The following is a 72,089-nucleotide window of genomic DNA, read 5'->3' on the forward strand; positions in this document are numbered from 1 at the left end:
ATCCCCTCCCCAATAAAAAGTAAGTTTTCACATGTACTTTCTTTAGAATTTAGACTGGAAGCCAAAACAACTGAGAGGGAGACAGAGAGTGAGAGTGAGAGCGCACAGAGGAGGAAATCAAGGCTGTCAATAAGCGCTAAAAATATTTAGTGTGGCAGCTTCTGTATTTTCTTTTTTGTGAAATGCTGATTAATATTCAGTGGTTGGAGGTTAATGCACCATTCATTTTATTCTCTTTACATCCTCTGCACAGCAGTTGCCGTTCCAATTTTGACTCATAATTCTAGCAAGTCTGGTTCCAATCAGGATATTAGTAACTCACTGAATAAGCGATGGGCGGTGTGTGTGTGGGGGGGGGGATGAAAAAAAGAAGAAATAACACAATTGTTAAAACATGCTTTCAATACAATCACAAACACTCAGCCTCCCCAAAAGGAGAACAAATGTTAAAGTTCACCATCAGGAGAGGATGGCTTTCATATGCTTATCTACAAGGTAAAAAGACATTTCATCATTAGGTCAAGGAAACACTGCGAGAAATGGGGCCGTCCAGTTTTGTCTTTCATTATTAATGCTGACACAATGGCAGCAGGAGATGAAGTTTAGGAGAAATGCAGGAAAAGGAGGGTGTTTCTTTCCTTCTTCAAGGCTGCAGATGTTTTTCAGTAGTGCTGCAGGAGTTCCATGGAAATTCAGAACCTTCTTCATGAATGGGCTGCAGAAGAGGACGTTTAAAGAAAAGTTGGTCCTCTGGATCCAGCAACAGAGGGACTTGGCAGCTGCGGTCTTTGCAAACTGACCCCCTCTCTCTGGTTGTTTCACTTTCTTCCCTGATGCAGCCATGTTTTGTACTGTGTTAGCAGACCAAGGTTAAACCACAGAGCCTAGGGCTTGCTGATCAGAAGGTCGGTGGTTCAGATCCCTGCGACGGGGTGAGCTCCCGTTGCTCGGTCCCAGTTCCTGCCAACCTAGCAGTTTGAAAGCACCTCAAAGTGCAAGTAGATAAATAGGTACCGCTACAGCGGGAAGGTAAACGGCGTTTCCGTGTGCTGGCCACATGACCGAGAGATGAGCGCTGCAACCCTAGAGTCGGTTCCTTTACCTTTACCTAGCAGACCAAGGTGGAATGAAATCAATACAGTGGTACCTTGGTTCTCAAACTTACTGGTAATCCATTCCGGAAGTCCATTCCAAAACCAAAGCATTCCAAAACCAAGGCGCGCTTTCCCATAGAAAGTAATACAAAATGGATTAATCCATTCTAGACTTTTAAAAACAACCCCTAAAACAGCAATTTAACATGAATTTAACTATCTAACAAGACTATTGATCCATAAAATGAAAACAATAAATAATGTACTGCAGTCACAAAATCAATCAATCAATCAATCAATCAGTAGCTGAACTGGGTTCCGCACAGTCACAAAAAAGAGCCGCAAAAACAAAAACTCAAAATAAATAGCAAAAACAGGCAGACCTCAGTGTAACACTCAAAATGGAAGTGTGGCACTCAAATCAGAAGCATAACACTCTAAATGGAGCACGTTCGGCTTCCGAAAATAGTCCACAAACCGGAACACTTACTTCCGGGTTTGCAGAGTTTGGATTCCAAGTTGTGTGAGTACCAAGGCTTTTGAGAACCAAGGTACCCCTGTAGGAGTAAGGGATAAGGAAAAGCCATCTTCTTCCCATCCAAAGTTCCCTAGGCCTGACTAACCTAAACCTAATTTTCAATAGCCTAAAATATTCCACGTAAACTCATTCCAAATATCATTATATTTATCCAAAGAAAACTGTCTGTTCATATGTTGCCAATGTTGCCAAGCCATTGATTAAGGGAAAGCACACCTCTGTTCTTCCAGTTCATTAGTACTGTACTGTATCTTGGCCACCATTAGGGCACATAGAATCCATTTTCGCTGCCCTGCTGCCATTTCCCATACAAAGGGTATGTAGTTCAAGAGCATAATCACCCCTGAAAATTTTATGAATTTCCGTAGTGAACTATATACCCTTTGTATGATAATTGTATTTCAGTTCAACAATGATAATTTTACTATTTACACCCCACCCATCTGACTGTGTTGCCCCAGCACTCTGGGCAGCTTCCAACATATAAAAAAAACATAATAAAACATTAAACATCAAGAAAAAAACATTCCTATACAGGATTGCCTTCAGATGGATCGGAGGTCGGATAACTCCATACCCTCCAACATTTCTCTGATGAAATTAGGGACATCCTAATGAAAAGTGGGGCATTCTGGGATCAAAACAGAAACTGGGATGGCTTCTCTAAATCAGAGACATCCTTGGAAAATAGGAACACTTGGAGGATCTGGGCTTGTTTATATATTCCAGCACTTTCTCCTGAGGGTTGCCATATTTCAAAAAGTACAATTCCTGACACCCACAAAGTTCCCCTACCCAGATTGTTGAGCTTTTTTGTTGAAACCTAACCCAGAAATACGGATTTTAAGCTTTTGGATCTGTTTCAGCCACCATACACCTGGGCTTTCCCTGACATTTTCCCAATTCGGCAAAAGTCCCCCTTGACGCCATTTTTACACCCGAAAACCAGGACAAGTCAGGAATTTTCCAGACATACGGCAAGCCTATTTCTCCCAAAAGTTAGTAAGTGTGGAACTCAGTAAAAGCACGTGTTTCAAATGGTTTGTGTTTCTATAACACCAGTGGTCTTCAGAATGATTTAAATATGTGATGATTATGATAATAATAATAATAATAATAATAATAATAATAATAATAATAATAATAATTTATTATTTATACCTTTATACCCCGCCCATCTGGCTGGGTCTCCCCAGCCACTCTGGGCGGTTTCCAACAGAAGAATAAAACACAGTAATCTATTAAACATTAAAAGCCTCCCTGAACAGGGCTGCCTTCAGATGTCTTCTAAAAGTCTGGTAGTTGTTTTCCTTTGTGACATCTGTTGGGAGGGCGTTCCACAGGGTAGGCGCCACCACCGAGAAGGCCCTCTGCCTAGTTCCCTGCAACTTGGCTTCTCGCAACGAGGGAACCGCCAGAAGGCCCTCGGTGCTGGACCTCAGTGTCCGGGCAGAATGATGGAGGTGGAGACGCTCCTTCAGGTATACTAGACCGAGGCCATTTAGGGCTTTAAAGGTCAACACCAACACTTTGAATTGTGCTCGGAAATGTACTGGGAGCTGAGATCTTTCAAGACCGGTGTTATGTGGTCTCGGCCGCCGCTCGCAGTCACCAGTCTAGCTGCCGCATTCTGGATTAGTTGTAGTTTCCGAGTCACCTTCAAAGGTAGCCCCACGTAGAGCGCATTGCAGTAGTCCAAGCGGGAGATAACTAGAGCATGCACCACTCTGGCTAGACAGTCTGCAGGCAGGTAGGGTCTCAGCCTGCGTACCAGATGGAGCTGATAGACAGCTGCCCTGGACACAGAATTGACCTGTGCTTCCATGGACAGCTGTGAGTCCAAAATGACTCCCAGGCTGCGCACCTGGTCTTTCAGGGGCACAGTTACCCCATTCAGAACAAGGGAATCCTCCACACCTGCCCGCCTCCTGTCCCCCACGAACAGTACTTCTGTCTTGTCAGGATTCAATCTCAATCTGTTAGCCACCATTAATGGCCAGGATGTGTCATAATCTGTTAATTGAATAAACTGCATGGTGGACAGAATATATGCCCTACATGTTACTTACATGGTCCCCCCCCCCCCCCCCCCCGGACGAGATAAGCCTTTAAATTCTAGAGAATAGCAAACGAAACGAAAACGAAAGCTATGTCAGTGGAGGAGATTCCATATTTGTGTCTAATCGTTTGCACGGATAGAAACACTTTGTGCCCTACTCACGCAGGTGAGTAAACCTGTTTTCATTCCAGATATGCTTCTCTTGTACAAAAAATTCTTTCTGTGGAACAACTGGGGATTCCAACTTCTCTGAACAGGCTAAACTTCAACAGGCCTGGGCATGAGATGTCTAGCCAAAATGCAAAAATTGACCACAGGGCACAAGTGTGCTGTTTGTAGCCGAGCGTAGAATGCTCCCCGGGTCCTTTCATCACCTTTCCCCTCCGCACGTTTCTCCGAGGATGATTTAAATTGGAGGCAATAGCACGGAGAAAAATCTAATAAAAATGCTATTTAAAATAATTCACAGTATTAAGCGCTTTTGTGCTACCTCCCCACTAGATTGCCATTATTCATTATATCGTTGGTAAGGATTCCTTCTTACCTCCAATAAAAACTCATTTGTAGTAGCAGAGAGGAAAAGCCGCCAGAAATATTTAGCTTCATTTAAGAACTTTAATGGGGGGCTTCAAGTTGCATTTACCAAGCCAGCTACCATAGTCCCAATAATGCACATTGTGCATATAATGTGAATTGTTGTTGAATATATGGGGGAAATCCCCAGACATAGAAACCATGCCCCTGCCTTGTGTTACCTGTGCTCTGAGGGGGTACAGTCCAGAAACAATGCCACCACTAAAATATCATTTTGCCCCTATGGAATGGGTGCCTCATTTTGGTAATTTTCCAGGAGGAAGTGGTGGATCTCAAGCAGAGTGAAGCATTTCCACTGCTTAGAAATGTGTCTGCCCCTTGAAATTAAGAGGAAGAGACGACAACAAATTTAAGGAAGAATGGAAGATGTTTATTGTATATCTACAGAAGCATCGTACACAGGTTAATACATTAGCAGGCTTTTAAAAGTACTTGTAATTTTATTATGAATGGATAATAGGTAATTTAAACGGTTTTTAAATTTAACCATGGACATGTGGTATGTTGACAAATAATTGAACCAAGGAAGGGACTAGAGCAGGCATCCCCAAACTTCGGCCCTCCAGATGTTTTGGACTACAATTCCTATCTTCCCCGACCACTGGTCCTGTTAGCTAGGGATCATGGGAGTTGTAGGCCAAAACATCTGGAGGGCCACAGTTTGGGGATGCCTGGACTAGAGAAAAGTCAATTTATTTTGTTTTGATTTTGTATTGTTGTTGTTGGTGTTGTTGTTGTTTTTATTTCTGTTATTTTTGGAAAATTAATAAAATGTTATAAAAAGAAGAAGTGTGTCTGCCCCTTTGAAGGAGACCGCCTTCAGTATGATGTGCGTTGTGATGCAATGCTACCAGCGGTCATTGCCAAACCTACCCCACCAGTTCTTGGTAAAGGGGCCCCTGACCATTAGGTCCAGTCATGCCCGACTCTGGGGTTGCGGTGCTCATCTCGCATTATTGGCTGAGGGAGCTGGAGTACAACTTCCATGTCATGTGGCCAGCATGACTAAGCCGCTTCTGGCAAACCAGAGCAGCACACGGAAACGCCGTTTACCTTCCCGCTGTTTATCTACTTGCACTTTGAGGTGCTTTCGAACTGCTAGGTTGGCAGGAGCTGGGACTGAGCAACAGGAGCTCACCCTGTAGCAGGGATTCGAACTGCCAACCTTCTGATCGGCAAGCCCTAGGCTCTGTGGTTTAACCCACAGCGCCACCCGTGTCTCTCCACCAGTTCTAGTTGGGCCTTTACACTTGTTTCTTTCCCCCGCCAACCCTTGCCCTCTTTGCACAAAACTGGGCATGGATCACAGAGCATTACAGCACAACATTCCCAAGTGAATATGGACTCTGTTTTGAGAGACAAGTAGCCATGACCCAAATCGGGCAGCAGAATGGAACCATACACTCCCTGCAAATTATTATAATGGCACAACCCACAAGGAAAAGTTTCCTGTGTGCGCCTTGTTAAGATGCATATGAGCATAGAATGTGCGGTCTGTGTTCAGATCAGCACGACTGCAAATCCCATCCATTTCAACGAGGCTTGCAGTCAAAAATCCAAGCAGTTCACACCAGCAGGTTTTAATCACGAGCTCCTTGCCATTTCACTTGACTCATCATCTTGACTTAAAACGTTGGAATTTTCTAAAGCACCAGATGCAGAAATTTGCTCTAACCAATGAACGTTCCAGCTTTATCTTTTGGAGGAGTACAAAAGTCTGAAGTTAAAGCCCTCTCTCTGCATTGGGTGGTAGACAAGTTTTCTAAAGTGTGACTTCAGAGAATCCAAAAAGGCTCAGGAAACAGCAGATATAAGAAACCAGAAGAATGCAGTTGCCTGGAAATTAAGTTCTTCAAATCCCATCACATTTGAGCAACTTTTACAAGGGGGACTTATTTTGTTGCCGCTGCTTTTAATGTCTGGAATTGGCCACTGTAACGCCAGTGCCTTCTTTGCTATTTAAATATACTTACAGTGCTGAGGAGTCGGTCCATCATTCAGCTGAAATAGGAGTTACTTGCGGTGACTATAAATAGCTGCCACTGAGCAGGCTTCAGGACTGTGGATGGAAAACGTTGGGACTCCCTCACTTGTTGCAGCTAATCATCATAACCCATGCCATAAACATGTGGTTGCCCCACACCGTGCCAGACACCCTGTGACATCGGCAGTCGGGGCAGGCACTCCCAGGGTATTGCGCATGCAAATTGAAGCTAACCAAAATTGATCTAACAGGCAGATGGAGCTTTGCAGTCCCAGACTGTACCAGGGCGTGTGCGTGTGTTTGTCACTGCAACAGGAGATCCCTGAAGAGGTTTCAGGAGTCATGCCAAGGAGGGGAAATTATGCCAGCATAATCCGATCTGTAGCCTTGTTGGAAGGATGTGGCTCACGGTCTCTCCCTTGCCAGGCATTTTGAGTGCCAGAGCACTGCTGGTGGAATGAATTTGTCGCTAACACTCCCTTTGGGAAGGCTTGGGATGCAGCCTGACTCCTAAGGGACTCATTCATAAATTATGTTCAGTCTTTAAAGGCTTAGAAAAAACAAACAGACAATGTCCTGCATTCCCCTGATCACACTTTGCTTCATTTTCACCACTATCCAATCTATTCTTTGTGATGGTTTTTGCCTCTCCCTCTTGGTAAGCGCACAAGCTCTACAAATACTCACAAGAAAGTTTGATTGAAATCAGCTGAGGCCTCATTCAGATTTCCACTTGGCGTGCTGCTTCCCCTCCCAGGAAGAGCCACTCTTTAGCACTGACTCAGAGCAAATGTCTATTGGGTTTTCTGCAAATAAACATTTGCTCCAATTTAGTGCTAAGGAGTGAGAAAGTGGAACAAGCTGAAAACACCTTAGACCCGTGCTAGCTAGGCATGGGACACGCAGAAGTGTGGACGAGTCTTCAGTTATTGTTTGATTCTTCTCAACAGTGTATTGTCTATTGCCTCATTCAGTCAAAAGTTTTTATTTTTTTAAAAATTCCCTTCTCTCCATCATATGACACTTCTCTCATCTGCTTTACTGCAGGGAAGATTCGCAGGTAAACCATATGTGGAACGAGTCTGCCCCTGCGGTATGTCGGAGGTAGAAACTGCCCCCCCCCCCACGTTTTATTACGCTGCCGTTCCTACAGTGACATACACCGGGTTTTCATTTCTCCTGTTAGCAAAATTTCTCAAATGAATCCGAATCCCAATGCCTAAAATTCCTTGTAGAAGATAAGGGCCCTGAGATTACGATGAAAGAAGCCAAATTTTGTGCGACTGCCATAAAACTCAGGGAACAGGCGGTGTCACCACAATGATCAAGGCCCCCAATGGCAATTTTAGGCTATATTTTAGCAACCCAGTTTTAATTTACATATTCCATTGGTGGCGCTGCTTTGGAGGCAGCAGCGTGCAATCTGTCTTTCTATTGGATGCTGGGTTGGAGTCTTCAGGGCTTCTGCTGGTGATGTCTAATTTGGGCACCACTTTTTGTGTTTAATCATTGTTTTAGGTGTGAATGGTGTGGGTTTTTGAAAAAAAAAGCCAGATCCCTCCCTGACAGGCAAGGCACGCTTTGCCCTAATTTGATGCAATTCGGTTCAGCGGTTACGGAGGAAGGGTGTCACATCCGCGCATGCAGTGGGGACATTTTTATATACCGTATACAGATGCAAAATAAGCCCAGTATGAAAAAACACACCTGGGTTTAGCTCAGTGTTGGCATTCTCTGTATGGATTTCTCAAGAATGTACCTAGCCAGTTAAACATCAAGGTAAATAGGGAATAACTCTTAAGAAAGTTGGCTTCATATGGCAGTTGATTAAAACAATAGCTTAGCCCCAAGGGTACAGAAACGGTCAATGCAAATATGTGCTATGGCTTGTAAGTGGATGTAAACATCAGTTTTAAAATCATGTATTTAAACAATGAGGCCTGTAGCCCTTAAGATAAACATGAATGCTATGTAAATCTGATTCACAGTTTCTGCTCACAGAGAAAGCATAGGGAGAGAGAGCCTGTTCCTTTTCTTCTTCTTGGACTATTGCTCTTGAGAATAACAACCCAGGCAAAAATCAGGGTAGATGAAAATGATTGGGTTGGGCAATGGGGAATAGATGGGGTCACTCCGGTCCTATCATTAGGTAGAATGAGGCATCTGCCTTATGTGGCAGGTGCTGAAGGGCTTGGGGCGGATAAGTTGTGTGTGTTACATTCTGCTGCATTCAGGTATAGTAGAGTAGCAGGATTCAAATGTCAGTCTCATTGGCTTTTGTTTGAGGAAACGTGGGAGATATGCCATCTTGTCTTTTGCCTCAGGCAGAAAAATGTCTTGAACTAGCCCTGGAGTTGGGCTGGGTACAAAGATCCGTTATGATTCTTTCCAGATTCAGAACGGCCTTGATGTATAGTATGACATTGACTTGTCTGTCTACTCTTCAGGACACTGCAGAGAGCAGGGCTTGGAATGCCTTCCACTTTTGAAGCTCTAGGCCAGGCATCCCCAGACTGCGGCCCTCCAGATGTTTTGGCCTACAACTCTCATGATCCCTAGCTAACAGGACCAGTGGTCAGGGAAGATGGGAATTGTAGTCCAAAACATCTGGAGGGCCGCAGTCTGGGGATGCCTGCTCTAGGCGTTATATAAGTAGACCTCATTGGACTTGAATGACGGACCACTACGATGACCCAAGAAGAAGAAAAGGCTAAGGAGTAAACCATAAACAAATCTGGATTGCTGCATCCACCCTCATCCACATCCTGATAATATCTAGAGATGAAGTGCAGTGGGTTTTTTTTAACATTTGATTTACATGCACATCCCTTTGGCATGTGAACCAAGGCCCATACTTTTATAGGGAAAGTCCTTTCTATTTACTGCTGCAGCAGGGGAAAAATCCCCACCCCAGACTATTTTCTCAGGCTTCCTGGTGACAAACCTGCCCTTGATTATCAGCCCATCATTTAATTCTGACTGCCTTGTTGTTTGCTACTGCTTTTCCTTCTGTGTATGCACACTGCTTGCTGATGTATCTGCACACTGTATTCCTATGCGTAGTGGCACATGATCTCTCCCTTCACCCCCAATGCAGACACATTCCCCAGTCGCTTCCAGGGTTAGCCACCTCTTTGACTATCATGTGGAAATGCTTCAGCAGCCATTCAAACCCTTGGGCTGGAATAATTAGCCTCACATGATCCCTCTGATTTGCAACATGTGGCCGACACCAAAATCCTTACGTTAAACTGCTTGTTAAGTTTCAAATCTTGGTTTGATTTCAATTTTAAGCCTATCGGGCTTTCCTACGGCTTCTCGACCAAGATACCTACCTGCGGAGGGAAGGGGGAGGGAGTCGCTCCCCTCCCCTTCGTCTTCCTTAAAGTCAAACATGTGCTGCTATGTCTCATTTCCATTTGAAAGCAGGAAGAGAGTAGAGATTGGTTTTGAAAGGCAAATCCTCCCACTGCTGATCCTTCTAATTGCGTGGTTTTTAACTGGTGCATGGAGGGAAGCATTGTGGGGTGTTGCCCCCCCCCCCCGCCGCTAAAGATTGTTTGGAAACTATTTTGAGAAAACAAATGCATGCACATTTAAGAAAAAAGTAGACACACAATGCACCTCTAGGCAAACATCTGATTCCAGGTTACAAATTATGTGATGGGTACTCCATAAATTATCCAGCAGTTGTTACAGATGTTTAAAGCTTTCCATGTCAGCCTTGGATTCGACTTCCCCCCTTTTCCTAATTGGGAACAGAAATCCAATTAGACAATAATCCTATCTCCTTTGAAGTCCTCAACCACAGCGTCATACAATATTAAGCTGTGGATGTTGTGTCGTTGATGGAACTGGCTGCCAGGCAGCAGTAAATGACTTGGCTGATACAGGGTAGCAAAGTACAAGTTCATCCCTAGGCAGTGATCTGATGTTCGCAACTACACTTCTCGGGAACCGGAGACGTTTGCCTGTGTGCTCAGACTCACACTGCATTTCAAGCCCAATGTGTTAGCCTGCCCTGTAGCATATGGTTCAGGGGGAAAGGCTTATCTTGTAAAAATAAACACATGCTAATATATAATATCCTATGATATTTGAGTGGAAACATAAAACACACTAGCTATAAAATAAAAACCCGAAGCAAACTTTATATTAAATGAATGAACTGTAATCTGAATTTTTGAATTTACGATTGCCTTTTTTTAAGCGATTAGTGCTATATTGAGTGCCTAAGAAAAAGTAGAAAATGAATGGACTTAGCTGAAATGGTGAAATGGACATGTTTAATCAGAGAAAAGTTACTGCTAACATTTGCTAAAGATTGGAAACCTCTCACAGTCTTTTTGTGTGAAAAAGAAAATGAAATAATGACATTTGGATTTGAGGATTGAAGATAATGATTTATCGAAAATGGCTTTATTAGGTGTTATACTGGAGGGGATAAAGTGAATAATTTTTATATAAAGTGGATAGATAAAGGTAAAGGGGCCCCTGACCATCAGGTCCAGTCGTGTCCGACTCTGGGGTTGCGGCGCTCATCTCTCTCTATAGGCCGAGGGAGCCGGCGTTTGTCCGCAGACAGCTTCCGGGTCAAAGTGGATAGATGAAGAATCAGAAATTCCTTAGTTTTTTAACTTTCTTTCTCTCTCTCTCTCTTAAATGTTTTTCTATTCCCTTTTCTCTATCTTTTCCCCTTCCTTCCTTCCTTCCTTCCTTCCTTCCTTCCTTCCTTCCTTCCTTCCTTCCTTCTTTTTCCCTTTCCCCCCTTTTGATTAATGTTTTAGTTTGGACAAAAAAGAAGAAGATATTTGACAATAATCTTTGAATTGTTTTTGGGAAACCCTATTTAAAAAAATAAATAAAAGATAGTAGAGGAGGCATATTTTTTGCCCAGAGAGCTTGCAATCGACATTTCAGAATCTATACTTATTCTTACTGAAGCATGGGTATATTATTTCTGTGTTCATAGTTCAATTGTCTCTATTTACAGTAATAACTCAGCAGAGTTGTTCCCTTTTCTGCTACCTCTCCATATCAAGTGTTTATGGATTTGGTTATGTCATGCAATATGACATCCAAGTTGGATGTTTTTAGGTCCCCGTAGATGTCATTCTGAGCACTCTCAGGCTCCAATTAATGGGTGCAAAGTTAAGCACTTTAAAGTCCCATTCATTTCAACAGGAAAGATTTAAGCATGTGTTCAGCTTGTCCCATTAAAATCAGCGGGACTCCAGAGTACTTACCTTTGACTGGACTGTGCCCTGAGGAAGTTGCAAAGCACCAACGAAAGTGAAGGGAATGTGTTCTGGAGCTTTTAAACAAATGGAAATGTCAAATTCAGTTATGCATTCAGTTGTACAAATAATCAAATTTTACATGCAAAGACAATATGGCCAATTCATTTCAGCTGTGTGCCATATTTCCTTATTTATTTTAGTCCAAATTGGAAGAAGCCTGGAGGAATTAATTAAGAAATGTCATCATGGTACTTAAAGGATGGTAGCATGGATTGAGGTGGGGGGTGGGGGTGCAGGAGAGAGATGATGCAATTGGTTCTCAAATATCCACCTCTTGCCGTTGCAGATTCTGGCTAAGCCCTGCTCTGGGATTTGCAATAATTTTAGATCTGATCACCAGAGCCTTTTGAATGCCTATTAGACCAGTCATGACAAAGAAACAGTAAGAAATGCCAAAAGTCATAATATTATGATGATCCTTGTGGTTTTAGTTGTTTATCTCCAGCAGTTGCAAATATTTTTGACCTCCACGGCCATGAAACAAAGGCCAGAGAATTTCATGGCATAGATCTTGATGGTTCTGGTTCCAGGAAAGAAAAGATAGTAACAGGTCAGATGGTACCTATTATAGGATGAGGTGCAAGCTTGCAGATTGCACAGAATGCTTCATCAGCCAGTGTTCTGTATAAGAAACAAAGCTGCCACGAGTAATTACTATCTGTCGAATTGAAAAAGGTAATTGTTTTATTGCAACAAAATCCAAGGGGAGGGATCAGACAGCAACCAAAGAACCAAATACTACATCTCAATCCCCTCTTGATTTCCCAGCTGTTCTCGTCATTTTTCAGGAACTAGTTTGTCTGTGTACGTATAGTTTTTAAACAGTATTTCAAGCTGGCCACTTTGGACATCTCCCTGAGTTGTGTTTTTGCCGGGCAAAGCCAAATAGTACACTTTGTAACAGCTTCCTTGCAATAAACAAAATACATTAAAGTCTGATGTTGACCAGGTCTAGCGGCAGTTGTGGCTGGAACACATTCTGACCACTGCTGAATTGGGTTTGTCAGGAAAGCCAAATGCCAAGAACAGCAAGTCAGAAGCTCAGATTATTTGTTCCTCTGTTCCTCCTCATCCAGTTACAAAAGAAAACAGGAAGTTATACCGGATTAGATGGCTGCAGCCGAGCCTCTCAGGGACCTGCTCACTTTTCTTTGTTTTCTTGTCCTGGAGCAGCAACTCTGATGCCATTGAATGATAGGCCAAGGCCACAACTTGCAGTGTGTGAGCTTCCTGTTGTGGGAGAAAAAGTGAAGAAAGTGGCTGGCCGAGAGGAACATCGCCGTCACCCTCCACAAGTTGGAGGGTGACAGGGATGGAGAGGCAGAGTTTAATGTGCTCCTTCCTACATGTGACTGTTTTGCATGCCGTTGTGCCTGAATAGGGCTCCGGCTGTGCAGTTGTCCGGCTCACACAGAGCCATGCGCTTGTGTGGTAGAATTGCTATGGAGACGGCCATGTGCAATGTGTGGTTGCTGAAGGAAACAGATGTGATGTTGGAGGAAGGGCTAAGAGTGCAGACCCGCTTGCTCCTGAATGAATCTATCATGCCTCTACATAGAAGTAAAGTGTACATAGGGTTTATGTGTATCCCATGCTTGCAGACATAAATGTACATACGGAGATGAATGAATCCGTTGGTTTTGGATTCTTTGAGCTTCTTATTTTTCTGATCTTCAGTTGAACTCATTTTTCTTTTTAAAAATCTGCACACTTATCCATATGCATATGTGTGTGTGTGGGGGGGGGGGTTCCCCCAATATATGCAATTTGTGTGCCATTTGAACCCATATATAACTTTCTGCAATCCATCGTCCCTAATATAATTTCGTTTGTGCTCTGTTTTCACTAATACACACGCTTTGAGGTTGGAGAATTGTACCACAAAATTCGGAGAAGTGTGCATTTCAAAGGATACCCGCATTTCAGTGTGCTTCTTGACTTGCTTAGTGGTTTGGGAAGTGTGAATTAGGCAGCCTTTCATGAAATTTGCGAACAGAATCAGTTTCTCCTCCATCTTTCTGGATGTGAAAATTCAGTGCAGGGAAGTGGAGCTGCTGGCATTTTAATCATCTATGTTCAAACACGCTCCAGCATCTGAAAATGTAATGTACCAATTGAGCTAAATGGACCAACAACATAGTCTGCTTCTTAGAGTCCAATTAAATGCCCTTTATTGATAACCATGAAGACGGGGTCGAATTGATCCTAAGCTCCTGGATGAAGTATGATTTTTGCATTGGACTAGAATAGATGGAGGGACCCAGGTGGCACTGTGGTTAAACCACTGAGCCTAGAGCTTGCTGATCAGAAGGTCGGCGGTTCAAATCCCTGTGACGGGGTGAGCTCCTGTTGCTTGGTCCCAGCTCCTGCCAACCTAGCAGTTCGAAAGCACGGCAAAATGCAAGTCGATAAATAGGAACCGCTACAGCGGGAAGGTAAACGGCGTTTCCATGTGCTGCTCTGGTTTGCCAGAAGCGGCTTTGTCATGCTGGCCACATGACCTGGAAACTATATGCCGGCTCCCTCGGCCAATAATGCGAGATGAGCACGCAACCCCAGAGTCGGTCACGACTGGACCTAATGGTCAGGGGTCCCTTTACCTTTACCTTTAGAATAGATGACCCTCGGAGTTCCTTCCAACTCTAAAATTCTGTGATTTCTAACATAAGAAGTGCTTGGGCTATTTGCTCACTCCACTGGTAAGGAAAGGGCTCTTTGAACGTTCACTTTATTATTGCTTAATATGTTCCAGGGCTGAGCTCTGGCACAGCAGATAGGTTCTGGAGCTAAAAAGCATGGCGAGGTCTTGGCCCTGGGAATGAGTCACTGCAGAACGTCTTCTGTGTCTTTTCACTTAGCAGTGAACGTGGCTGTAATTATTCCATTGGTTTTAGCTGTATGAATTAATTTTAGAAGCAGATGCCTTATATGCAACCCGCTAATTCAGGTGAATGCATTTCAGGTGTCTGAACTCTGTTTAGGAAATACTGGCTCTTGTTCCAGGAAGGCTGTTTTGCTTTCAGTCCGGAACTTTTCACACTCTCCCGGTTGGTGTTTGCCATTCTAAATCTGTCCGAATTCACCAAGCACAGCATATCTTAAACACAGTTTCTAACTTCCTGTTCAGTAGTTATGAGCAGTCTGTTGGCTTTACCCCAAGACGAGAGGTAGAACTGGCACACCTTGTGGAAGAAAAAACAAAAATCCACCCTGGCTCTCCCCCCCCCCATCCAGAACATGGGTTGGATGACGATTGCCTGCTACAGTGACATTACCCCGATGGCAGCACTATGAGATGGGAGTTTTTCTAGACCTATATCATATCCTACAGGCACTTAGGACCAAGCACACTTTCTACACAGGGTGCATTCTATGTGTGTGCTTTATTTCTATGTATGCCATTAGGGTTGCCAGACTCAATAGTGGACAGGACTTCTGTGCCTTTAATTGCCCTGCTCTCTCTTGAGTCTGGAAACCTGAAAGAGAAACCAGCAGGCCCTTTGCTTGGAAATTAAACCAAGGGTCTGCTGGTTTCTCTTTAAGGTTTCCAGACTCAAAAGAGAGCAGGGCAATCAAAGGCACAGAGGTCCTGTCCTCTATTGAGTCTGGCAACCCTATATGCCATACAGCAGTGAGGAAAGATCATAGAATTGTAGAGGTAGGGAAGGGACCCCAAGGGTCATCTAGCCCAACCCCCTGCGATGCAAGATGCAAGCTAATCTCTCACGAATGCTTCCTTAAGTCACATTGCAGGAGAATAGCCACAGTGATCTATAGCAGGGCACATTTGCAAAACCTGAGAAACTGTCTTGTGCACATCCCAAGCACCGCAACCTCTCCTATTGGTTACAATAGAATGTTTCTTCCGAGACTAATTTCAATTGGGGGGGGGTGCCAAGGAATTGGACAGACTCAATAAAGCATTTCCTCATGTAATGCAAAATTAATTTATGAAATCTGCAGAGATAGGCATTGGCTTGGATGACTTTCTTTTTTTTTTAAAAAAAAAAATCAGTCAGTATCCCCAAGCCTAGCCTACCTCGCAGGGTTGTTGTGAGGATTAAAACCCACCCAATTCTCACTTTTCTAAACAACAGGGGAACCGAAATACAGCCCTTCTCCAGATTTTGCAATGCAGTTATCCAGCCACGTTATGTGTACCAAGATGCGTATAGAAGGGTATAGCGTACATAAAAATCAATGTATTGGCAGAACTAACATACAAAAGTTATTTTGTAGGGAAGGTAGCTTTGCCAAATTCACATGTTAGGTGAAATGCTGGTGAATTTTCAAGAGGACCTTTTTTTTAAAATAATCGTGTTGGCGGAACTAACATACAAAAGTTATTTTGTAGGGAAGGTGGCTTTGCAAAATTCACATGTTAAGCGAAATGCTGGTGAATTTTCAAGAGGACCTTTTTTAAAAAAATAAATAAATAAATCACAAACCAATGTGGAGAACTAGTTACAGGTAGGTAGCCATGTTGGTCTGCCATAGTTGAAACAAACAATCCTTCCAGTAGCACCTTAGAGACCAACTAAGTTTGTCATAGGTATGAGCTTTCGTGTGCATGCCCACTTCTTCAGATACATGTGGAGAACTGAACTCAAGATTGGAAAAAAGAGAAACTGAGATAAACCCAAATGGGCAGCTTCACCCTTCTTTACAGTTCTCTTATGCATACCACATAATATCCCATAATGTCCTATTTGCTATTACTGCTGAATGCTTCTGCATGAGCACAGAATTCCCCCATGGTCAAAGTAAATGGAGGTGCACTTAGTGGGTTCCCCATGTCTGCAAGGACCAGCTGGGTTTGGACTTATCCAGAAGCAGGGTGTAAAACAAAGAAGCTGGGTTACATTCTGTCTCAATGTCTTAACCTTTTGAAGGTTTTCTTATTTTTTAGAGAGCAAGGAAACACAGAAGAGGATAATCACCACTTTGATTACCTTCCCAGAAACTTCTAATCTAATTGCAACAGATGCCAGCCAAGCACCAGGTGTGAAAACAGGATTTTACAGGGAGAAAGAGGAAGAGAGGGATATATATATATATATATATATATATATATATATATATATATATATATATATAGAAATCCAATTAAGATATAAACCAAAACAAAGATTGCTGCTGACGGCCACTCACATGCTGTGGGCGGTGATTAAGGAAAGAAAGGGATGCTTTGCAGAGTGAGCTTGAATCCGTAAGACACCAATTTTGTAACATTTCTTGCACAAATCAGGTAACATTTCTTAGGAGAGGTAATGTGGTGTATTGGTTAGAGCAGTGGTTCTCAAACTTCTTTCTCTGGGCCATACTTTCAGAATAAAAATTTGTTCATGCCACATCCTTTTTTTTAATTGAAAAGAAATACGTCGGAAAGAAACAACTCTTAGGCAACTGGTTAGGGCCGGTGCTGATAACACCAAGGTTGCAGGTTCTGTAATCATATAGGACAGCTGCATATTCCTGCATTGCAGGGGGAAGGACTAGATGATCCTCAGGGTCCCTTCCAGCTCTTCAATTGTTTCTCTATTGTCAGATGGACAGCTTTTTGACAGCATCAGACTCTGCAATGTGGGCCCAGGCTTGAGGCGGCAAAATGGTGGATAGACCCAGAAGGAAAAATGGCCCCCCCTTTTAACAACCATCAGCCTACTGACCAGGGCCAGATTTAGGTTTGATGAGTCCCTAAGCTACTGAAGGTAATGGGGCCCTTTATATGTCCAGCTGTCCTTTGTCAACAACAAATTGTCGCAGTTTTATGCGTTGAATATATGCTATATGGTAATTTATGGACCTAATAAGTATCTAAACCATTTGCACATAACAAAACACCGTATGTATTTTATCAAAGTAATTGTTGAACTGAAATACAAGTAAGAAGAAGCACATTAATAGTGAAATACAATTAAGAAGAAGTATGGTTTTCCCGTTTTCCCAGAAAAACGTCTACTTTTGCTTCATTGACTATGCAAAAGCCTTTGACTGTGTCGACCACAGCAAACTATGGCAAGTTCTTAAAAAATGGGAGTGCCTGATCACCTCATCTGTCTCCTGAGAAATCTCTATGTGGGACAAGAAGCTACAGTTAGAACTGGATATGGAACAACTGATTGGTTCAAAATTGGGAAAGGAGTACGACAAGGTTGTATATTGTCTCCCTGCTTATTTAACTTATATGCAGAATTCATCATGTGAAAGGCTGGACTAGATGAATCCCAAGCCGGAATTAAGATTGCCGGAAGAAATATCAACAACCTCAGATATGCAGATGACACAACCTTGATGGCAGAAAGTGAGGAGGAATTAAAGAACCTTTTAATGAGGGTGAAAGAGGAGAGCACAAAATATGGTCTGAAGCTCAATATCAAAAAACCCAAGATCATGGCCACTGGTCCCATCACCTCCTGGCAAATAGAAGGGGAAGAAATGGAGGCAGTGAGAGATTTTACTTTCTTGGGCTCCTTGATCACTGCAGATGGTGACAGCAGTCACGAAATTAAAAGATGCCTGCTTCTTGGGAGAAAAGCAATGACAAACCTAGACAGCATCTTAAAAAGCAGAGACATCAACTTGCCTACAAAGGTCCGTATAGTTAAAGCTATGGTTTTCCCAGTAGTGATGTATGGAAGTGAGAGCTGGACCATAAAGAAGGCTGATCGCCGAAGAATTGATGCTTTTGAATTATGGTGCTGGAGGAGACTCTTGAGAGTCTCATGGACTGCAAGAAGATCAAACCTATCCATTCTTAAGGAAATCAGCCCTGAGTGCTCACTGGAAGGACAGATCGTGAAGCTGAGGCTCCAATACTTTGGCCACCTCATGAGAAGAGAAGAATCCTTGGAAAAGACCTTGATGTTGGGAAAGATGGAGGGCACAAGGAGAAGGGGACGACAGAGGACGAGATGGTTGGACAGTGTTCTCGAAGCTACGAACATGAGTTTGACCAAACTGCGGGAGGCAGTGGAAGACAAGAGTGCCTGGCGTGCTATGGTCCATGGGGTCACGAAGAGTTGGACACGACTAAACGACTAAACAACAAATGGTTTTCCCAGTAGTGATGTATGCAAGTGGACCGAAGAATTGATGCTTTTGAATTATGGTGCTGGAGGAGACTCTTGAAAGTTCCATGGACTGCAAGAAGATCAAGCCTATCCATTCTGAAGGAAATCAGCCCTGAGTGCTCACTGGAAGGACAGATCCTGAAGCTGAGGCTCCAATACTTTAGCCACCTCATGAGAAGAGAAAACTCCCTGGAAAAGACCCTGGTACTGGGAAAGATGGAGGGCACAAGGAGAAGGGAACAACAGAGGACGAGATGGTTGGACAGTGTTCTCGAAGCTACGAACATGAGGCTGACCAAACTGCGGGAGGCAGTGGAAGACAGGAGTGCCTGGCGTGCTCTGGTCCATGGGGTCACGAAACATGACAAAACGACTAAACCACAACAATAGTAATAGTGACATAATTACTAAGCTGTAACTGTATGTAGGTTTTATTTTGTTTGTTTTTTATCTTATATTTTGGAAATGTACATCCATTTTTTTTCTTCCTTTATTTTTTTTTGGACCCCCAAGAGAGTGGGGCCCTAAGCTGTAGCTTGTTTAGCTTATATGTAAATCCGGCACTGCTGCTGGCCGAATGCTTTGCCCTGCTGTATAAATTGCTCTTAAAGGGTGTCTGCAGCTTTCCACATGCATTAAGATACATGTGGGGCATACAAGCGGTGGGTAAGCTTGCTCTCTGACTTTTGCCTAAATTAGGTAAGGACTTCATTTGTCCAGGATATTCACATCCCGGCTGTTTCCACTGGTGCCAAACTCACTTTAAACCATAAAAAAGAGAGGTTAATAATGAAAAAGGCCATAAAACAGCAATCGCACAGTTGGGACAGCTTAAACTCCAAGAATGTGGTAGGCCTGTACAATCCCAGATTGCTAGGAAAAACTGAATTACACCCTCTCCATGTGTTTGGCATCGACACATGTGCATAGCCGGCAAGTCACAGCGGGTACATCCATTTTTAATTTCCAGTGCATGCAGTATTGATGTGCACATGGGATAGGTTTTCCTCTTCCTTAACACTCAGCGCAATATATATCCATCTGCTGCCATGCAACTTTCTGTGGATGCTCCCAGATCTTGGGTTTTGTCCACGTGCTTCATTTTTTAAAACAACAACAACAAGTGGCAGGAAGTCAAAGGAAAGTTTGCTTTCCTGCTGAGACATTAAGTTCGCTGCATCACCTTGCGCACAGATCACTGCTCGCTGCTTAAGGAGTTCCATCTTTTCCAGGTGTGCCAACTGAACACTCACGAAGTCTCAGGTTTTTTTTGCAGGTGCTCAATGCAAGTGTTTAAGAAGCTTGAAGGGTGCTCACAAAGCAACATTGTGGGGCAGAACTAGGGTAAAGCGGTGCAGGAGATAGTGAGCATTGAGTCTGTGTAGACAGAGTACTGTATTTTTCTGTGTATAAGACGCCCCCAATGTATAAGACATATTTTTCCCCCATGTATAAGATGTTTTTTCAAACATGATTATTTCAAACATGAGCTTGACCAAACTGCGGAAGGCAGTGGAATACAGGAGTGCCTGGCGTGCTCTGGTCCATGGGGTCACGAAGAGTTGGATACGACTAAACGACTGAACAACAACAACAATGTTTAAGACGCCCCCTATTTGGGGGGATGCAAAATTAAGAAAATTGGGGGGGGGTTGCCCTGAGTTGTTGAGTTTTTTCTTTAGGGGGGAATTGTCCAAAATCACTCACCTGCGCTGCCGCTCGGACGCATTGCAAAAGCCACCTACCGTCTGTCCCAGTGCCGGCAGAAGCCGCCAATCCCCCGCCCTACTGCTGCAGCTACAGCCAATCAACGCCAGCCCTTGATGCATCCACCAATAACACGCCAAATAGCTGCTGAAAATGTCCAGCCAAGTCGCGGCACCAACCAATCACACGTCCATCCTGTGCAGTATCCGTGTATCACAACCCATTTCTAACATATTTTTAAAATAAATAAATAAAAAACCCCTCGTCTAATACATGGGAAAGTACGGTATCTTCTCTTGCCAGTGACTTTGGACTATCAGTCCCAGATTCTAATGGCACTCGCTGCAGCGGAGGAGACCCTCCAAAGCTATGAGCAGGTGTTGAGTAGGGCATAGCCGCCAACATTCCTCTGAAAATAGAGACGAAGAGTCGGACACAACTAAATGACTAAACAACAACAACAATTCAATACTACTACTACTTATATTTATATTTATATTTGTATTTATATCCCACCCATCAGACTGGGTTGTCCCATATCTAAAACCATAATAAAACATTAAACATTTTAAAACTTCCCTATACAGGGATGATTTCAGATGTACTCTAAAGGTTGTAGAGTTACTTATCTCCTTGGCTCAGGGTTCGTATAACTTCATAGCCGCCAACATTTCTCCAATGGAAATAGGGGCATCTTAAGGAAAAACAGGAAATTCTGGGATCAAATCAGAAACTGGGATGGCTTCTCTAAATCTGGGGCTGTCCCTGGAAAATAGGACCTTAGAGACCAACTAAGTTTGTCATTGGTATGAGCTTTCGTGTGCATGCACACTTCTTCAGATACACTGAAACAGAAGTCACCAGACCCTTATAAGTCAGCAGACTTCTGTTTCAGTGTATCTGAAGAAGTGTGCATGCACACAAAAGCTCATACCAATGACAAACTTAGTTGGTCTCTAAGGTGCTACTGGAAGGACCAGTAGCATCTTAGAGACCAACACAGCTACCTACCTGTACCTGGAAAATAGGGACACTTGGAAGGGTCTGTATATATTTTTCTTCGTGTTGAAAGCTGCCTTGAGCGTGGTTTGAGGTGGCATACAAATAAAATTATGCATGTGTGTATGTATGTTTTTCCAGCCACATGGTTCTGGCTGTAAATCTGATTTAGCACCGAGCTGCCACTGGGGAAGTTGCAAGCTCTACAGCAGTGTGGGATTTTCCAGCGATTGTTCCAGAAGTCATCCAGCAGCAGTGTGGCAGAGTGGGGAACACACCCTGCATTTATCAGAAAGAAGCAGTGGAGGTGGAAAGGGGGAGGGGAGGGCCCAAGGCAGAAGGAGCAATTAGGCATGGTGTCTGTTCTAGCAGGCATTCTGTCCAAGTCTCTCCCCAGTCAGAGGCATCGCTTACAGCCTCCTTTTTAAAAAAGAAACCACCCACTTCCTGTACACCACGCTGAGAAACTCTCGGATCCAGATTTAGATTGGGCTCTAAATCCCTGCATTAAGTTTCAGGTTGTGCTGCCAAAATGTGCTACACACCTCTGGGCACAAACGGGAGAACAAAAAGCGGAAACCTTTCGGAGGACCAAATCCTTCCCTAACCTTTCAATTAGTCTCTAATCCCTTCACTCCCATAAAAAATAAAATAAAATAAGAAAATCTCTGCTCCAGGCTGCCCCTGTTTTGTAGGTTTCCACCAGCCAAGAAAGTCACCTCCCTTAGATTCTGTCTCTGTGGTTTTCGAAGGGTGAGACCTCTCCTTCTGCCATGCACCACGCCTCTCAGGAAGGCTCATGTAATTGCAAATCGAGTCCATCCGTCCGTCCCCCCCCCCGCCACCCTCTTTGCGGCACAAAAGGAACAAGCTTCCCTTGGCATCCCTTCCCCTGATGCAAACATTTTCCACCTGGCAGAGTCAGATATTTACAAAACATTGTAATTATTCCCCTCTCTCTCCTCTCCGTCAGTTTTCTTTTTAAAGGGCCCCATTGGTGGAGATATTTTTAAAAGCATGACACAGATGATTGTGACACATTCGGTGTTCTTAGTGGGTGGGGGCAGTGTTACTTCATGTTGTTCTTGACATGGAGCCCAGCATTACAAGTGTGCGCTTTATGGACTGAGCCTGATGATCGTGTGTATCGGGACGGCCTGTTCCCAGAAATCGCATGCAATTATTTCTGTACACCGTGTGCACATGTATGTCAGGGCTCTGTGTATATATTAAGCCGAGCAAGTTGTCCACACAGTATTTGAGGTTGGACCACTTGGCTGCTGCGGGTGTAAATTCATGGCTTGATTTCAGTTTATGATAATTTCTGTCCCCGGCTTCTTAATTTTTAAAAGCTGTTCCCCTTATATCAGCTAGGTCCTCTGCTTCAACCAGGGAGCATTTGGGGTGAAGTGGAACAAATAAACAAACACCACAGTCTTACTTTCTGAATCAGGCATCCCCAAACTTCAGCCCTCCAGATGTTTTGGACTACAATTCCCATCTTCCCCCCGACCACTGGTCCTGTTAGCTAGGGATCATGGGAGTTGTAGGCCAAAACATCTGGAGGGCCGCAGTTTGGGGGGTGCCTGTTCTAAATGGCATACATTTAGAGGTTATTCATACAGGGGTAGGGAACCCATTTACCTCCAGAGGTTGTTGGACTCCAACTCCCATCTGTTCCAGCCAACATGGCCAATGGTCAGGAATGATGGGAGTTGTAGTCCAGCAACATCCAGAGGGCTACAGGCTCCCCATCACTGTTGCCATATCACATACCCAGTGCTTTCTTCTTCTTCAGGAGGTACTCAAGGGTACGCAGTACCAACACCTATTTTTATGTTAAAAACTATGGCACTTAAGTGTAACAACTTCATGGTGAGTAGCAGTAGCTGTTTTTCTAGGGGGGAAAGCACTGCACATACAACTTGATAGTTATGTTTTTATATGTACTGGAAGCCACCCGGAATGGTTGGGGAAACCCAGCCAGATGTGCAGAGTAAAAATAAAATATTCCCTGTTTAGGGAAGCTTTTAATCTTTAATAGACTATTGTATTTTAATATTTTGTTGGAAGCCACCCAGAGTGGCTGGGGAAACCCAACCAGATGGGCGGGGTATAAATAATAAATTTCAGTCATACCTCGGTTTAAGTACGCCTTGGTTTGAGTATTTTCAGTTTAAGTACTCCGCAGACCCATCTGGAACGGATTAATCCACTTTCCATTACTTTCAATGGGAAAGTTTGCTTCAGGTTAAGTACGCTTCAGGTTAAGTACAGACTTCAGGAACCAATTACACTCATACCTCAGGTTAAGTATGCTTCAGGTTGAGTACTCCGCGGACCCGTCTGGAACATTGCGGCGGCGATACCAGGATTGCCGTTAAAGGGGTCTAGGGGGGAGGCACTGACCATTCGCCCAGGGGCCGTCATTGCCCTCCCCCTCCAGTGGCGGCAAAAAGGGGGGCAGGCTATCTGCTTGAACATATGTTCTCCAGAGCTAGCCCAACCTCCATATATGCTGGATAACCTGAAAATTACCCAGAGTCCCAGCTGGGGGGCTGGGAGGATAAATGCCCAATGCCTGTGCCAAGGTCTCCCTACACCTGAATCTTAATAAAGTTGTGGCCAATTTTAATCCCATAGAACGCTGTCTGGTGTTGTTATTCCGCTCGGGGGCTGACTGGGCTTTTGGGGGTCTCCACCTGACCACGCAAAATAGAGGGGAGGAGAGTATGAGAAGAAGCTGCCCCTCCTTTAGCACAAGAAACAGGCAACCACCACGCATCTGTTACTAACATGCTGTTTATTTGAATGCTTCCAAGAGGATACAAATATGAAAACCACGAATGACTGGAAATGACAAGCATCCTGAGAGGGACTTACGAAATAGACTCCTCAGTTTTTAGGGATCCTGAGAGTCATGAACCTTAATGCAGTCCATTTGTCATCTCCATTCTTCTGAGCGCAGGGTGTTTTCTGTGGGCACAGCTACATGCAAACCTTCAAACTGGTTTGAAACCAGCTCTATTTCTTTTGAGGACTCCCTAGAAAGTAGCCGTTGTTTTGATAAGAAATCTGCAGATTGTCTGCTTGAGATCTCTCGTCTCCTGAGTAGAAGCTGTCCTTGTTTGGCAGTGTGCTGAAGATTGTGGGTTCTTTGCCCGTTGACTTTGTAGGGGCCCAGCCCCACAGATATATTATTGTGGGCGAGCTTCCTGGAGTTGGCTCCAGTGGTAGCAGCTAAATGAGTGTCAATCTGGTTTAAATGCAATATGTGGACATGCACAGAAATAAGCCACTTTGCCTTTGCCTTCAACTCCCTCTCGAAGGAAGTTACAAGAAGAAATCAACAGACCCACACAGTCAGGCGGTAGCATCGGCGGCGAGGATGGTGCCAGTGGCCAAGCCTGGCCCCTTTTCCAACTGAACTGGCACGAGTCCTTGAACATGAACTTTTGGGTTTTATAGTTCTATAAAAGGCAGCTTACCACAGAGTCCCGTTTTAGCAAGTTCAAGCGGGCGGGGTTGGCGCGGTCTGCTGAAGCTGGTACCTCATCTCTGGTGCTGACTTTCAACCCCATGACGTCAAAGAGAAACAGGTTGGGAATCCCAGAGTGCCAGAGGGAGGGAGCAACAGCCTCGGGCCAAGCCACCAGGACTAGATTTGCCAGAAACCCTAAAAGCTTTCTTGGCTTCCCTGTTCGGAGACTTTGTGCAAGACTTGGAAAGGACTCCCCATCAACCTACTCGCCTGCCCTTGCTTGAACAAGACCCCTCCCTATTATCCTTTGGGCTATCTTGGCTTTTCGTTTCACTTTGGACCTATTAAACAGATGGGGGAACATTGGCACGGGGTGGGTGCACCGACTTCTTTAGAGCCCCAGGTATTTGTTCAGCCTACACTTCCTCCTCATGGATTTTGCTTTATGGCAACAACCCCTTGCCCTTGGCCTCTGTGCCAGATTCTTAGCCCGTGTGTTTAAATGAAACTTTATGATCTGGTCCAAGTCTTTTCCCTTGGTATTTTGACTGCCAGGGTGAAGGAGGCAAGAGGCGCCTGCTCCACAAAGCTTTTCCATGCACCAACCTGAATTTGATGACTCTTCTTAATTTGGCAGTGTGAAAACGGCTTTTGGCTGTACTGGTATGTATTAGTACTTCTCAAATGTCCATTCCCAGGGCATTCACCTCTGTCTTGGCATGCCATTAAGGTCAATCCTGTTATCCCTCAGAATTTCCTTGTTCGGATGCCACCTTAATAAGGGCAAAGTCCTCCATTATAGGGAATAATCTTCGGAGAAGCTCTTTGCATCACATTCAGTTCACCCTCCAAGCCCAAAGACTGATTCACAAGGCCGTTCTGAACGTGGTGGTGTTTTCCTGTAACTTTTCTCTCGGGAAAAGATCGAGTTAATTTCCCAGCATTTTGTGGGATCAAGATTCGCTGCTTCTGGCTCAGCCTTGCTTCTCAAACCTTGCCCCAAACAGTGTCTTACAATCTTAACACCAGCGCATTCATAAGACAATTTCCCCAAGCCAAAATTGTAGAGAAAAAAGGAACTTCTGGTAATGAGAGAGCTGATGGTTTAGAAATATTTGTATAATAATTTTGCCATGCGCTGAGCATGTTTTTAGAGAACTAATATGATTCAGTGTTGGTAATTTGTTCTGTATTTTATGATTTTATAATATTTTAATTGTTTTACTGTACACCACCATGATATTTAATGTACTGTACACTACCCTGATATTTTTCGAATGAGTTGGTAGTTTAGAAATACTCTGATAAATAAAGTAAAACAATAGTAAATAGGTCAACCAGAATAACCAAGAGGATAAGAGTAAGAAATAAGAAATGAGCCACTGAAATGATCAAAGGGATGAGTAAAGGTTGCAGGGATATTTAGTTACGGAAAAGGTAAGTAAGTGGTGATGTTGCATTGTGCAAATAAATAATAATAATAATAATAATAATATAATAATAATAATAATAATAATTATTATTTATACTCCACCCATTTGGCAAGGTTGCGCCAGCCACTCTGGGTGGCCTTCAGCACATATAAAAACACAATAAAACATCAAATATCAAACAATTTCCCAATACAGGGCTGCCTTCAGATATCTTCTAAAAGTTGTATAGTTTTTAAAAATCTTTTTGACATTTGATGGGAGGGCATTCCACAGGGAAGATGCCACTGCTGGCCCTGGCATGGACATGGAGAATTTTTTTTTGAACAGGTTCCCTTGATGTATTTTCCTGGGGGTGGATGGGAGACAGACATTTAAATCATAATTCACAATCCTGAATTTCCGCAAATCAACCACCTGACAGACATCTGGAAGGGGAAATATACAGCAGCAAAGCAGAAAAACATTGTGTCACTGAATTTCCTGCATTTTCTGGTGTTCTCTGCATGGATTTGTTTCATTTCATGCTTGAACCCTACATATCTGCATTTTTTTCCTTTTCAGCTACAGCACTGATTTTTTTTTAAAGGAATTTATGTATGCATTTATTATTTACATGTATTTGTAGTCAGTTAACCAAGTCCTCTGGGAGACATACAAAACCTTCAAGGCAAGAAAAAAATTAAACACAAATTGAATTACACAATAAAACATCAAATCAGAGAAAATACAACATTATTGCAAAAGGTACAGCTGCACAAAAAGAGTTACAATGATCCCAGAAGGGGTAAAGATAAGAGTGCTCAGAAACTCTTAGAGATTAAAAGAGCAATCAAAAACACCCTCGTACCAGACTGGGGGAATGGCGGGGGTTAAATTGAGTAGAGGTGTTGCTCCATCAAGCTCTGCCAGCTAAACTAGCCTCCTATTGGCTGTTGAACATGTGGGGAGTCTCCACCTCCGCCTCCATCAGTGGAAAACCCAGGACCAGTGTTCCAAGGGTAGGGTTGGCTGAGTTGGGCTGGTGCAGCACAGACTGTATTTTTTGAGAATTTTAAGGAAAAATCACCTCCCACCAAAGTTGCTTTATGATTTATATCACTGTGCCATTGAGAGTGTGCTCACATATGGCTTATGTGTGTGGTACAGAAGCTGCACTTGTCAGGATAGGACAGTGTTGTGCAGAATTATCAAAACAGCAGAGAGTATCATTGGTTGTTCTCTCTCTACCTTAGAACATATCTATACCATCAGGTGCCATAGAAAGGCACTAGACATATCAAGAGATTCATCGTATCCTGGCCATCGTTTCTTTGAGCTCTTGCCATCGGGACGGAGATATAGAACAATGAAGGCGAGAATGAGCAGTCTCAAGAACAGTTTCTTTCCTAGAGCAATTTTGGCTTTACATGGAAATTCTGGACTTTGAAGTCATTTTATTTTTATTTGTTTATTGTTCTGTATTTTATTGTGCCCATTAGTATTTTAATTCATGTGGAGTGTCTTAATGGAGTTGATACAGTAATCGAGAAATTTCGTTGTTTCCGCAAGGGGACAATGACAATACAGTTTTATTCCTTTCTATTCTATACGCCTTTCCCCTTGGCTACCATGTAACTGCAGGACTGTAGTTATGGCACCTGTCAGAGTTTGGGTTTCATTCTAAATATAAATATCAGCTTCAAAATAAAACCTCAGTTGACAGGTTAACATCCAATGAGGTCTGCCTGCTCGTGCCATGGAAACCCACTTGTGCAAAAGGGACTCATATATTTTATTTACTAAATTTGTCCGTCGCGCAGGGCAACCAAAAGCGACTTATAACCAGACAGACTATAAACTCCACACAGATACATTAAAACAGTCTTGTCCACTTGTAAAAGGCCACAAAATTGCCTAAAATTGTAACGGATGTTGCAAAAGGCATCATCCTGAAGTTATCAGAAGATAATAGCGACCCAGTGAAGAAAAGCGAAAAAGATACAGTCATACCTCGGTTTGAATACTTTCAGTTTAAATACTCTGCGGACCCGTCTGGAACAGATTAATCCACTTTCCATTACTTTCAATGGGAAAGTTCGCTTCAGGTTAAGTACGGACTTCCGGAACCAATTACACTCATACTTCGGGTTAAGTACGCTTCAGGTTGAGTACTCTGTGGACCCATCTGGAACAGATTAATCCACTTTCCATTACTTTCAATGGGAAAGTTCACTTCAGGTTAAGTACGCTGCAGGTTAAGTATGGACTTCCAGAACCAATTACACTCATACCTCGGGTTAAGTACGCTTCAGGTTGAGTCCTCTGTGGACCCGTCTGGAACGGATCAATCCACTTTCCATTACTTTCAATGGGGAAGTCCGCTTCAGTTTATGAACGCTTCAGTTTAAGTACTCCGTGGACCGTCTGGAACGGATTAATCCACTTTCCATTACTTTCAATGGGAAAGTTCGCTTCAGTTTATGAACGCTTCAGTTTAAGTACTCCGTGGACCGTCTGGAACGGATTAATCCACTTTCCATTACTTTCAATGGGAAAGTTCGCTTCAGGTTAAGTACGCTTCAGGTTCAGTACAGACTTCCGGAACCAATTGTGTACTTAAACCAAGGTACCACTGTATTACAGTGGCACCTCAAGTTACAAACACCTCAGATTACAAACTCTGCTAACCTGGAAGAGTTACCTTGTTGAGAACTTTGCCCCAGGATGAGAACAGAAATTGTGTGCTGGTGGCACAGCAGCAGCAAGAGGCCCCATGAGCGAAAGCACGACTCTAGTTAAGAACAGTTTCAGGTTAAGAACGGATTAAGTTTGTAACCAGAGGTACCACTATAATTTAAAAACACCTGAATTTACAAAGTGGGAGTGATGTACAGTGGTACCTCGCTAGACGAATGCCCTGCTAGACGAATTTTTCGCTAGACGAATGGGTTTTGCGATCGGAGGTTGCCTAGCAAGACGAATTCGTTTTGTGAAGAATTCATCTAGCGAATTGTGGTTTCCCATAGGAATGCATTGAAATTCAATTAATGCGTTCCTATGGGCATTTTTTAAAAAATAAAAATTCAATGCATTCCTATGGGAATCACAAGACGAATTTTTCATAAAACGAATTGACTCACAGAATGAATTAAATTCGTCTTGCGAGGCACCGCTGTATATGCAAGTTCCTTGACAGTTTTCCTGCAAACTGCATCAGGAACTAATGTAAACATGGGCATCCTATAGTAAGTTGATATCTTTGGAAAAGGTATCTTTATTCCCATCAAAAAAGCAGCTCCATGCATGAAGGGAGGGGGGGAAGTCACAGCACGGCAGAGCAAGGTATAAGATGAAAATACAAGATGTTTTGTATAAAAGATTGTTGTTGTTTTTTTAATTTGTTAATTTTGGAAAATGGAATAAAAATTTATTTTTATTTTTTTAAAAAGCAGCTCATTGGTTTTACGCTATTTCCTGTTTCCCATTCTTAAAAAACCCAGTATAAGGGACTAATCCATGCTCTGAGGAAGTTAATCTTCCTCTTTATATCAAGGAGAAGAAGAAAACACTTCTGCATGTAGTAAATGGATGTATTATACAGCTCATCATTGCCGACTTTCCATAAAGGCAGCTTTCAATATAAAAAAGATTGACGTAATTGCAAACATAATAGTCATAAACCATAAATAAAACATCAAAAAGTATGCAACCTAACTGAAATTTCCACAAAAATCGTAACATAAAAAAGATATACTATCAAGAAGGAGGAACAAAAAGCTTCTGAACAATATCCCAACTGAAGAGTCTGTTCAGCAGCCTCATCTTTTGTAGCCATGGTCAGTCATGGTCCCACCCTCCCTGGCCAGGTGGAGAAAAGGCTAGCAAGGCAGGGAGCAGGTCTTCCAGAGCTCACAGTCAAGATGGTCTCTAGTTTTTTTAACAGCTTCGCTTTTTGTAGCTGGAGTCAGTCTGCCTGTCCAGGTGCAAAAAGTCTAGCAAAGCAAGAAGCAGGGCTTTCAGGGCTGACCATTAATTCAAGATGGTCTATTCAGCAGCTTCAACTTTTGTGTTGTTGTTGTTTAGTCGTTTAGTCATGTCCGACTCTTCGTGACCCCATGGACCATAGCACGCCAGGCACTCCTGTCTTCCACTGCCTCCCGCAGTTTGGTCAAACTCATGTTCGTAGCTTCGAGAACACTGTCCAACACTGTTGGACAGTGTTCAACTTTTGTAGCTGGAGTCAATCAGGGCCCACCCTCGCAGGCCAGAGGGGAAAAGGCCTACAAGGCAAAGGAGCAGGTCTTCCAGGACCCACAACCAAGATGGTTTCTCTTCTCCTTCCTCCATCCCTCTGCACGCCCACAAAAAAATCTTCTCTGGAGGATGCGACAATTAATGACATTCAGAATGTACTTTTTTGCCAGCTGTAAGGTCCAGTGAAGAAGAACCCGATCCAAAGTGCTCGTTTACCTCACACAAATTCTCCAGGGCCTTCAAAAAGCCTTTTCCATTTCCAAACCCCCACCAAGACCAATGGACTTTGGCTCTCATTTTAATGGACTCCCCGCCGAGGCAGACACTAGTTAAAAGATTACTACCCAGCTGTGCAATGCGTAGACAGGGTAACAACTAAATGGTATGGTGACCTCATATCTCAAAGTTATGGGCTAAATGTGGCCTGAACAAGTCACCACTAGTAAAATAAACCACAGACCCCAATATACAAGAATATTTTATGGCAGACATATGCCAAATACTTTTTCTGCTCTTTCTCTCTCTTTTAAAGAAAATACAAGACACAATAATAATGGTTTTGCACCTACTGTCCACATTATTTCTCTATCTTGGGAAGCTCTGAAAATGGGTTTTTTATAAAAATAAATAAAATAAAAATAAATTTCAAACTGCCTCCGAAAATTTTCTGGAATCCTTGTTAAACAGCAGAGTGAGATATAACAATCCCAAGTCAAAATAAACCAACAAACCACCATGGACAGTAGAATGAAAGCATTTGACCCCCAAACTCTTGAGAAGAAAGCATCTCCTCTGTGGTGGTTTCTCCTTCGACCACATCTTCTATACAGAGATGGTTGTGGGAGGTCAGAAATGAAGTGGTGTGTCTTGACTGTGTGTGGCCAGGCGGCAGGGGGTCTCGAAGCTTAACACCAATGAGGGTTGAAATTATGTCATTAGTTAGCCAGAGCTCGATTAAGCATTGAAATAAAAGTATATTGCAGAGCAGGAATATCCAGTACTGCTATAGTATAATTATCTTAAGGACCGTGCTGTAGAAGCAAACCTGACTCTCCTGAAAAGAGTGGCTTAGGGCAGGGAACACTTTACAAGGCAGGTCCGACTTGTCTCCCCTATGTAAGGTGATGGTGTAGTTAGAAATGGAAGGTCCACACAAGTTTGGGTTGCCATATGCCCAGAATTTCCCAGACATAGTCGCAAGCAGTGTCCAGGAGAAAGTAGCTGAAATGTCCGGGAAAACCCAGACATATGGAAACCCATGTCTAATTTCCTTAAGTAGCTCTAAAACTTCACTCTTTTTTTTTTGAGATGCTGCAAAAAAAAGCTAAACAACTTTGCCCTCCCAAAAGCTTTGCCCCCCCCAAAGATCCACGACATTGGCAAAGAAACTTTTGTGTCCGTATTTTCACTGTTTTAAATATGGCAACCCTAACACAAGTGAAATGCTCTTCTCTTCCTAGGAGTATGTGATGGAAGAAAAATCAAGGCACAGGAAAGAGATGCCTATTTTGCCTATTCCTCTGAATATAGATAGCTTTGCACTCTCATGTTTAGTTTACCCCTCCCCCCCCCAAAAAAAACCCATCAGTCACACAAAAGCATTTCAGGGTGTCCAGGACACAACAAAAATAGCCCACTCCCAGTGCAATACTGTATACTGACTACCGGGAGGCTAATGACCTCAGGCTTTTGCATGGCTGCCCCACACTGCTTAGATGGGAAAAGACCTGTGCCACATTGTCAATAGTCTTGGCTTGAAAAAAAGAGAAGACTCCTCAGCTTTGCAGGTGTTGCTATAACATACTGCTCTGGATTAGCTGTTTGGCCAAAAGTTATGATGTCTGTTTCCCTTTGGAGATTTACATGCACACTGAATGGGTAGCGGTGGAGAGAAGGGGAATAACAAGCATAAGAGGGGGGGGGAGCAATTTGGCACCAGGAATGGATACAGATGTTACAAGTGTGAGACCACAGCTAATAGCAGCTAGAAACTTTAGATATTCCGCAAGCCAATGTGACGATCTTAGTTTCTAATGCACTCCCGAAGGGGTGGGGAACTTGTGGTCTTCCAGCTGTTGCTGGCCCAGATGTTGTCTGGAACTGTAGCTCAACAACATCTGGAGGGCCACAGATTCTCCACCTTGGCATTTACTGTATGTCACAATCTTTTGCCCCACTCTCTCTTTTTGTTGTTGTGAACAAAGAACGGTAACATTGAAGTGCTGAGATAGGATCTCACAGTTTTGTATTGTGACAATGTAACGGGGATCCCCAGACTTCTTTCCTATTTGGCGAAAGCCCCACCAAAGGATTCCCCCAGCAAAACATTCAAACAGTTCTACTGGTCAATGAAATCTGGTTTATAATGTGTCAATGTAATCTGGTACTTCATATCTACCAATAGACAGTTCCAGTTGTGAAGAACGAGGGCTGAGCAATCTTACAGTGTTATTCCCTATAGAGCAGTGTTTCCCAAACTTGGGTCTCCAGCTGTTGTTGGACTACAACTCCCATCATCCCTAGCTAGCAGGACCATTGGTCAGAGCTGATGGGAACTATAGTCCAAAAACAGCTGAAGAACCCAAGTTTGGGAAACACTGCTAAGGCACGTGGTGGTGGTATTGGTGGTGGTGGTGGTGAGCTTGCTGCTTTCCAGATGTTGTTGGACTACACTAACCGCCATCCCTCATTCTAGGCAACATTGTCTGGGGTTGTGGAAGTTGGAGACCAACAGATTCTGAACAAGCCTACTCTAAGGCAGGGCCCTATGGAACCTTATGCAACACATGTCCAACATTTTATTTGCACCAGGGGGTGCAAAGAAAGCACAGGTGTAAGGAAGAGTGCAAAGAGGACTAGGCCAAGGGTGTTAAGCATAGGAGCATGGGTGGAAGTTGATCTGGGAGAGGTGATGTCAGGGATGGGTGTGGCCAAAAAGGAGGACTCGCTGGAGGGATCCTCTAACCCAGGCATCCCCAAACTTCGGCCCTCCAGATGTTTTGGACTACAGTCCCCATCATCCCTGACCACTGGTCCTGTTAGCTAGGGATCATGGGAGTTGTAGGCCAAAACATCTGGAGGGCCACAGTTTGGGGATGCCTGCTCTAACCCAAACCACTACTATGAATTTTTTTTAATAAAAACTGAAAAGGCTGAAATGCAGACACGAAGTTGGATGGTGTGGTGCAATAGTTAAAGAATGGGGGAGGGAAGAGTGGGGGTTGGGCTGGGACAGAGTAGGAGTGGGGTGAGGGGTAATAACATATGTTATTTTCTGACTGATTAAAATGATCCGGAACTGGAACGATTTAAGGAGCTGGCTGAATCACCTGAGGACCCTGAGTCCAGGGGGGGCGGGCGCTGAATTAGATTCAATTGTTTAATTGTGATCATGGTAGAAATAGTATTAGTTGAATCAACAGAATTTTTTTTTGGGGGGGAATTATAGGCTATGGGGAGAAATAGAAGATAAATAGATGGGCAAGTAATTTTAGATTTGGAATATTCAGTGATTGATAGAATGTGGATAGTTGATGTTTTTTAGATTAGAAACAAGATTAGGGTAAATTGTCGAGGCTAAAATGTGTTAGAATGATATAAGAAATAATATGAAAACTGCCTAATTTGGATTTAAAAATGGACCCAGTGAGGGGGGAATTGAGGAAGTCAACAATGTTAATTTTAAAAAAAACGATATTAAGAATATGTTTTGCTTTTTATGTTTTGTATTTCTTGTATTTCTGTTTTTTGTAATTTTGTTTTTGTTTGTGTGTTTTTTGCGATCGTGTAATGTTGGGAAAATCAATAAAAATCATTTGGAAAAAGAAAAGGAAAGTTTTTTTTTCTGTAGACAGATAAGAAGAGTTGTTCTATACTGTATCATAAAGGAAGGTCAGGGCAACGGCGCATGCTTTCAGGGACTGTACATGAGTTGTGGTTATGAACTTAGAAAAACGTAGGCAAAATCAAGAGAAAACTCGTGGTTTTTTGAGGCAAGCACAGGAGCTAGCAATGGGAAACACATGCTGCCTTTTCTCTGCCATCACCCTTAACGGATTGCAAAGGGAGTTGTGCCAAACAATACAAGCATGTGCTATCCTGTCTTTATGTGTATGTTTTAACCCAGGAAGTGTCTTTGAGAACCAAAAGGAGGCATGAGATGCACTGACGACCCTCACATATGGCAGAAGATCTTCAGGCAAGCGGCAAAATTTACTCACCGCAACGACCAACAGTGGGAGCATTGCAATGGCAGCTCTGCAGGATCATGTGAAAGGGGCTTGTGCTTGTGCAGAAGCATCTGTGCATGCCTTCAAATTTGTCCCAGAGGAACCCAAACCCTTTAACAATGTGGCAGCAAATACATAATGAAATCCTAAGATTAATAAATAGATGTGGGAAAGCAATTTATTCAAACCAAACGAACTAGGAATAATACACCTGTTTCAGATGGACGGCTGGCACAAAGCTGGCATTGCACAGTCTACTTAATAGACTTTACCACAATTTATAGGCTCCCCCCTGCAATTAATGTTAAAAAAACAAACAGTTCCCTCTCCCGCACCCCAACTCCATTTTTGAGTGTGTTTCTGGCTCTCATTAAGCCTCCTTCCAACAGTATCTTTGTTCCTGTTGTGTTCCTTGACTGCGAGTGGCCAAAATCCAACACACACTTACAGTGAAATTCTAAGCACACATTAGGGAGAATATGCCATGAGCTAAGTGGGACTTAATTCTGAGTTAACATGCTTAGGGGCTGCACTGTTAAGGCCATCGATTCCAAAGGCTAAGCGCTCTTAACTCAAACGATGGTCTCCACTTCCAATGCTGCTTCTGGTCCCTTCTATTTATCCTTACCGAATATTTCCTTTTAGCTGTACAAAACCTGCCTCACTTTTGCTTCATTTATAGGCCACCTTTGAGGGCACAATTGCCCTCCAAAGTGGTGCACAAGATATCATAAAAAGGCAATAGCAGTAATCATTCACATAAAACCACGTTGCACCTTCACACTTTTATTTTCGCGCTGCCTTTCCAAAGGCTTCCTTCCCACAGCTCCAACATCAACCTTATTATATGCTCTTTATCATTTCCCAACAATACTATTAGTTTGTTTTGCTTGCAAAAGATAAGGCACAAGCATCCATTGTGACTAAGGGATAAACTAACGTCCCTGTTAAGATGGCATCATTCAGTCGGTCATACAGTGGTACCTCTAGTTATGAACTTAATTCGTTCCGGAGGTCCGTTCTTAACCTGAAAAGTTCTTAAGTAGAGGTGTGCTTTTGCTAATGGGGCCTCTTGCCATTAAATAAAGCAAGCCACCTCCATGATGCGGGGGGGGGGGGAGGAACAGACATTTTATTTGGTTCTGTGGTGCCTCTTGCTGACCTTGGCTAAACCTCTTGGGTTGAAATAAGAAGCTGCAGTGGAAACTCCTCTCGAAATGTATTTTTTTAAGAAAAATAAAATAAAATAAAAATAAAATACAAACAACCACCACCAGGTTTTATTCAAATGGGAGAAATAATTATCTTTTCATCTTCTCATAAAATCTAGTCTGTGGCTGCTTCAAAGACTGAGACCCCAGTCTCTAATTGAATTAACGTTTTTCCATCCAAGTTATAGGACTATTCCAAACCATAACACATTTAGCAAAACGCTGCCCTTCCAGGTAGAATATAAGCATGTCCACTCAAAGGGGAAATTGAGGAGTGAGAAGTCAGGCAGATTAAACTGAGCCCCCAACAGGAGACTGGGGTGCTCTTCGTATAAGGACAAAAACCAGTCTCTTTTCAGTCCTTTAGCATGAGTACATCAACACAGGGTCCTAAGCATTCTCCTCAGGTGTGGAACAAAGGGCGACACCAACAGATGAGAACCTGTTAGTCTTGCCCAACTTTTGCGACCTTTATGACTTCAAGAAATGTACTCTTAATAGCCAAAAATTTATAAAGTGTGCTCCCAGAACTCATATGAAAAACAAACCAGAATCTACTCAGACACTTTTAAAAAGTCAATTTCAGCACAGTTGCATGCAGAAACCCTTCCCCCAGAAAATTAGACACACAGAAAACGTTATTTTAAATGTTTATTTAAATTGAAAAGAAAATCATGCATATGTAACACTTGTTTACTTCCCTCCTCCTCTGTATACCTGGAAACGCAAAGTACCTCTTTGGCGTCTGCTAGATTTGGCTCAAAATGTTGCTTTGGACTGAAATTTCAGGAAACACTGAAAGTTGGCTTTTGAACATTTGATCCCTGTTCTTCTAGACTCCCATGAAAAAAACCTGCACAAAAAAGTGGGACGTTAACCGATAGCTTACCCATTACTACCAGCAAATCTCCCCTCCTACTGATGATTAGCTTGGGTTATTTCCTTTGTTTACAGAAAAGCTGTTGCAGGAAGTGTCCGCATGAATAGTAATGGAAACACTCAGTATTCATAGAGATTGCTGAAAGGACTTTGCACATATTAATATGGATGTATGATAGAGTTTTACAGACACTTGATCTCACTTCTGGTGAGAAAGGAACACAGAGCAAGGTCTTAAAGAGGAGATGTTCATATGGGAGAAGCCACTCCTGCAGAAGTTATGCTCAGCAATAATCCTGCAGACACTGGATTCAAAGACAGAGCTGGTTGCAATAATATATCCTTAAAGCTACCAAGGCATGGATGTTTGTAATCATGTCTCTGTTCTCATGGAAGGGACCAAGCTTCCGTGTCAGTTTTAACTGTTAAAAGGTGCTCCTGACCACAGGGACCATCAAGATAGATAGCTCCTGTGAGATCCTTGGACCATCCACCATGACGTGAACACACCCAGGCTACAACACTGCTGCTCCTGGATTTGATGAAGTGGAGGGAACAGGGCTTGGTACAACCAACCTATTGCTGATACCTACATTCCACAATGCTGAGCAATCCCTCCTTATAGCTGTAGGCATCCTAAAAGCGTTGGGAGTAGTAGTTACCTAGGGCTACCCTCTGCAGCCACAGTCACAGAAAAAGTGGGGTGGGAGTTTATGAGAACCTAGGAAGCTAGCTATGTTAAAGGTAAAGGGCCCCCTGACCATCAGGTCCAGTCGTGTCCGACTCTGGGGTTGCGGCGCTCATCTCGCTCTATAGGCCGAGGGAGCCGGTGTTTGTCCGCAGACAGCTTCCGGGTCATGTGGCCAGCATGACAAAGCTGCTTCTGGCGAACCAGAGCAGCGCACGGAAACGCCATTTACCTTCCCGCCGGAGCGGTCCCTATTTATCTACTTGCACTTTAATGTGCTTTCGAACTGCTAGGTGGGCAGGAGCTGAGATCGAGCAACGGGAGCTCACCCCATTGCAGGGATTTGAACCACCGACCTTCTGATCAGCAAGCCCTAGACTCTGTGGTTTAACCCACAGCGCTACCTGGGTCCCTAGGTAGCTAGGAAGGTACCTAGGAGAAGGTACCTAGGAAGCTAGCTGTCTTATCAGAGTGCTATTTTGTTCAGCTCAGTATTGCCTACTCTGTCTGGCAGCAGCTTTCCAAGATCTCACAGACAGAGGCTTGCATCACATCATCCGCTACAGAATCTTTTTAACTAGAGATGCCTGGGATTGAACCTGCGACCTTCTGGATGCAAAAGATGTGCTCTACCACTGAGCTATATGGTCCATCCCCACTCTGATTTGCAGGGCTGAAAGTGTTTACAGGAGTTGAGAACAGCAGCCTTCCCCTCCACTGCAGTTTACTTCCCTACAGCCCCCTTTTTAAAGCATTGTTCTCCCATTTTGGGTTGTGATCCCAGATGAGAAGGAAGCCTTATGGGAAGAGTGTTGCAGGATAGAAGGTTCTGCACTCCCTATCCATACACATTCCAGGATTTCTTAAATCAGGGACCTTCCAACTTCTTGTTTTTTACATGAGTACAACATGCTTCCATTTAAATGATGGCCTGCTGCTGTTATGTCTGTTTTCATTACCTACACGTATGGCTGTCTTGTAAGAAAATGAAGTCTCCTGGAGAAAGGTGGAATATTCAGTTGAATGTTGTTGCAGATGTTGCTGGACTCTAACTCCCATCAGCCCCAGATGGCATGACAAATGGTCAAGGGTGGTGTCGGAGTTGTACGGCAGCAACATCTGGATGGCCACGGATTCTCAATCTTTAAACTATAGGACACAGCGCCTCAATGTAATTTACTTTTAGATTAGTAAGACATGGAACATGTAAACAACGTGTAGAGTTGATATGGAACTTAATTGATTGCATTGGCAAGTTAAAAATGGAAATAAAAACATATCCCCAGGCAGTTGGAATGGCTCACTAAGCTTTGGGGGCTTCTGCTTGTGAATACACAGCAGAAATGGACGCATCATGAACCTGTTTTTGTTTTCTTTTTTAAGAATGATTTTGCAGCACAGTTGTTTTGTTCCTTTTGGAACACAGCAAGACAAAGTTGAAGAGCTAGACAGGGGCATTGTAAAACAAGAAAGACAAAGAATCTCTCATGACACATCTCCGATGAAAATAGGGACTTCCCAAGGAAAAGTGGGACATTCCAGGATCAAAGCAGAAACCAGGACGGCTTCTGCAAATCTGGGACTGCCCCTGGAAAATAAGGACACTTGGAGGGTCTGTATACAGGCACCATCTAAAGACAGTTAGAAACGGTGTTTGTGCATATGCTGAAGCCTTTATTAACACCCCCAGTAATCATAAACATGTTCCAATTCGGCGCCGCTTGCCCTATCAGCCATCTACCCCCAGATGGAAAGGGAATAGAAAATCAGACACATGTGTTATGAACTGGGCCATGAAGGTTAGAGAACACATTAGAATAAAGGCCACCCCCCCAAATAAGGATCAGGGTTTATTAGTTGCCTCTCTGAAACTCTTCCTTTCACAAACCACATTAAATCAAGAAGCGCTTGAACTCCAAGGCTGCCGGGATTGAGCAGAGGTGTAGCAAGGCTAGGAATCAGAGTCACGTGTTAGTCCTGCAGTGCAGGATAATCTATGGAAAAGTTCCAAGGGGCTAACAGCAAGTTGAAATATGGCTTCTGCTTCCTAACCATCTTTAAGCTCTCCCCCCGCTCCCTTCCTGCACCACTCTACCTGTGGCCTGCTGCTTCCCTCTGGGCTCCATATGTCTGTCATTAGCCAGCCAGAACTCTGGACACCCTCTTTGATTATTTCTTGTGGCTTAAGCGGTTTCTTCTCAGGAGGCCAGTCAGAAGGCAGCTGTCATGCTTCTTATTTTCATCTGGTGAAGGGGCAGAAAGGGCTGATAGCATCGCACATCTTAGCGGCAAGCCAAGGGACAACTGGCAAAGAGCAGAGGATTGATGATCCCTTGTAACACATGTTGCCCGCCTTCTGGAAGCAGGCAATATTTCTGATGAAATGAAGGGGAAAACAGAAAGCAGACGGTTGGGGAACTGAGCGAAAGGCTTCGGTTCAGAATAACATGGAAATGTAGCAAAGGGTGGATGTGGGAACGCAGGACATGTCAGAAGCAAAGGAAGAAGCTGCTCAGGTGAGGGACAGGCTGGTCAATGCCCACCATCCCCTGCCCTGCCACTTCCTAGAACCAGGAGGGGCTTGAAGAGAGAAGAGCAGGGACGACTTCCATGAAGGAGAAGTCTCAGGTTGTTGTGTGCATACTCTGCCAAATGCTCAGGAGAGAGGCATTGCTTCACTGTTCCTTCAACTGTTCCTCAGGGTACAAAATTGGAAAAGTTAAGGCTAGCTAAGTGGGCACTAGGCACAATTGTGCATGTGTATATTGAGCAACTTAGGAGCTGCTATAAGTGCATGCATTTAGCAAGAAAGAATTTCCGTGTATAAGACTAGATTTCCCCCCTAAAAAAATAATGTCAAAAATTAGGGGGGGGGTGTGCCTTATACATGGATATATCTCCCCCATTTTCTTGAATCTGAGGCCCCCAAAATAGGGGGCGTCTTATACATGGGGGTGTCCTATAGACGGAAAAATACGGTAATTACCAGCTGATTGCAGACCCTCCAAGTATCCCTATTTTCTAGGGACATCCCAAATTTACAGAAGCCGTCTGAGTTTTTTATTTGATCCCAGAAGGTCCCGCTTTTCCTTAGGATGTCCACTGGAGAAATGTTGGAGGCTATGGAGTTATGTGACCTCAAAGCCAAGGAGATAAGTAACTATACAACCTTTAAAAGACATTTGAAGGCAGCACTATATAGTTTTATTATGTTTTTTAAAAGGTTTGAAGCCACCCAAAGTATGATGATGATGATGATGATGATGAAACGTCTCTATTTTCTTGGGACAAATGTTGGAGGGTATGTGATTGCCTTTCCTGGCTGGGTGGGAACCAGCCATTTACTTTATAATGATTATTAGGTACCAAAAAAAAAAAAACCAACTGAGAACTGAAGTAGTAATTGAAATGGAAAGAGGGCTATAAAAACACAAGTCCCTCCCACCTGGCTCTAATAGATTACTCAAGATTTGAGTTTGCCATTTGCCGCCAATGAGATCCACCTTCCTGTCTTCTGCCTCCTGACACCCTGCTCAGCTTCTCCAAGGTAAGGAAGGCTCTCCCTACCCCGACTTGAGGAAATTCGACAGAAACTGGCTAGGAAGATGGAGAAAGAAGTAAATAAGTTGGGAAGACTTGTGGAGGGAGAATCAGGCTGCAATAGTCTTTGTTTACCAAACAGTCCAAAACCACATATATTTAGTGCTTTTATACCCCCTACTATTCCATCAAAGGAGATCAAAGTGGTGCACATGGTTCTCTGAGACAGACAGACAGAGAGACTGATCCAAGTTAACGCAGTGAGCTTCATGGTTAAGTGGGGATTTGAACCAGGATATCTCCAGTTCTAGACCTGTGCTCTAACCACTACACCACACTGGTTGTTTTTCCAGATCAGGAAAACAGGTGCACACTCATTCTTGTAAAAAAAAAACCTATTTCCTGCTGCAGCAAGAAGTATCTAACAACGTCATCCAAGGACCAAATCCCAGGAACAATTCCATGACCGCCTGAAGGTGGTGGCATATGTTGTATTTGATTTCTATCATAAGGCTTATGCAACCGTCCAAAAGCCCTAACAAAAAAGGGGGGGCAAAAACGTTAAGAGATGTTGTTGTTATTCATTGCAATGAGTTACCCTGCCTCCCATATCTCTGGTCCTTTCCCTGGGGCTGCATTCCTGGGGCTGCAAACCTGTCCTTATACTAATCTGCTGATTAAAAACCCAACTACCTGAGCTGGTATCTGAGGATTATTTACTTCTGTGGAATGTACTTCATCTCGGCCTAGACATAATAGTATTAATTTAATATTCCCGGCATATTATATTTCCTGTTACCGCCCACGCTGCCCTCTGCCGAGCTCTACAAGAGGTGAAAAGAGCTGCCTTTCAGTAACATCATCTGGCCTCATCCGCCTTGAATTTAATTTCTCACAGATTTTTGGCTGTTCAATAAATGGGGGTGGGAGGTGGGGTGGGGCTTTTGTCAGCCACCCCTCTCAAGGAATGGGAAATATTTTTTTAAAATTGCCACTCAGAAATCCTTTGGGATGGATTTATTTGATTTTCTGGGGTTTAAACAATTTCCTTGAGCATTATTTTCCCTGTTCCCACTGTTCGGGAACCCAGATTCTTTACTGTGGTGGGCAAGCCCAAGGGAAGCTGACATGTTTGAGATCTAAATATGAAAATGTCCATGAAAGGTGGAAAAAAATAGTTGTTATTATTTTATCAAAAGGCTATTTAAAATAATAATAATAATCTGGGTTCTTCTGCTAGGGCAACAGATGCATTGGGAATTATGAAAGATGCTAACACCCTAATGGAGTCAGGAGTGTGGCCCATTTCTTAATAGTTCACGAATCAGACCTGAAGCAGCTGTCAGGCAGGGCTGCCACCTTTGGTCAGGCAAAATAAAGGACAGGTTGGGCAAAATACCGGGCAGGTGGGGGGAATTGGGGGGCTAAAAATTACTTGGGAGGAGTTTGGGGGCAAGTGCCCTTGTATTTTAGCTGCTACGCTGTGTTCAGGGGCAGAGGAAGGGGGTGCAGTGGGTTCCACAACTGAAGGGGGTGACAAAATGCCGGGTGGCACTCACCGCGGGGCCTGTAGTGCGCCCGAGCCATACGTCTCTCCCATAGCTGCCAAGTCTCCCACTGAAAAATGCGGGATCAGCAGTGGCGCGGCACCGGAAGTAGCTTCTACGCAGGTCTGGACTTGCGTAGAAGCAACTTCCAGGGCTGGCACTGTCCAATTTCCGGTGCCCAGACATGGGCAGAGCAGCACTGGAAGTCACTTCTACGCATGTCCAGACATGCGTAGAAGCAACTTCCGGTGCCACTCTGCCCGATTTCCGGTGCCCAGGCATGGGCAGAGCGGCACCCGAAATGGAGCCTCCCTGGCAGGTAGGAAATCCGGGGGATTTCCGGGATTCTTTTCTATTCGGGATAACAGTGGGAAACGGATTAAAATCCGGGGGGTTTCCCGCGAAAAATGGGAGACTTGGCAGCTATGGTCTCTCCTGGGAGAGACGTGGTGGCTTGGGCGCGCGCAGGCTCCCCGCTGCCCAAATGGTCCGCCTGCTGCCTCCCCCTCAGCTGTAGGGCAGCTGAGCGAGAGGAGGCAGGCAGACTTCTCGGACGCCCCACAGAGTGTCCTGCTCCAGCTCACCCCGCCCTGCAGGCGGCTGGCTCCACCCCCACGGGCAGCTGGCCCTACCCCTGGGCCACCCCAGGCGCCTGATTGGCTTGCTCCACTGCTGGCTGTGCTCAGTGATTTCTTTTCCTTCCGATCTTGCTCTTCAGCTGGCTGCCCTTCCTCCTTGCTGCCTGTGCAAACTCTCCACCAGAACGGATGGACTAGGCCCATGCAAAGTGCATCCTCCTCACTTTTTTTAACCCCCTGCCTCTTCACAGGACGAACCAGGCTTGTGCTAACACCCTCTCTTGCTCTCCGTGACCCACCCTCTGCCCATACAAAAACTCTCTCTCTCAGTCTCCTCCTCCCAGCCCGACCACAGCCTCTGCCCGCATCCCACAATAACTCTCACTCTCACTCTTGGCTCTCTTCCCACTGGACCCATCCTCTGCCCACAAAGGGAGGAGGAGGAGGAGGAGGAGGAGGAGGAGGAGGAGGAGGAGGAGGAGGAGGAGCTGGAATACATGAGAAAATGTCTCCCACTAGAAGGCCAAACAGGACAGAGGACACTTTTCTCCAATCAAAGGATGTTCACATTTTTCTAGGGATGGGTGACAACCCTATTTTCATGTCATGTGGTGGGCTTAAAACCAAGGCTGAGCGAGACAGCACAGGGGAGGACCAGTATGGAGTGTGGGCTATGGATAGTGGTGGAGGCTTGAGAGAGAACCAAGGACCAAATAAAAAGGCTTGGAGGGCCACCTTCAGATCTGGGGCAAGAGGTTCCACAACACTAGAGCGACTCCCTTCTTTTTGAAATAGTCAATCGGGGATAATGTCATGATGTTACAAAGCCAATGAGAGCTGGCAGTATATTATTGTCATGGATTAAACAAATTAATTAAACAAATTAAGAGGAAAGACAATGCCAGCTCTGGATTTAGGATGGACCAGTCTGTTCCTTCCCCTGCACAGGGTGCTGAGCTGAGGGGGCACAAAATTGAGAAGATCCATTTTGGGGCACCAGATTTTGGCCTTGCACAGGGCGCCATGTTATGAAAGATTACTGAATTCTGCCCCTGACAATGTTGCTGGTATTCAACTGTTTTCACTCTGAAAAGATGTTAGAGGGAGGGTGTGAAGTTTGGGGGGATAGTTCTTAGGCAGAGTGCAGCCATAGGTGGGAGTTAGGTAAGAGAAGAACACAAACACTTTCAGGCACTTTTGTATCCCTCCTTGAAAAAAAAAACCAAAAACTGAAAGGAAGGAATGTGTGTGCAAAAATTACTCTTTTCCGGTGACACAGAAAAGTTTCAGCTTGGCCTAAGTTCTATTAATGTTAAGCACTTCTATGACCCTTTCATTTCAATATAATGCAATGTCAGAAGAATCATTCTTCAGTGGTGTAGCAAGGGGGGGCGATGGGGGCGGTTCGCCCCGGGTGCCACCCTGGAGGGGGGTGACACTCGGCGCCCCCCACTGGGGAACAATTTTCTTAATTTTCTGTTGCATGAGATTTTTCAACTGTTCTTGTATGCTCTTTCAATGCTGATTTCATATCTGAAGTCGATTTTGTTCTGTAAGCTCTAGTTTTTTTTGCAATTCATGTTTTTCACTTTTCACCAGAGCCAGAGCTGCGTGGGGGGGTGACAAAAAAATTCCACACTGGGCACCACCTGGGCTTGCTACGCCTCTGTCGTTCTTTCTCTGATTTGGCTTAATTTGCCCTTCATGACAATGTCATACAGCCAAATCTTATTGACGTAAGCAAATGTGTAATTCTCCCAATGCAATGAATGGAACTGGGAAAGATTCAACTTTGGTTGGATCATGCTCCACAACTTTTCATCAGATTCACGTTCCTCATATCTTACTGACAGTCGAAACACTTTTGAATCTGTTACTCCATGATAATAGTAAAGTAATATCATCGCTGCAAATGCTTCTGCCAAAAGAGGGAAACACATCACTTAAAACATTTTTAAAAACCAAACCCCTATGTGGTTGGAAAAGATCAGAGCCAAATAACATTTGGGCAAACACAATCTCCTTTAATGAAATGCAAATTAGCCTGAATAGTGATGCCAAATAAAGCCCGCCCCCCCTTCCAAAAAATAATGTTTTCCAAGGTTTCCTCTTTTCCCCCTTGCTTTGGATAAGCAGCAGCAGCAGCAGAAAAGTACATTGGACTGATCACCATTCTGGGAGACATTACCCAACTCCTGGTCTTAATGAATTGAGGTCTCTTAAAAAACAACAACAGAATGCTCCGTTCAGCCTGGCTCACACTCAAAAGCTTTCAGCCCCACTAGGATCTCAGCCAACCATTCTTAGTTTGTTTTCCTGAGGTTAGTACACTGGTATTTGTGATGAGGTTTTTTTGTGTGGGGTGGGGTGGGGGGAAGCTGAATCCAAGATTCAGCAGATCAAAAGAGAGAGGGCTTGTTGAAAGGGGTCCTCACGTGGGACCGGTGAGGCTTTCCTTAGGGGAAGCCGCAAGGTAATTTTTCATCTGCTTTTCACCCGGTGTTTGTTTGAGGGACAGAAATAGTTCTTGCTAAGAGGATGACAAGGTTACACACCCTCAGCCACCCTGATGAGTCAATAGTCCTAGAACAGAAGAACTGCCTGTAAGCTGCTGTTCGTTTTCCATCTGGTTGTGGGATGGAGACCATGATACGGCAGACAGACTCTACTGAAATGTTTTGAAAAGCCAACCTGGTAGCGGAATTTGACTTACCATGGGGTCTTCGTGTCTATTCCACAACCACGCTCAAGCCTCCTTCGTTAAGTGGCGCTTGGCGAATCACCAAGATGATTTTGGTTTATCCAATAAGGATATTGCCCGAATGTGAATGATGGATTTTTGATTATGGGCCAACAAGGCTACCTTTACTTTTGGTGGCATAATGTTAGAGGGTAATATTCAGATAAGCATGCAAAGCTAGCCTTATCCCTGAATGGCTTGGGACTGCAATACCTCAAGGACCGCCTCTCCCCAAATGAACTGACCCAGACCCTGCGGCAATCACCTGAGAATAGGCCTTTTCTGTAGTGGCTTCCCATTTGTGGAATGTTCTCCCCGGGGAGACCCGCCTGGCACCTTCAATTCATATCTTTTGGGACCAGAAGTGGGGGACCGGGGACGGGGACATAATTCTGACCAGAGCAGAATACAGTGTTGCTATTACTTCCCTTGATCTAGATGCTATTCTCCTATTGATGCAGCCCAGAATTGCATTGGCTGTTTTCATCTGAGAAATGTTGCAAGGTATTGAATAAGATGTCCCTATTTTCATTGGAGAAATGTTGGAGGGTATGCAATCATGATCAATTCTAGACTGTTTGATTTACCATATATTTTGGCGTATAAGGCGACCCCCAATTTTTCCAGTTAAAATATAGAGTTTGGGATATATTCGCCGTATAAGAAATACGACCCGGCGTATAAGACGACCCCCGACTTTTGAGAAGATTTTCCTGGGTTAAAAAGTAGTCTTATATGCAGGAATATACAGTAGTTTTGTTTTATTATTAATGTTTACCATGTGCACCCCCCTTTCCTCTCTTTTTTATCTTTCTGGAGACAAAGATGTAATGTGCACCGTAACGAAAGCTATTCTGAACAATTAAAACAACAACGCCACATAGACGTCTTTTTTTCCTGCAGGCTGCACCTTCTGTCTGTAGAATTTAGCCACAGGCCTAACAGTAGAAATGGTTGTGAGAGGCGGGGAGGGAAGGAAGAGAAGAGGGGAACAAAGCCGACCAATGGAAAGCAGTGGGGTGGGAAGGGTGGAAGACAGAAGGGAGAGGAAAGTCCCTAGACAGTGAAGTCAACCACCTGTGCCTAACGCAGGATCAGGTGGAACTCTCCCCCCAGGGCTGGAAAGACATGGTAAACAGCAGCTCAGTGAGCAGGGTAGGACCTGTTCAGCATATAAAGAATTGCCCTTGGCTTAACCCAATGGCTAAGCACAGGGTGTCTGAAAGACAAACAGTGGCATAGGTAGCCAAGCCAGGATGGAGGAGAGGGGAATCTTCCACCCACCCGTGTAGGCTGATCTCAGATGAAGTATCTGCTGATTGTAAATGTTAATCAAGTTGTGACCTAGTTATATTCCAATAAAGGCAACCTCCTCTTTCCTGCCGCCCACAAGTGTAAATATAATCCGTACGATATGTTAGAACAGGATCGATGAAATGTTGCCACAGGTGCAAATACTAATAAAACTCCCTTCCAGCTCTCACCGTTGGTGTCATGAGAACTTATTTCTTTAATGCATACATTATCAAGTTATTGCATGCTTAGCCACACACATAGCGTTGGTGCTTCCGAGTAAGCTGTTACTCATCACATTTAGTTCCATTCAGCCCTATCTCAGAGTCTCCTTAATTTATATAACCTGTTAGGCCAGGAAAGAAATGCTAGATAAACGGCTCGGAATAGAGTAGCCCTTTCTTGTGACTTGGACGTGTGAGCTCACGTAAGTCCTTTCCCAGAGGTATAATTAGAAATAACCTCACCTGCCTTTCCACATGTCAAGCTTGACATGGCTTGCGGCACGGCAAATCTTTGCCAGTGACATGAGTAAACAGCCCAAAGTCCACCCAGAGGACTGGCTGCTCAGATCTGTTTGCAGTCAACTGCCCTGTGCCAGAACCATGGTTTGGAGATACCTGTCTGTGGGTTTGCACATAACCGTCTGGAAAACCAGACGGGATGTTCCTCAGCTGTTTGAAAGAAGTTTACACCGACTTCTAAGAAGCGTATAACCAGAGTAAGTATTTGGGTGTGTCGTTGCAGGAGTGAATCTGGCGTTTCCACATCTGTGAGGCAATAAGTAGTACACTCAGGTTGGAGCAACAGTCGTTCCCTCCCTCAGCACAGAATCATCTGCTAAGTTATAAATACTGTGCTTTGTACAATCCCAGCTTTAGTTCTACATTTCTAGTCATTTCTCATGCTCTTTTCCTTAGTCTATGTGCACAGAGACATCCCCAAGTATGTGGGTCACTGGGCAAATGTCTGTTCATACAAACCTATGGCTTTTATAACCTGTGATATACAAAGAGCCAATGGCACAAACCAATGCATGTTTACTCAATGCATGTTCCATGGGGCTTACTGTTGGGCAAAAGTGTGATTTCAGTGGGACTTGCTCCTCGTTCAGCGAGGTTAGGATTGCAGCCTTCATCTACTTCCTATTGTGAATTTAAAAACAAACAAAAATTGGAATGTATCATTCAGGAGTGTTCATTTCACATGGAAATTTGCTCGAGCATTGCATTTTTTAGCAGATGCACACACACGACCATTATCTGAATTAAAATATGCATTTTTGTGTGTGTGTTTATAAGATTTTATGAATACATTATAATAAAAAATCCAATCTAAGTGAAAAGCAAAGCAAAAACAAAAAACAAAACATGCATTTATGAAATAAAATGGGGCATTAAAAATAGAAATTATATACGGTTAAGCAGCATTACTTGTGGCGAAGGAATAATTCATGCAATCCAGAATGCCAAAGATCAAAATATCAACAGTGTGCTACACTGACCCTGTCTGAGTGGGGGAAATGAGACAGGGGACTCAGCTACATTAGTAAAAACAAACCAGCGTTTTAAATGCATTATAAACATGAAACACCATATGGTGCTGTAGCGCACAAAACTGTTCTATGTGATTTTACAGGGAGCTTTTTTTCTTTTGTTGTAACGATTTAATTTATGACTTATTTATAGTGTCTCTGTGTAGATCCACCCAGGATACGGGGAAGTGAAAACTCAAGCTAGCAAGATAGGCTGTAAGCTTACCTGGGAGTATGTTCCAGTGAATTGAATGGGACCTGTTTCTGAGTAGGCATGGTTAGAACTGTAACAAAAAAGGATACTTCCACATCAGTGAAATAAAATACTTATACAAAATAAACCAATTGCAGCAGAATGGAGGCGGGGAGGGGGAACCAGAGGAAAATGTGAAAGAATGTCAGAATAGATTGAGGCATATTCATAGATGTAGCTCATCTATAATGGGGTTGCAAAGTGTTTTTTGAACGTTCGATCTGCCATAGAATTTCTGCATTTGGCAAAGGATTCTGGAAGATGTCCTAGGGGCAGACATAAGAGATCTGTGCTTCACCATGAATTGAGAGTGTGTCTCAGGATATACCTGATGTTCCCCTGGGGCTGCCACTGCAGAAGATCAACAGTAGGGGCAAAACTGAAAGTTGAAGTGGTCGTTCCACTGATGAAGCTTAATAAGCTTCCAAAGAACTCAGAGATTCCTGGGAAACAGTTCTGAAACTCATGGCATTGGAAAGTTGCAAAGCAATCAAGTAATCGGTGGCTAATGGTCACAATGGCCATAGAATCATAGAAGGAAGGGAAGGGACCACAAGGGTCATCTAGTGCAACGCTCTGCAAGGCAGAAATATTTTGCCCAACGTGGGGTTCGAACCCAAGACCCTGAGATGAAGAGTCTCATGGTCTACCAACTGAGCTATCCCAGGATTACTCCCATCCAGAACCAGAAGCGGCGTGTCCTTGAATACCCAGTTACTAGCAACGAGGACTCTCTGGATGTGTGCCAGTCACAATATAAAAACATTTCAGTCTTACTAATTTCCCTTGCAATCAATGAGACTTCGAAGTGCTTTGCTTTGACTGGATCGTGGCCTCCAGCTTCAGCCAATTAAGAGGAAAACATAGAACACACTCAATTTTAAATGTGTCTGGCTGGAAATGTGATCGTCACCAGTAGTAATTTTCCATTTTACGACATGCTTTACAATAAATTAAAACAATCATAAATACTGGTGGTATTACATCACCCACTCTTGCTTCAGAAATAATTTTAGCGTCAAGTACGCTGCATAATCAAATATGCTTTTCAGGGATATATCCCTGAAGCTGTGTCTATATGACTGTTTTTGCTGTAATTAAATTATTGCTTATAAGAACCATGCAAGTTCATTGGGGGGCGGGGGGAGAACTGCCCTAACTCCATTTCACTGTTTTCCACAGAATTCTTTGCCAAATTGGCCAACCACAAAAGACACACACACACACACACACACACACACACACACACTATTTTATGCTCACTTAAAAACAACCATTTATTGTCTAATTCATTTTCTTTCCTACCCATCTTTCCTACCCAAATCTCTTGCCAAGTTTTCAGAGTGTTGCTATATATATTTTTAAAGACTCAGAATGCTTCAGTTTGACATAGACAAAAGATTTGGAGACTGAGTTGAGACATCTGTTATTTGATTCTCCCATATATATATATATATATATATATATATATATATATATATATAAACAAACATACCTTTGCCCAAGAATCCCATTACCCATAAAATAGGACCATGAACCCCCATATTGAATCTGTTTTTATGATGCTGTTTTATTGTTTTCATGTCGTAGTTTTGGATACAGCTTAGGTAGGGTTGCCATATGTCTGGGATTTCCCGGAATCTGGAATCCAGCTGTCTCTAGCTCAAAAATCCGGACATATGGCAGCCCATGCCAACAGTGCTGTTTTTGCTGTTTTTTTCAAAAAAGAAGCTAAAAATTGCATTTTTTTGCAATTTTGCAAAAGCTCAGCATTTTCACTGTTCGAAATATGGCTGTGTTCTGCCCCCACTGTTGAAGGCAGCATGCTTCTGAACACCAGTGGCTAGAAAGTAGATGCTCAGGTCCTGCTTGCAGAATAATAATAATAATAATAATAATAATAATAATAATAATAATACCTCACCCATCTGGCTGGGTTGCCCCAGCCACTCTGAGCAGCTTCCAACACATATAAAAATACAATATAACACAAGGATTAACAACCTCCAGATATAGGACTGCCCTCAGATGTCTTCTAAAAGTTACTGTATTTCTTTATTTCCTCGACATCTGATGGGAGGGCCTTCCACAGGAAGGGTGCCACTGCCAAGAAGGCCCTCTGCCTGGTTCCCTGTAACCTCACTTCTTGCAATGAGGGAATCACCAGAAGGCCATCGGAGATGGACCTCAGTGTCTGGGCAGAACGATGGAGGTGGAGACGCTCCTTCAGGTATACTGGGCCAAGGCCTTTTAGGGCTTTAAAAGTCAGCACCAACACCTTGAATTGTGCTCAGTAATGTACTGGGAGCCAGTGCAGATCCTTTAGCAGTTGTGTCATATGGTCCTGGCAGCTGCTCCCAAACCATGTGGTCGACCACTGTGAGAAAATGTTTGGTACTAGATGAGCCACTGATCTGATCCAGCAGGCTTTTATGTTCTAATTGTTAAATATCAAGTTGTTTATACCTGCTTTTAAATTAATATTCTGCCTGTTCCTTTATGACCTATGCTTGGGCCAGTGCAGCTGCAGAGTTACAATTGTGGCAGCTCTTGGTTGGCAACACCAGGCATCTGTTGAGGCCTGCAAAGCAACAGGGGGGACTTTTGCCAACACCCAGGGCATCCTCCCTCTCCTACTCTGCTTTTTCTGCCTGTTCATTTGCTTTCTCCAAGCAAGTGAGCAATGGCAACACCAAGGAGAAGGCACAGCAGCCTCTATTAATCTGGCCACCTCCCTCTGGACAGTGTAATAGATTGGGTTTAGAGCAGCGGTCTCCAAACCTTTAAAACCTGAGATCCGCTTTTAACTCAGACATACATTTGGGGACCCATTTCCTTCTTTCTTTTTAAAAACCATATATTTGCATGGTGGTAGTGCTGCTGTTGCGACCCACCTTAACTCGTACCATGACCCAATAACGGGTCCATGACCTACTAGCTAAAGAGCCAGAGTCGAAGTCCCCAAGCTGTGGTCCATGGACCACCTGTGTTCTGCAACCTTCATTCAGTTTTCAATTGCTTCTTTTATTTCTTATGTTGTACTTTCCTTTATTGTGACTCAAATTCTGCGGAATGCAAATTGCAGTACGATAAAACAAAATATGGGAAATAAAAGAAGCGATAAAAATGAATTAAAAGTCACACAGCATCTAGTACAGTGCCCTGCAGTTGCTACAGCAGGCGGAAAAATAATTTATTGTTCTGCCATGACCCTCTGTAAGGGCGCTTATTGGCTTCTCACGAGTAAGAGGCTTGAAACTCCGTAGCTGGTTTTTACAGAGTTTGTTTATATACAGTGGTACCTCGGTTTATGAACACAATTGGTTCCGGAAGTCTGTTCATAAACTGAAGCGTTCATAAACTGAAGCGAACTTTCCCATTGAAAGTAATGGAAAGTGGATTAATCTGTTCCAGACAGTCCGCGGACTACTTAAACTGAAGCGTTCATAAACTGAAGCGAACTTTCCCATTGAAAGTAATGGAAAGTGGATTAATCCATTCCAGACGGGTCCACGGAGTACTTAAACTGAAGTGTTCATAAACTGAAGCATGGGTGTAATTGGTTCCGGAAGTCTGTTCATAAACTGAAGCGTTCATAAACTGAAGCGAACTTTCCCATTGAAAGTAATGGAAAATGAATTAATCCGTTCCAGATGGGTCCGCGGCGTTCATAAACCGAAAATTCATAAACCGAGGTGTTCATAAACCGAAGTTCCACTGTACATATGTACATGACAGAGCTAAAAAGTCCATGACTGTCTAGTCCGAATCAGAATCTGGAAGTGGCATGCGCCTACATTGGCGCCAACAAAGGAACCTGGGAGCCCTCAGTTTCCGCTTTTGCTCCTGGCGTTTGCCCCCCCCCCCCTGCGCTCCTGGGGTGAAGGGGTGGGGACATTGTTCCCACCCAACAACTAAACCAGGCATCCCCAAACTTCTGCCCTCCAGATGTTTTGGACTACATTTCCCATCATTCTGGACCACTGGCCCTGTTAGCTAGGGATCATGGGAGTTGTAGGCCAAAACATCTGGATGGCCGCAGTTTGGGGATGCCTGTACTAAACTGTTGGGCAGGTTCTCTGGTAGCTGACACTTCTCCCTCTACAGCGCTCAGGTTCGACACTTCCAACCTTCCCCGCTGCTCCTGTGATCTGTCAGCATCCCCTGAGCCCTCTTCCGCTGTGAGAGCCTCAGCACCACCTTCCGGGAGATGCTCTGAAGTAGCAGCATCTTGTAGCCCTTCCACCGGCCCGCTGGGCTCCCTGCTGACCCCTGGCGGTCCCCTGACACCATCAACACTTTTCAAGTAGCCCATTGGGTGGGGAGGGATAATGGGGAAACTTTAGTTTAGAGGGAGAGCATAAGCAAGTGAACACAGCAAGGAGATGTGGAACTGCTCAGGGGTTGCCCTGCAGGCATTTTGTCCAAGGATTCCCCAAAACCTGGAGCTCGCACAAGGCTCACTGACGTAACATGAGAGTACTGTTGTTATGCTACAGTACAAAGGTAGTAACTTCCGACTGATGCTGTCCCACTGCCAATGCAGGTCTGGCCCAATGAGGATAGGTTTTCTTATGAGTTTCAAACCAGGCCTGGAGAAATAAGAGACTGGTAGAAGGGGGGGGGGAAGACTCCAAAGAAAAAGAGAGGAAGCACTAACAGCAGGATGCACACAAATAAGCCACTGACCATATGTTTCCTATCACAAAGGTCAAATGCTAGATTCTTAATTAAGAAACGTGAATTCTAATGTCATCAAGGTAGCCCCGGGCAATGGAGTTTGCTATCCAAATCATAACACGTAATTGTTTACTAGCAACTCCATGATGCCTTAAGAACTTCAGGAGGCACGATGTTTGGGACAGGAATTAAATGCCTATTTGAAGCAATCTCTTTGAGCCATCGGATCTTGCCAGGCAAATTCTCCAGTAGGAGATGGTTGGGGGGCATCTAGGCTCCCCTGTTGCTGTTAAAGGAAGGGATAAACCAGCTTGCCCACCTGCCCGGTTTGACAATCGAAATGTACTTATTTCAATTACGAATCTGTGTTTTGTTTTCAGCGTATGTGGACAAAACTCCCCAGTAAACCAGGCAGGCTCAGGGAGAAGTGGTGGCGTTCATCTGCATCTCCAATGTGTGAGTGCAAAATCTGAAATGGGTGCCCAGAGGGAGGGTGACTGCTGTGTGTCAAGTGGTGGCGGAGGCGCTGCACCTGTCATAATAGTGTTGAAAGAGGAAGATTGATAGAGGGGGGAATAATGAGGAGGCGCTTCCCTGGCTGACAGGCTGCCATTACTAGTGGAGTTCCATGATGGTAGTAAGGTACCATCTGCAAAAAAGCAACAACTCCAGCCAGGGCCAGAGAAATTGGGGTGCGGTGAGAGTGGTCTGCCCCAGGTGTCACCACTGAGGGGGGACGACAAATTGTGGGGCGGCACGCTGCCCCAAACTGTCCGCCCTCTGCTTCCCCCTCAGCTGTAGGGCGGCTGCAGGGCCGGCTCTATGGCCAGGCTGGGTGGCGCAGGGCGCCACGGCGCCAGCCCGCGCCTGCCCACCCACCGGCCGCTCCGCCGCGCAGCAAGCCCGCCCGCCTGCCACGCAGCAGCACCCTTGGTGACCGCGCTGCACGTGGGGCCCGCCAGCCCACCCGTCAGTCGCACCACGGTGCCAGGGCACCAAAGGTGCTTAAGATGGCCCTGGGTGGCTGAGTTGGAGGAGGCAGGCAGACTCCTCGGAGGCCCCGCAGAGCGTCCTGCCCCGGATTACCCTGCCCCGTGGGTGGCTGGCCCCACCCCTTGTGCGCAGGGCACATGCACTGCCCTAGCCGCCCGATCGTCTTGCTTTGCTGCTGACTCCAGCCCTAGCAGCAGACTGGCACATTCTTGCAGAGCTAGCCCAGTACCCGCTTGCCTGCTGTACTTGCTTGGAATGGAAGAGTATCCCAGAAGCACAGGCCAACACAATCAATGAAGGAGCAATGCAGGCAGGAGGTACGTTGGGGTCACTCTTGGTGTTTGTGGGTGAGGAGAGGGAGAGGAGAGAGGGAGGGAGATATTTCCAATCTTAAATTCACTTTGTGATTTTTTTAAAAGAAGTCTGCATGGAGATTTGTGTGCATTTTCATCCACGTATTTCCAAATACAGTCGTACCTTGGATCCCAAATGCCTTGGTACTCGAATGTTTTGGTTCCTGAATGCCGCAAACCTGGAAGTGAGTGTTCTGGTTTGCAAACGTTCTTTGGAAGCCAAATGTCCAACAGGGCTTCCGCGGCTTCCAATTGGCTGCAGGAGCTTCCTGCAGCCAATCAGAAGCCGCGCTTTGGTTTTTGAACGTTTTGAAAGTTGGACGGACTTCCGGAACGTATTCCGTATGACTGTACACATATTTTTTTTTGGGGGGGGGCAAGCATTTTCCCCCAATATGAGGCATTTTTGTATATCATTTCCATTAACATATGCATTTTTGTGTGTGCAATTTTCTTTAAAATACATGCATTTTGCTTGGAGATCTGCTTTGTGAATTTTTGTAGAAGTGCAAATGTCAAAGGCTGGCTGGGTTTCAGTTTCGTTATTGGTTCAGCATATGTATATGTAGCACTCTAAAACTGCAGAAAACATTTAAATTCACAGCATTCCCATTCGGGTCTACAAGTTGCCAGATGGTCTGCCCTAAGAAAATCCTGACAACCCAGCCGTGGTTTAGTCATCTTGTGACATCCTGACCTGTCTGGCTTTTGCGCACACGAGGATGGCTGGTTCTCCAAGAATAGACTTGTAAAGGGCACTGTGTTCACACAACGCTTATAATACTTTGCTCAAGAATAACTCAGAGATTAAAGTATCACACTTTCCCTCCAAGATCAGGTGGTGTGCAAGGGGGTTATCCTATTTTACTGTCGTAACAACTAGATAGGTTGGGGTGACTTGCCAAGGCCACCCACTGAGCTCCACTGCTGAGCAGGGATTTGAACCAGGTTGCTTTGGCCCAGCGCCAGCACCCGATCCACTACACCACTTAGGCTATATCTTATAAGTGCCATAAGTAACTTTAAAAATGTTTTAAAAGCAATAAACGGGAAAATAAAAAATCTATAGGAATTACACCAGCACAAGCCAGTGCTGTGCTGGAATATGTCCTCCAGTTTCTCCCAAGTGTTTTATTCCCCTGGAAAAGAGACTTCCATTTTTAAACCTCATTCTCAGGGCACTTGAAAAAATTATTCAGGATTTCTTTAGAATTCCAGCAGCCACGGGGTTTTGTACTGTGTGGAGTCGAAGTGTAGAGTATGTATGTTTGTTCCAAATGGACATTTCTCCAACACTCTGAAACCTCCCGAGCTGCCGGCACTTCCCGATTTAAAAATGCCCCATGGCATTCTCTTCTGCTGGTTGGTTGCAATTTCCATTTTTCAAACCTCAAAACATTTGCAGCTCCCTTCTTATGCCAGAAGGCTTAGAATCGCTCCTGGTCCCAGCTCATAGATCCAGCTCATCATAGGATACAATTAGGGTTGCCATACGTCTGGGGGTCGTACATGCCCATCCCAGGGGGAATTTTTTACATTTTATAGCAAATGTCCTGGATTTTGGGTTTTAAAAAAAGATTCTGCGCGGTATCTCTGGTTCAGGCTCTGACCTGGGTGACCTGGGCTCTGGCTTGGGCAGAGGAGCTATTGGGCGATTGCCCTAAAAAAACAACGTTTTGTGTCCAGATTTTTACCTCTTGAAATATGGCAACCCTAATACAATTTACTTTCTCATTGACTGGTGGAGAATGGTCAGGGGTGGGGTGGGAAATGCGGGAAACATATTCAGTGCAGAAGATCCATTTGCATTTCTGGAAGAAGGCAGCAGATCTTCAAGGTCAGCATAATCAGGAATCTGCCAGGGCCCATGCTCTGGCAGGAGTTCACCCATGATCAGAATAGACCACTGAGGCCTGATTTGTCAGGTGGCAGCAAGAAGGAAGAGGAAAGGCCCAGATTGCACATTCAGAGATCATGTGTAGGGTGAAAGGCAGAGTCTGCTGTGTTCTAGGGGGTACAATGGTTCATGTATGGGCCTAAGCCAAATTGTGTTGGCTCTTTGTCATCTTCCCTTTGTAAATTATGCATTCTGAAGCCCACGAAGGATATGTTTGGCTGTCTGGGAAAGTGCAGTTGTGTTGAGGAGGTCAGTATCTAGAGAGGGTACGTGGGGATGGTTTAGCCCTGCTAGCTGCTGGCTCCAGTTTTAACTCAAAGGCATGTAGCCTTTGGATGCCACCCACCATTGCGTGAGGCTGTCAGGGATGAATAAAGGTTGAGGGCAACTGTGAGCCCCCAAAGGCCAAAGTTTCACATGAACTGAGTTTGCCCCTTTTGGATTTGCTTCCAAAACTTCCACAATGTGTCTGAGGCTTCTGCTGCAGGCAAACTTTGAAAACAACTGTTTTGGAAGGCTCGAGATTCTGTTTTCTCCGAGGTTCCAAAATGACACAGGAGGCAAGACCCCTTGTGACCGAAAAATTAAGATTTACATTGGAATTGGATCCCCACGGTACAGAACGCGAGCAACACCCTTGCCCCTCTGGAGGCTTAACCTTTTGCAAGCACCATTTCCTGGCCAGTGACTCCAAAGAAAATAGAACTCCTGGTTGGTATTTAATGGAAGTCTGCAGAAAACTTGTCAAAATACACCACTACGCCTGTCAGATGCTTGGGACAAGACCTCTACAGTAGTTTCCAGAAACTGAGCTCAATTACTTACACTTTAAATTATCTTTAATTGTCGCATGTGAGCTACAGGAAAAAAAAAATCCCCCCTCTGAAGCAAGACCCTAGCTATTAAGGATCACCTCATAATTGCAGCTTTAATAAGTGTACTGTAGCAGGTCAGCAGTGGAGGTTAGCATGGGGTATACCTAGGTGAAGCCCACTGCTTAATATGGGTAAGTGAAAGTGACACATCACTATAGTTTGATCAATTACGTATGGGTAGTTTAGACTGTAAACTTTTTAGTGCATGTAATTACCTAGCCAGATGTTTTAATTTAGGCCTTCCCCCCTCCCTACCTCACACTCCTCCTCAGCCCTCAAATCCACTTTCTCCCCTTCTTCTTCAGCATGAAACTTCCAGAAGCGTGAGCCACTGCTGCTGCTGCTGCTACCAAATCTTCCCCAAATCAAAACTCAAAGGGAATGTTGATGTTTTACTCAGGTGAAACATGTGTAGGGACATGTGAAAGAATGCCAAAAGAATGATAACAAGGTCTGCCAGGTTTCACTTGGCATTTATGAGAGAATAACAACTCGACATTTCTTGTTGCGAAGCAGGAGGGAAACTCCATTCCCAAACCAGAACCAAACAGAAGGGGAACCTTGCAGAAAACAAAACAAAACAAAGACCAAGATCAAGATCAAAGAAGGCAATGGGGAGAGCTGAGAAACCAAAAGGGAAGATCATGCAAACATGGCATGACTCCATGGCCCCCAAACCAGGACACTTCCATTTGTCTCACCTCCTACCCATGCCAAAAAAGAAGAAGGCCGAGTTGATAAAGAGCAGATCGTGAGAGGCAGGCAGAAGAACAACTTGTCCAAAATTATTAGCTCCAGGAAAAAAGTAGCAGAGCTTTCAGAAAATGTGAGTGATTGCATATCGTTGCGCTGTTTAAGATGCCCACAAGTCTTGTAGTCCATGAATACTATTTTGTAAGTGTTGAAATTAAAATGTTAATGTTACGTGCTAATTTACTTGGTTTAAAATAAAAAGTGTCCAAAACAATAATTCAGACAGTAGAGGAAGGCATGGTGGGATGGGTGTCTTATCACTAACCTGATCTCCCAAACAGCTGAGTTGTGGCTGCTTACTGGGAGGGTGGTGAGGAAGGTGAGGCGCAAACACACTGGCAGGAGCACTGGATTGGCTCTGCTGGTGCATTTGCACTGTGCTGGCCTCCCTGCCATCTTGCAACCCATCTCATCCAAATAAACAGCAGTGTCTCAGCTATCACAAGGTCAAGCGGGTGCTCAGTCCCCCACCTACCCCACTATCCACTTCTGAATGCAAGTGTGGATAGCTTCTCTTAAAACTGTCCATCTGAGCTATTTATCAATAGCCATTTATCGAGGCCGCCTTTCAGCACCCAAGACAGTTCACAACATTAACACATAATCTTGAAACAAAAAAAATGTAAGATGAGTAGAATCAGCATAAAAACAATGTAGCAACAACAACAAACAGAAAAGCTAACAGATAAAAACCATTAATAGTAAAATAATAATGTATTGACTACCCACCTTAAAACCTCCATATTGGGGACCAGTTGAAACTTTCTGTAGAAGGAGGGGGAGGGAGGGGAACACACACACACACACACACAAACAAACAAACACACATACTGTTCTGCAACCAGGGATCTCTCATGAAATTTGCCCTCTCTGGCTGCATGTTCCCTAGCAGAGGAACACAGAGCAGAGACTCCAATGAGAGAGGGGGGGGGAGTGAAATAGTGTACACATATTTTTAATCACAAGTAGTGTAAACATGAAATAATTAATAACCCTGCAACTGATAACGCAGGAAATTATGTTTTGCCACCAGACCATCTGGTGTAAATTGCCACAGCCACATTAAACGGGTGTAGCAATTTATATTTCAAGCATGAGATGCCGTTTTTAATCACAGTGTATTCTTATCTCTTGTTTTCCAATAACATAGGGTGAGGAATTTCACACAGCTAAGCTACCAAAGTTCTGTGTCCAGTAATTCAATTTGTGAAGTCTTCCAGTTTACCAGCAGTCTTAACTGAGCCTTGTCTTCTAAATGAATGTCTCTTCCCATCTAACAACAGCCACATATTCTTCTGTGATCTTCAGTGTTTGATTCCATCTTTGGCATTTTCCATTTCTCCACCAAACCATACCCTCCAACATTTTCCCATTGAAAATAGGGATGTCCTATTTAACAACAATAATAACAACAACAACAACAACAACAACAACAACAACAACCCTTCCATCTGACTGGGTTGCCCCAGCCTCTCTGGGCAGCTTCCAACATATATAAAAACCATAATAAAATATAAAACTTTTTTTTAAAAAAACTTCCCTATACAGTACAGGCCTACCATCAGATATGTTCTAAAGGTTGTATCGTTACTTAGCTCCTTGGATAGGGGGTCACAGTCAGGATATGCTTATCACAGAATGGCTTTCTTCTAGAATCCCTTATAGCAGGAGTGGGGTATCTCCAGCCTATGAGCCAATTTTGGAATAATGGGTCCTAATTTGGTCCGTGACGCTGTTTAGACCAAACCACTGCCACTTGCCCCCCCACCTGACCCCATAGGACATCTATTCCTTTACTCATTTTTGCCTCTGACCCCTACACACTACTGTCATGCTTGCACACATACCAAAGGTTCACCACGAAATTAAGAAGGTCCCCATCTTCGGTTCAAAGAAACGGAAAGACGGTCTATGCAGAATGTCTAGGCCAGGGCTACTTAAAGTTATGAATCTAGCAACCACCTCTGTTGAAAAAGACCACTGCCATTAGAATATGAAACTTTCCCTTATTGGAAGATGAGCAGAGTCAGTTTAATGTTTCTTATTTTCCACAGCTTATCACATTATTAGCTGCTTTTCTCTCACCTACTCTCTCTCCCACTTCCCTCCTTCCTCTCCCCTGTCTCTCCTACCCTACAGAACATTCGGAATCAGACCAAACATAACTTGAGTCACACACTCTGGGGACTGAAACATGCAGGGAAAACAATGAAACAAGACAGTTTATAAAGCCTTCAACACATTAGCTGGTGGAGAGGAGCCCAGGTTTCCATGTAAGAGAGTTCTAAATGGATGAAAGTGGCATGAAGCACATGGAAAATACAGAAAATGTGGAATAAGTAATAAAATCACAAATAAAACAAATACAGTAAATTGGGAATACCGTTGTAGCTCATAATGATTTGTGTCCCTAAGAACACAAAACGAGCTAATCTATGGAAAAGCACATAGTTTCCTACTTGGAGGGAGGGCAAGCAACCATTAGTGACGTGGCTGGATGGGGGTATCAAAGGTGTGTGTGTGTGTGTGTGTGTGTGTGTGTGTGTGTGTGTGTGGATCAGGCATCAGAACTTAGAACAAGTTTCTTTCAAACTACAAGAAAGAAGATTCCAACTGAACATTAGGAAGGAAGAACTTCCTGACAGTAAGAGCTGTTCGGCAGTGGAATTTGCTACCAAGGAGTGTGGTGGAGTCTCCTTCTTTGGAGGTCTTTAAGCAGAGGCTTGACCGGCATATGTCAAGAATGCTTTGATGGTGTTTCCTGCTTGGCAGGGGGTTGGACTGGATGGCCCTTGTGTTCTCTTCCAACTCTATGATTCTAAGTTCCATGGGACTCTTGATCTTAATCATTCAATAGGGTGCAGGTCAAGGCCAGCTTTCTCCAACCCGGTGCCCTCCAGATGTTTTGGACTACAACTCCCATCAACCTGAGTCAGGATGGCTGATAATTAAGGGTGATGGGTACTGCAAGTCCGTATGGAGGCATAGCTGCCAAGTTTTCCCTTTTCTCGCGAGGAAGCCTTTTCAGCATAATGCGTACAGTTCTGTAGCTATTGGCTGTTTTCTTGCATTGCCTAAAACTTCACGGGAATCACAGAGAGGCCTGTGTTGCTTATCACCTAAGGGCTTGTCCACCCCTCTGTCTGTCTGGACTAAAGGACATATGACTAGATGTGGTCCCCCAAGACTCCCTGCTACACATTTCAGTGGGGATAAACAGCTGAAAAATCCATTGCTGTAGAGAGCCTTCCATTATTAAAAGGCCTCTCCATCACCCCCCTCCATCACATCCCAGGGTAACGCTGTGATTTTCCATGTTGGCATGTGTGTATGCTGGCAAGGTTCTCCCATTCACCTGAAAAGGTTGCCAAAGCCCCGGAGCTCCATCTGCATCCCATTGTCTGCTCTGCCGTTGACTCTAGGGAGTTTCAGGGCTGTTGCGCAACCAGGGAACTCACTCCAGAGCACTCGTTCCAGCCTTGTGCTGTGCCACAACTTTAATTGTAAAGGTGCAAAGTAATCAGCGGAGGAGTATGCTGATCTGCTACATGGCTGCATCTACCCTTTGCGAGATCCAAGAGCTCTTGCTTTCTTTGGCAGCCATTGCCGCCATTTGTTTCCCATTTTGTTTAAAGTGGATGTTAATTTCATGCCAGACTAATAAAAGTGGAAACTGCAGCCCTCTTCCCTAAACAGAGTAGCCCAAGCATACAGGCCTGATGTGTTAGTGACACTTATTAAGACGAACACGCAGTGAAAGGGTACCACCCCCATGGTCTGAGGGCCGCGGCACATGAAACATCACTCTGTGCAAATGCTGCTTATGTGACTGAATCTCACCTGGTCTGAAAACCGGCTAAAGGGTGGTGTTTTGGTATCCATGGAATCCTGTGGCTCTTTATAACCACCACTGACCCTTGTCCCCACCTGAAACATGATGCAAAAGTAAAAAAAAAAATCATGGGAGACACATTTTATGGCAAGAGGCTTTATGGTTCTATCTGTGGGTATTTGATGGAGGGGAAAGCGAATCTTACAAAAAGTATAAAAAAACCTACACTGAAGCTCAGTCTGTTATTTTGAGCTGAAATACCACCATGTTAGGTTCTGTTTGAAGACTGATAGACTCAATAAATACCTCAGTGTTTTAACTTTATTCCCAAAAGCCTCTGCTTTCTCTGCTCTATTAACTGCAGTTCTGGCCATAGTTTATGCTCTGCAAGAAAGAAAATACTATGAGTTATCACTTTATTCAGCCATTAAAATCACCATCTTTTCTTTCTTTTACCAGAAGGATCATTGCCCCTTTCTTGATCAGAAAAAAACACCATTCTATATATCATAGCTGCAAAGTTTTCCCTTTTCTCGCGAGGAAGCCTATTCAGCATAAGGGAAAATCCCTTTAAAAAAGGGATAACTTGGCAGCTATGCTATATATACAATGTGTGCGCCCCCCCCTCACTTCACTTCACTTCAAAATGTCCTGGCTGCAGAAAAAACAACTTCATTTTATTTTTAAAACTATATTTTGGCACATGTCTGTTGGCCAAAAATATATATAAATAAACACAAAGTGGAGAAAACCTCATTTACTTGAACCTCAAATAATAAAAATTGCATTGAGGGACTTCTCCAAACTGTGTGAACCTGAGAACCCTTCTCTAGTTGAACCACCCACCTGAAGCATCTCCATCATATCTGAATTGTTTCATTTTAGGGTTCTCACCTGGTCCATCATCAAGTGCAGAAACCAATTCAGCAATTGCACTGCCTTACCTGTGAAAAAGAAATAGAGGCAGTGCTTACCCCAGCGGATACTCAAGTACCGGCATATCTCTCTCTCTCTCTCTCTCTCTCTCTCTCTCTCTCTCTCTCTCTCTCTCTCTCTCTCTCTCTCTCTCTCTCTCTCTCTCATTAAAAGTGTGGCACTTACTGTAACAACTTTATAGTGAGTACCAGTACCGGCTATTTTTCTATTTTAAAAAGCACTGAATAGAGGTGGGTATCATCAGCATACTTACAGCATTTCACTCTAAATCAACCTTTTTTTTGGCCATGCCCCACCTAAGCATCTCTAAAATCCTGATGCCATTCCCCACCCCCTACTCCTGTGACATATAATTCTTGTTATTCAAAAAGTGAACTCCTATTCACGTGGAGGAAGCCTTAAAGGCCATTAACTGTTAATAACTCGTTCTCAAATTGCCCCCCCCCCAAATCTAATTGCCCCCCTGTGGGGCGTGTGCCGCACGCTGAGAACCACGACTCCAAATTCTTGGATTATTTAGCTGCTGAACAACAGGTGTGAACCTAGTGGAAGTGCATAGCGCCATTGCTCTGGGCCAAGCTGCTGTTTCCCAGCACCTGTTTCTGAAACGGGTAGGAATGGCAGCAACATAACACGGTGTCTGCCTCACACCCCTCCTGGCTCGATCGCCAAATGATAGAGCAAATCCAGAAGGCCACTGGGAGGTCTGAGAGAATTAACAGGGGCACATTACACACCTGTCCTGCTCCTGGCATAGACCATCTATCAGCATACCCTCCAACGTTGCTCAAATGAAAATAGGGACATTTCTCACTCCCACCACCCCCCAACAACTGACCCTCCTCGAGGCCACATTTTTCTCTCCACCCTCCCCACATAGCATTTCCTATCAGAACAAGGGCAAGTGCTTTTTTTAAAAAAAATGAGACTCCCTCGTTCTTTTTGCCCAGGGCAGCCCTGTCCTCTGCCCAGCGGTGGAGCTTCATGCTCCGCCACCGGGGGCGGAGAGCAGGTGCGCTGCCCCCAGTGATGTGGCGTTCTGGAGGCGGGGCACGGCATGCGTTTTGGGGGCGGGGGCGCCATGCGCAGTGACGTAGAGACGTGTTTTGGGGCAGGGCGCGTCGTGTGCAGGGGCTGGGCGGGCAGCGGCGATGGTGTCCCTGGATTGCGTGACTCAGGGCGCACCGCCCCCACCGCCCATGGGCGTACCCAGCGAGGGGCAGGGGGGCAGCTGCCCCCCAGAAGCAAAAAAAAAATAAATATACCGTATTTTATGGACCATAACCCGCACTTTTCCCCTCCGAAAACTGAAGGGGGAAAGTTGCTGCGGGTTATGGAAATTGGGCTGTTTTTGCCCCCTTTCATCCTTCCATCCTTCCTTCCCCCCCTCTTTCTTTCTTCCTTTTCCTCTCTCTCTCTCCCTCCCTCCCTCCTCTCTCTCTCATCCATCCCTCCCGCCCTCCCTCCCTCCCTCCCTCCCTTCCTTCCTTCTCTCTCTTCCCTCCCTCCCTCCCTCCCTCCCTCCTTCCCTCTCTCTTCCCCTCTCTTGCCCACCCCCCCTAATTTTGATCCTGGGTACGCCCCTGCCACAACCCCTATTATCCTACGCCCCTGCTTCTGCCTGCCCATCAGAGCTGGCATGTCATGCAGGGCTGCCTCTCCTCCTCCTTGCCCATTCTCCAGCAGCTGCTACGAGCTGCCCAAGAGAGGAGAAGGATTTCCCCTTACTTCTCCCACTGTTTGGGGCAAGCACCAGCTCATTCTCCACCCTTAGCTCGGAGGCAGCAGTGGAAACAGGGACATTCTGGGATCATTTCAGAAGTCGGGATTGCTTTTGTAATTCTGGGACTCTCCCTGGAAAGTCGGGACATTTGGAGGGCATGGATCAAGGCAACAAAGGCTATGTCTGTGCCAAGACCGGACTAATTGAAATGGATCTAGGCAACCAATCACATCCAACCATACGGAGAGCCTTACAACAAATAAATGCATATACTCAGTCATTGAACCTGATAAAAGGTGTTCACTGTGCAGAAGCAGGTTTTTACACCCAGATTGCCCTTTCCGCATTAAAGATATGACTGTGGAGTGAGGGGGAAATATTTCCTTTACCCAGTGGTATGCTTATAATTCTGCACTCATTGAAGTAAGCTCTGCCGCCTTTCCAACTGGGATGCGAGTGCGGAGCATTCATGTCCCAGTTCCTTCCAGTGATCATTTGTTGAGCAATGTGAAGTGACAATGAGATCATCTGCAAGCACTATTGCTTTCATGAGTCAAGGTACGGGTTGCCTTCATACTTCCATGGGGCAAAAAAGAAAGAAAAAAAGATTTGGACAGAGATTTGGGAGAGATGGAATGTGAAACTTCTTGTTTCATTTTGGCTTAGGCCCAGATCCCTTCCCTGCCAGTTCCTCCTCCTTCCCAAGCAATCCCACAAACATGGGAGGGTTAAGTGAGTGCAAGGCACAGGACAGGACTTGTGGAGCTGGGAATCATGCTTCTGAGCATGCTTAGAGGCAGTGCTATTTTTCTAGAAAAAGAGGTGCCAGAACTCACCATGATCACCTCTCTTGTTCTCTTCTCTGGTTGCAAATGGGATCCATTCTGGAGCTCCGGTCAGATCTCAAGGAATTCACAACTGGAGGTGCCACTTCTGTGCATGTGTGTGGTTTAGTGCTTATGTGCATGTGCATGGCACATAGAGCGTTTCTGCACATGCGTGCATGGCGAAATCCAGAGAAATACTTCCAGGTTTGCTGTGTACGTATCCCGAAAAATACGTAACCAGAGGTGAATGTAAGTAGAGGTACCACTGCAATGGCAATGGCGCCCACCAGAGAAGTGCTGGAACTGAGTTCCGGTGAGTGCCAGCTGGGGAAAAAAAAAGCCCTACTCAGAGGCATTATTGGGTATCATTTCCAGCATGGCATTTGTGGTGTTTTCTCCATTCTGAACTGAAGGCAGAGAAAACTGCAGTGCTTCTAGAAGCAAATGATGCTCTTGGGCATGACAAAGCACATCATTTCTAGCTAAGGGCAGGCCCCTTTACAATTTTATTTTTTTTACTAGCGAAAGGTGGAAACTGGTAGGAGAAGGTGACCATATTTCACCTTAAAAAAAAAAGTGTATCCTGCCTGAATGTTCAAAAAGTCCCTTGAGTTTTTTTGAGTGTTCATAAATAGGTGGTATTCCTTTGGATGCCAGTTAATGGGAATCACAAACCAGAGAATTGTTATTGTGGCTCAAATCCATCTTGTGGGCTTCACTCATCTGGTTGGCTATTGTCAGAACAAAATGTTGTACTAGATGGATCTTTGGCCTAACCCAGCAGGACTCTTAAGTACTTAATACTAGAAAAATTCAAATGATTTTTGACATGAGCCAGACATTGAGGACATTGCCCAGACTATCGTCTTCCAAAGCAACTACAGTGGTGCCTCGCTAGACGAATTTAATTCGTTCCACGGGTCTATTCTTATAACGAAAAATTTGTCTAGCGAATCCCATAGGAATGCATTGAATTTTTTTGAATATTTTTTTTTGCCCATAGGAACGCATTAATTGAATTTCAATGCATTCCTATGGGAAACCGTGATTCGCTAGACGAATTTTTCGTAAAACGAATTTGTCTAGCGAGGCAACCTCCGCTAGAAAAATCCTTCCTTTAAGCGAAAATTTTGTCTTACGGGGCGTTTGTTAAGCGAGGCACCACTGTACTCTATTCTGAACTTAATAATGGAAAACGTAATGCTGGTGGTCAACAAAAGAGGTTTAAAGACTCTCTCAAGGCAAATCTAAAATAATGTAGCATAAACACTGACAACTGGGACATGGGCTTTGAAGATGCTTAAACCGAGGACAAAAGGGAGAAACGTGCTAAGAGGAAGAAGCGCTTGGCAAACCCTCACCGTGATCAACTCCTGCCCGGAAACCAATGTCCACACTGTGGAAGGATGTGTGGGTCCAGAATTGGCCTCCACAGTCACTTACGGACTCACTGTTAAAACTGTGTTTATGGAAGACAATCTCACTTGGCAACAAGTGATTGCCAAAGAAGAAAGGAGGAGGAGGAGGAGGAGGAGGAGGAGGAGGAGGAGGAGGAGGAGGAGGAGGAGGAGGAGGAAGAAGAAGAAGAAGAAGAAGAAGAAGAAGAAGAAGAAGAAGAAGAAGAAGAAGAAGAAGAAGAAGAAGAAGAAGACTATCCACTTATTGTTCCTCTTTAGTCCTGGAGAAACATAAAGGGAAAGTCTGCTACCTTATTTATTTTATATTAATTTCAGAAAAGTTTGTCTCAGCAGTGGAAATTTCTGGATCAGGGACAAAGTGTCTTCATTTATCAGTAATAAAACCAACAATATTTTTTTAAAGAAACACCCACATATTATTATTTTTTCACCACTTCTCATAATTTTATTTTCCTTCCAGCTTTTTCCTAAAGTTCTCTGAATAGTATTACTAAACTGCATGCAAAATAAAAAAAATTCCTTCAGTAGCACCTTAAAGACCAACTAAGTTTTTATTTTGGTATGAGCTTTCGTGTGCATGCACACTTCTTCAGATACAGTGAAATGGAAGTTTCCAGGCACTTATGTAGAGAAGGGGTGGGGAGGGGTGGGGATGGGGAGGGGGGATCACTCAGAAGGGTGGTGGAAATGGGTGATTGACTGACTGATAGCTGTTGATGACCGGAAACGACTGCAAATGGTTTTGCATGAAAAAGCAAGGGTTGAGATGGCTGAAGATCGCTTATCATGTATAATGAGATAAGAATCCGATATCTCTGTTCAAACCAGGTCCCTCCATGGTTTTGAGCTTGGTGATAAGTTGCAATTCAGCAACTTCTCTTTCCAGTCTATTTCTGAAATTCTTTTGTAGTAAGACAGCTACTTTGAGATCTTGTATAGAATGTCCTGGGAGATTGAAGTGTTCTCCTACTGGTTTTTCTGTCTTCTGGTTCCTGATGTCAGATTTATGTCCATTTATCCTTTGGCGTAGGGTTTGGCCTGTTTGTCCAATATAGAGAGCTGAAGGGCACTGTTGGCATTTGATGGCATACACAATGTTAGAGGATGAGCAATTAAATAGTCCTGAGATGGTATGTTGGATGGTGTTGGGGCCAGTAATGGTGTTGTCTGGGTGTATGTGGCAGCAAAGTTGGCATCTGGGTTCATTGCAGGCTCTGGTACCAGTGTCCATGTTAAGTCTGGTGGTTGTATTATTGTGGGTCTTACTACAAAAGAATTTCAGAAATAGACTGGAAAGAGAAGTTGCTGAATTGCAACTTATCACCAAGCTCAAAACCATGGAGGGACCTGGTTTGAACAGAGATATCGGATTCTTATCTCATTATACATGATAAGCGATCTTCAGCCATCTCAACCCTTGCTTTTTCATGCAAAACCATTTGCAGTCGTTTCCGGTCATCAACAGCTATCAGTCAGTCAATCACCCATTTCCACCACCCTTCTGAGTGATCCCCCATCCCCATCCCCACCCCTCCCCACCCCTTCTCTACATAAGTGCCTGGAAACTTCCATTTCACTGTATCTGAAGAAGTGTGCATGCACACGAAAGCTCATACCAAAATAAAAACTTAGTTGGTCTTTAAGGTGCTACTGAAGGAATTTTTTTTTTATTTTACTTCGATCCAGACCAACACGGCTACCTACCTGTAACCTAAACTGCATGCAAATATTTCTCTATTTCCCAATAGCTGCCTGAGTTGTGCTCAGCTTTGCAGACAATGGGCTATAACACAAATGGATCAATATGGACAAGGAAATTCTGTAATAAAAAAACGCCTTTCCACATAACTCTATTTTATTGCCCTCTGGCTATCACCCACTTATCTTTGTTTTACTGTGGGGAAAGCAACTATGGCAGGAATTTGAAGACAATATTGCACAACACTATGTTTTGGTTACTCAGACCAAGGTCAAAGATGAAGGTTTAAATGGAAACCCCCTTCCTTGCAAAAGACAGTCACTGCCCTCATCTCACAACCTGCCGTATTTGTGATGTTTCATGGATTACTTGCAACCCCCCACAGAACAGAAATACATTTACCTCATGTAGATTCAAAACCATTCCAATAGCTGTAACTATTTCATTTTTAATTTACTCAATCCAGCCTTGTCTCTGCTCATTCCATCAATACAAATCTGTGTGTTCCTGGACCATAAATTGAGGTTGTGTGGAAGGGAGAGGAGAGGAGAGGAGAGGAGAGGAGAGGAGAGGAGAGGAGAGGAGAGGAGAGGAGAGGAGAGGAGAGGAGAGGAGAGGAGAGGAGAGGAGAGGAGCTGCTGGTATCATTAATGCACAAAAACTCTGAGACATTGTATCAAAGTTGTAGGGGAAATTATTGGGAAAACTCTGAACTTTCTTGCAAATGGAATATGGATTTGTTGTACAATCAATGAAATAATTGTACAACATTTCAGCCATACCACAAGCCAGTCACTAGGCTTGTCACCATTCCCCCGCCCCCAAATAAATGATAAATAAAGTATCTTAAATTAAAAATTATGTTCAGGCTGAATAGTCCAGACCTTCCAGTTCCAAGTCCAATTGTGGTAGCTATACAAGAATCCAACAAGCTACTACAGAATCCAGCAAATCATAGAATCATAGAGTTGGAAGAGACGACAAGGGCCATCCAGTCCAACCCCCTGCCAAGCAGGAAACACCATCAAAGCATTCTTGACATATGCCTCTCAAGCCTCTGCTTAAAGACCTCCAAATAATGTTTATCTGTGAAGTTTTCAGCACTCTCTCTAACAGGTACACATATTATAACAGATGTCTTACAGGTATAAAATCACAGGCTGAGTATGCCTCGGTTTGAGTATTTTCAGTTTAAGTATTCCGCAGACCTGTCTGGAACGGATTAACCCACTTTCCATTACTTTCAATGGGAAAGTTCGCTTCACGTTAAGTACGCTTCAGGTTAAGTACGGACTTCCGGAACCAATTACACTCATACCTTGGGTTAAGTACGCTTCAGGTTGAGTACTCCGCAGACCCGTCTGGAACGGATTAATCCACTTTCCATTACTTTCAATGGGAAAGTTCGCTTCAGGTTAAGTACGCTTCAGGTTAAGTACAGACTTCCAGAACCAATTGTGTTTGTAAACTGAGGTCCCACTGCAGTAGTAAAGCTTGCAACAGTCCAGCTAAAGGTGTCTCTACAATCATGCCATCTTTTGGGAAATACCTGCCAATTGCTGTCCTTTAAGAGCATAACTTCAGTTTATACTCCCATTTCCACTTCCCTCCACTTCCTGAAATAGACAAACTGGGAAAGCCTCCCAATTCACAAGCAGAACAGTAAACTAATTTACAATTTTCCCTATATATATTCACAAACTAGGAACTTTATAATAAAGTTGCAAAGAGCAAAAACTCCAAAGTAAGGGAAAACTGTCAAAAACGTATTTGCCACGCAATGGGATTCAACTGGATGTGGGTGGGAATATTCAGCGAGTATAATTTCTAAGATCTCAAAATACTGATTTGTTGAAATGATTTCTCCTGCAAATGAAGTCACACATCTTCTGCTAAACTGTTTCCATAACTCCGCAGTCTTCTGCTTCTGCGGTAAATAAATATGCACACAAAATGCAAACTAGGCTGTTTATTGGACTATAAACTGTTGTTGCCTAGTCATTTGCTTACATGTTGTAAAAGCTGGCATATTAAGCTTGCTTTGCTCTCAGCCCCAGACAGAGGCTTTGCCGTCTGCAGTCAACATCTGTGTTGGTGCTCCACCTTAGACTATGTTGTTATATTTCCGCCATTTGTTTGCCTAAAGGCGCTCAGTGCCAGCCAACCCGCCCCCCCTCCCCAAAGGTGGTTGTTTTCGTTTATCCTTCCGCAAGGAGAACAAGCCCATTTTAAGAACAAAAGACTACAGAAAGCAGCGCTATGTGTATGGATGGGTTGAGTTCAGGTACATGGTTTATTGAAAACTAATTAAAACACTGTAGAACCACACTGAGTGCTCACTGGAAGGACAGATCCTGAAGCTGAGGCTCCGATACTTTGGCCACCTCATGAGAAGAGAAGACTCCCTGGAAAAGACCCTGATGTTGGGAAAGATTGAGGGCACTAGGAGAAGGGGACAACAGAGGACGAGATGGTTGGACAGTGTTATCGAAGCTACCAACATGAGTTTGACCAAACTGATGGAGGCAGTGGAAGACAGGAGTGCCTGGCCTGCTCTGGTCCATGGGGTCACAAAGAGTCGGACACAACTAAATGACTAAACAACAAGAAGAAGAACCACACTGTCTGAACCACAGTTAGGTTGGACGATTCAAGTTTTTCCTGTGTCTTCAGTAGGATTGTGGATTTATGGCACCATGACATCTGCCTCTACCAGAAGCAAAAAAAATATTGCTATACCTCAGTTATGTAGTTCTATGTAGTCATACCTCTTATTGCAGAAGGGGTAGCCAATGTCATGCCCTTGTTCCAGCACTCCTCTCCGCAGACGTCATGGGGAGTCACCGGCCAATGGCCTCATTGGCCAGTAGGGCTCCCCCTGCACAGACAGAGGGTGCAGCGCAGCCACACTTGGCTGAAGTGTGTGTGGGGGGGTGCTCCAGTGGCATTGGTGGCTTGCCCACCTCGGGCACCGGCAACCCTTGCTAAGCCACTGGGGCAGCACATTGGCTACCACAGCATTATAAAACTGTTCTAGATCTCTTCCCAGCTCTGTGGATAAAATGGAATTTCACTGTGTTCTTGGAATGGAAGTATAAGGTAGGGTTGCCAACCTG

This window comes from Zootoca vivipara, chromosome 2 (assembly GCF_963506605.1).
Source record: "Zootoca vivipara chromosome 2, rZooViv1.1, whole genome shotgun sequence".
Taxonomy (NCBI): domain Eukaryota; kingdom Metazoa; phylum Chordata; class Lepidosauria; order Squamata; family Lacertidae; genus Zootoca; species Zootoca vivipara.